General features: G+C 35.9%; 2 protein-coding genes and 1 non-coding gene across 4 annotated transcripts; all 3 read left to right on the top strand.

Moving 5' to 3' along the window:
- Positions 1-1,345: 1,345 nt before the first annotated feature.
- LOC141703553 (small nucleolar RNA R71) lies at positions 1,346-1,451 on the top strand. The gene has a single exon (XR_012567598.1). It is a non-coding gene; the product is annotated as a small nucleolar RNA R71 (small nucleolar RNA).
- A 33,279-nt stretch (positions 1,452-34,730) lies between these two features.
- LOC141703549 (plant UBX domain-containing protein 7-like) lies at positions 34,731-41,936 on the top strand. Of its 2 annotated transcripts, none has more exons than XM_074507036.1 (10): positions 34,731-34,921; positions 36,746-36,873; positions 36,963-37,079; positions 37,753-37,948; positions 38,153-38,230; positions 38,326-38,394; positions 39,195-39,338; positions 39,961-40,063; positions 40,918-41,174; positions 41,539-41,936. In XM_074507036.1, the coding sequence occupies exons 1-10, from the start codon at positions 34,814-34,816 to the stop codon at positions 41,701-41,703; spliced, it is 1,365 nt and encodes a 454-aa protein (XP_074363137.1). In that variant the 5' UTR covers positions 34,731-34,813; the 3' UTR covers positions 41,704-41,936. The 2 variants fall into 2 exon arrangements, with proteins under 2 accessions (XP_074363137.1, XP_074363136.1); XM_074507035.1 differs by having other exon boundaries at positions 34,732-34,921; positions 40,915-41,174.
- Positions 41,937-49,221: 7,285 nt separating this feature from the next.
- LOC141703550 (uncharacterized) lies at positions 49,222-51,625 on the top strand. Its single transcript, XM_074507037.1, has 2 exons — positions 49,222-49,961; positions 51,007-51,625. The coding sequence occupies exons 1-2, from the start codon at positions 49,325-49,327 to the stop codon at positions 51,312-51,314; spliced, it is 945 nt and encodes a 314-aa protein (XP_074363138.1). The 5' UTR covers positions 49,222-49,324; the 3' UTR covers positions 51,315-51,625.
- The last annotated feature ends 20,464 nt before the right edge of the window (positions 51,626-72,089 follow it).

Genomic DNA, 72,089 nt, shown 5'->3' with positions numbered 1-72,089 from the left:
TACCTCTCGAATATGTAATAGAACGGTCGACCAATTGCAAGGTCATGTAAGTTGGTTTGGGATCAGGTAAGTCCAATTGCTTGAAAATTGACAAAGGCATCAGATTGATGTTAGCTCCCAAATCACATAAGCATCTGTCGAAAGATACTTTTCCAATGGTACATGGAATAGTGAAGCTTCCTCGGTCTTTAAGCTTTAGAGGCAAATTCTGCTCTAACACAACACTGCATTCCTCCGTGAGAGTGACAGTCTCTAAATCATCTAGCTTCACCTTCCATGAAAGAATACCTTTCATAAACTTTGCATAACTAGGCATCTGCTCGAGAGCCTCATCGAAAGGTATGTTGATATGAAGTTTCTTGAACACCTCCAGAAACTTCTCGAATTGCTTGTCCAGCTTTTTCTTCAGCAGCCTCTTAGGAAAAGGCGGTAGAGGACAGATCTGTTTCTCCCCTGTATTACCCTCAGGCAAAGTGTGCTCAACAGTAGTCTTCCTTGGTTCCACATCTTTATCCTGCTATTCTACTTCTTTCTCAGCTCCAGCTTTTTCAGTCAACTCTTGAGTTTGTTCGGGATTAGAAACCTTTCCAGACCTCAAAATGATTGCCTTTACTTGCTCCATAGCTTCCTTCTTTCTTGGAACTTCAGTGTCACTAGGTAGTGTACCAGGCTAACGATTTAGCAAGGCATTGGCAATTTGCCCAATTTGATTTTTCAAGGTCTTGATAGAAATGGCTTGGCTCTTGCACATAAGCTTCAACTCCTCTAATTCAGATTTTTCATTAGCTGGTTGCAGCTGGATTTGTTGTTTTGGTGCATACTGCAGTTGCTGAAAACCAGGGGGTTGTACTGCTTAGCTGGATACTGATGATAAGGTTGTTGAACCGTATTCTGAGCATTGCTCCAACTGAAATTAGGATGATTACGGTTGTTTGGATGATAGGTGGCTGGCACAGGTTGCTGCGATCGCTGGAAGTTGCTCACGAACTGAGCTGATTCATTCGAAATTATGTACTGATCAGTCTCATGGGGACCAGCACAAAGCTCACATACACTAGTGATTTGATCAAATCCATAATTAGCCAAAGTGTCCACCTTCATTGTCAAAGCCTTAAGTTAGGAAGCTATAGCAGTTGTTGCGTCCAACTCCAGAATTCCTGCTACTTTTCCCTGAGTCAGTCTCTGGGAAGGATCCTGGTACTCATTAACAGCCATCAGTTCAATAAGTTTATAAGTTTCATCATAGCTTTTAGCCCATAAGGCTCCTCCTGATGCTGCATCAAGCATGGGCCTAGAAGTAGGACCCAATCCATTGTAGAAACAGTTGATAATCATCCAATCAGGCATGCCATGGTGTGGGCACTTCCTTAGCATCTCCTTATATCGATCCCAAGCCTCACATAGAGATTCTCCAGTTTGCTGCACAAACTGGTAAGAGCATTGCTGATTGCTGCAGTCTTCGCTATGGGAAAAAATTTAGTGAGAAACTTTTGAGCAAGAATATCCCAAGTTATGATAGACCCTATCGGTAGAGAGTGTAACCAGCACTTAGCTTTGTCCCTCAAAGAGAATGGGAAGAGTCGCAGCTTGATAGCGTCTTCAGTCACACCATTGAACTTGAAAGTATCGCATATCTCGATGAAATCCCTGATGTGCATGTTGGGGTCTTCGGTAGGAGAACCCCTAAATTGAACTGAGTTCTGTATCATCTGGATCATTCTTGACTTGATCTCAAAAGTGTTAGCCGTGATGGTTGGTCTAATGATGCTAGACTGAATGTCATTAATCTTAGGCTTAGAATAGTCCATCAAAGCCTTCGTATTTTCTTCTTGATCTCCCATAGCTACTACAATTGGCTCTTCAACTTTCTCTTCTTCTTCTTCTACCTTCTTTTCTTCCTCAAAAACTTCCGTACGAACTACCACAAGTTATTCCTCAGCTTTATCCAGTGTTTTCTTACGAGTACGCGAACGTGTTTGCATACACCCTCGCTAGATCACCTGAAATAAAACAAGGAAACAAATAAGTAACAATGTCCGAGTCAATGAACTTTAACGACCACTGATGGTAAGCACATAAACTAGTAATTAACATTGGAGTCCCCGGCAGCGGTGCCAAAAACTTGTTAGTCGCTAAACACACGCTAATATTACACGTAAGTATACGAGTTCGCAAGTAGTATAAGATATAAATTAAATTCGATCCCACAGAGACTGTATTGGTTAACTATCTGAATTACGCACCTAAGCAACAATGTGTGATTATTATTCAATGCTAAGACGATAACAAATTGAGAATGTTTATAACTAAGAATTACACTAACTATTATAACTACGAGAATAAGATAAACTGAGTTAATATATATGACAAACATGGGATCCTAACTTCATTAAATACTTCATTCAATAGCCTTATTATTCTCAACCTTAGCATGCAATGGTGATGACACTAATCAGACAACACGAAACTGATAAACGCCAACTTTCGTTGCACGAGTACCATTCTACCAGACATCCACAAAAGAGATAGAAGCTAAATAGGCACCAATTATATTGAGACCCTATATGTCTATAGAATTTGACAACATAACGGTTTAAGCACAAGTTATCTATTGTAACACCCCCAGATCCGGGGTCGGGGATCCGGGTCGTCACGAGTTCCATTTCCCTTAATAACACCCAATCTTAATAATTACTCAACTACTCTGTACTGTGACCCCACAATAAACACACACACCACACGTTATAGTCTCAGAGATGAACATCCAAAAATAACCACAAGTCATTTTATTCCACAATTATCTGCCAATACACCTTAAAAGGTTTTCTGAATAAATTTACATTTCTTTGCCATTATTACAATTCATAAATATAAATAAATCTGGTCCATCAAAAGTTGAAAGCCTAGCCTATTGGTAGTTCCTACCTCAGCTACGGCGGCATCAATGCTTCTAGAAAACTGCGGAACGTCTCCTAATCGCTTGCGAATCGGGAGCTTGGTTCTGTTCATCTTTTCTATCTGTTGTTGTGTGATGAAAGAAGAAAGCAAGGGTGAGCAGCAAGCCCACCAAAATAATATGTATAATGATTAATAGTATATGAGCCTACTCATAATACTCATGAAAGTCTTGGTCAAAAGAAATGAACCAAGTTTGATATGTTAATGCGATGAAGTCGCAAAATATTCAGTATATATACATATATACTTTTCAAAATATTGGAAGTCCTCTTCCATGCATAATATACACAAAGTCCCAGTGTATAACTGTATAAAAAAAATATCGTTGCAAGGTGATCTCATATATCTAACCTTGTCTCAACGTTTTTCTGAAAATCTTTGTCATTCATAAGACAATTATTAATTAGATATAAGTTTAAAAGATGAAGTTACAAGATACCCCAATATACTTATATCTTTCCCAAATACTACTTGAACTACCACCGTTCAAGTTATAATTAGTTTCAAAAGTTCATCACATAGATGAGACTACAAGACAAGATTTGAATAGATTCAATCTTTGAATATCATTATAAATAATGAAGTTACGAGATACTTCATTAAGTCCCGACATATATATACACCTATATATATATACATTTCCTGAAAACCTCTGTCATGTAAAGTATGAACAGAATTACAATATCCAATAAATTTGGAAAGGAAAGAATTTTGGCATAAACCAGATATCTTGCTGATGAGGCAAAGATACCAATAAGTAACCTTTTCTACTAGTAGATGGATGAATCCCCCACCGGTCATCACCCTGGCCACATAAGGACCGTGTGCTGGACCGCCACCCGGCCTCTTACGCGTTGATGGACTGCCACCCAGCCACTTACACTTTCATAGACCGTACCCCGGCCTGTCGCTTATGCCGACTCAATTAGATGGGCTTACTTCCCGAACATTGGGCAAGTAATCAATTCATTTACCAAAACTGCAACCTCGTTGCGAATATAAAATACACCACAGAGCCGGATTCCCCAGGTTTTGAGCGAGTATTTAAATCCCCTTAAAAAGGAAGATCTTAAATATAAAAATGAGTTTTGGGATCCGCTCTGACTTTAAAAATCATTTTGAAGACTCGAAAACACTTTATAGAGTGTTTGGAGTAAAGCTGATTTAATGAAGTAAATCAGTCCCCAGAATATTTAGAAAATGACTGAATATTATTATTTAAATAATATTCCCATAAAGAATAATCTTTATAAAAATAATTGAAGTAGAAGTATTAAAACTTATACTTGAAATGAGTATTAAATAACCAAAGATATACTTATATGAAAGTATTATCTTTATTTGAATAATCGAAAATAAGTTTGATTATTGACACCTTATTCTTTAATAAAATAAAGAATATACCTCAGCAAATAATCGGAGTCATAGATCCTCAAATGAATATTCAAATAATATTCATTAAATAATATAAACTGAGTCATAAGCCTTCGAATGAATATTCAAATAATATTCAATAAATAATATAAAAGAGTCATAAGCCTTCGAATGAATATTCAAATAATATTCAATAAATAATATAAAAGAGTCATAAGCCCTCGAATGAATATTCAAATAATATTCAGATAAATAAATAAAAGGAGTCATACGCCTTCGAATAATATTCGAAATAATATTCAATAATAAAATAAAGTTAAAGTTATCGAATAAACCTTATTCGATTAATAGTTTGGAAAACTATAACCATATATATATATAAATATATATATATCCATATCCATATATACAAAATCTACTCGGGATCCTCGACTCCCGGTTTTAGAAAATATTTTCACCTTTGGGTCCCTATACTAAGGGTATATGCAAGTTACCGCTATTCTCTAGCATAGGTATTATCAACTGAACCAACAGATATATATTTCAAGAATATGAAACAGGCATGCATATATACCATATCACATGCTACAATATATCGCAAGAATTTGCTAAATAACCAATATGCATTTATCGCAAGATCATGCATATACAAATATATACATCACAACAACAGTATAACGGATAGAATACTTGCCTGAGCGACTTGGGGTGATAAAAGGCTCGGGACGAGTCTGGTAACCTATAAACAACAAGTAAGTTGGAATTAAACCAAAATCACTTGTAAATCTATACTTTAACTAACTTAGACTCTAACGCTTGTTTTGCGCTCACTGATTCGCTTAAGTCACTCGGGTACCCTCGGCTCCACCATTTTTAATAATTTAACCTTTACGAGTTTTAAAGCGATTCCTTCGCGAGTGTCTTACCAACTGCCTAAAACACTTACCATAAATGTTTCATACATTAATTAACCCTTTTTGGTCTTTAACCTATGTTTCAAAGTAAGGCGAGGGGAAAAGTTTCGTTCGCGAAACGCCGTTACTTGAAACGGTCGTTTCTCCTAAACCGTGCATCGGAATCGAACGACTACATATCAAAACGAAGCTCGTAACATGAGTTATCTAAACATGGCAGTGGTCATAATCTAGCAGGGGGTTCTCGGGTCCTAATGCTATGCACAAAAACAGTCCAAAGAAAATCGGACGTTATGACGGCTATGTTTACGCGATTTCCTAATTTTAAACCATTCAAAACCATCCCAAATCAACCTCAAATCCAACATACAACCAACATCCATCCTTTTCACATCATAACAACCCCAACCAATTCAATTTAATCATTCATACTTATGCCTAAGCTTAACTTTAATCATACTTAAGTTCTTTTAATCAAAACAACAACATTTACCAATCCAACAACATCCCAAAACTCACTAATCTCTACATACACAACCATCAAGCCTCTCATGAACTAAAATACTCATATTATGCTCTTAACATTCAATAACAAAGCTTGGTTAAGAGATTATACCTTCCTTGAAGCTTTTTAACACAACACAAGAGCTTTGAATGCCTAAAGAACCTTGATCCTTGCTTGTATCACCTTAATCTTTCATAAAAATTCAAGAAAACTAAAGTTATTTCATGAAGGTTACTATTCACCATCTTCTTCCTTGATTTATAGAAAAAGATTGGCTTGGAATTAGAAGCTTAAACTTATAGGAAGTATGTAACTATCCATGGGGAAGCTTAGATAATTACCTTGCTAAATAGTAAGTGGTGGAGCTTGGATCTTCAAATTTTAAGAAAGAAGCCGAGAGTTAGCTTGGGAAGAAAGAGGTTTTTGTGTTTTTTTTGATGAAAATGAAATGATTTGCTTGGTTGGTTGATTTTTTGTGTTATTTTTGGTTAATGACTTAATTAACCTTGATTTTGTGTGGTTATAATTCAACCACACTTCCTTCCCTTCTATGTCATGCCTACATCACTTTGTGATATCATCACCCCTCCTTTGTCCTCTTTCTATTGGTTGGATGACATCACCCCCACTAATCCCTTTGATTAGCTTTTAATTGTTTGCCTAATGACCGCTGATCTGTTATACGGTTCGCTTAACTTTCGTTTTCGTTTATCGTTCGAGGGATCATACCCGGGATCTTATTACTTAGGTTCCCTTAACCTTTCTCAATACATTAAATTCCTTTTTACGATCCTCTATTATAATCCTTTAATTTAAATCCTTTTATCCTGTTACCTTATACTCAATTCTTTCCGTATCTATTGGATTTCCGAGAAAAATCAAAGTGTTCGGAATTGGATTCTGACGATCTTTACATACACTTATATACCACATAGAGTACTAATAATATTCCATAAGATCAATAACAGAACCCCTACATAGCGTGGCATGAAAATTTTTCTCATTCAGCAAAAACACTATTCATAAGGGTTTCAAAATTTTCCAAAAATTGGGGTTATTACAGTCTCCCCTCCTTTAAAGGATTCCGTCCCGGAATCAGATAGAAAATAGTTGGGGATGCTTTTCTAGCATTGTGCCTTCTAACTCTCTAGTCAATTTTCGACATTGTGGTCCTACCACCAACTCTGCCTAGTTTGATAATCCTTCTCCTAAGCACTTGTTCCTTTTCACTCTATAACCTTCCTGGTTGCTCCATATAGGTTACGTCTGGTTGCATGTCTATGCGCTCATATGCCCCTATTTGTCTAGCATCCGAATTACACTTTCTTAACATTGATACGTGAAACCCGTTATGACTTGCTACATGCTCTGGGGTAAGGCTAGCTCATATGCTAACTTCCCAATACTTCTTAATATATCTGAGGGTCCAACAAATTGTAGACTTAGCTTTCCTTTCTTTCCGAACCTCATCAATCCTTTCCAAGGGATACCTATAACATTACTAGGTCCCCTATTTCATACTCTTTGTCCTTTCGTGTCATGTCCATCTTGGGCTACTACCAGCCGTCCTCTGATTAGATCTATCATATCCTTGGTCCTTTGGACTACTGCGGATCCGAGCATCTTGCGCTCTACAACTTCATCTTAACATAAGGGAGATCGACATTGTCTTCCCTCAAGGATCTCATAAGGCGACATCTCAATACTGACATATGATCTATTGTCGTAAGAAAACTCAATCCGTGTTAAGTGATCATTCCAATTTCTTTCAAGTCTATTGCACAGACTCTCATTATAGCTTTTAGCATTAGAGCTTCTGCTTCTCAATACCCATTCTTTTCCAGTTCGTAATCGCTACTACCTTCCGTTCCTAATATTATACTGGTTATACTTTTGCTCGTTAGCGTTCTATAACCTTTTAATAACCACGTCAACCTTAGTATCACGAATGTGTTCCCATTCCGCATACCACCACCACTTTATTACTCCTTTTTCAGTTGTTTCTATTTTCCAAAATTTGATCAATCAAATAGAAGTAAAGGAATTTGTTGAGAGATCACTATGATCATGAACACTTGTTATATCGCTTAGTTAGTACAGAAGGTGGCCAGCCTTTAGTACTTGACCAACGATTAAACAATAGCTGGTATCCTACTAGGCTTCTATCACACAGATCAATAGTCATTCGGCAATACCTCCCCTTTCTGGAAGGGTTGTTCTTCTCAGCTTACATGAAATGAAAAAAAGAGAAAAGAACGAATTGAAGAGAACTGTATATGTGAAAAAAAAATATACTGCCACAAAATATCTGGCTTGGAACCTACCTCTGAACTATAGAGGTTTGTCATAGGAGAACAATTCATATACGTATATAAATCAACATTAAGCATTATAGCCTCGTATTTCCCATGCCTAAATATTTTCGCTATCCCGTCCATCATTCTATGGACCCACACTCTTCCTCGAGCTTATACATAATCACCTTTGAAACTCCCTCGACATCGAAAATCGAATCTGGGATCTCATTCTATACATCATCGTTACTAGAATTCTAAGCTTGCACCGCAACCTTCCTCATATAATAATACGACTCTCTATTGATAAGAAAGAATAATTATTCACTAGGTAGATACTCTACTTAATTAGTCTATCAATGATAACTTATACACTACCACGACCCGATTAGTGGTACTCAATCTCAACACCCATTCCAATACAACTCTCACGGTTGTAATCAGCTTAATACTCGCATAATCATTGCTGCCTTACCATGGTCCACCACTGACCTACTGTAGTCATTCATTTTCCATGAAGTCTTAATAGCTAACCATACGGAGTCCATACATGTCGTATCAAATCCTTCTAAGGAGATAACATAATCACCATTCATGATTCATGGAGTACACTCCTGATTCTGACATACATACATGACATGAAGCAGATAAAATTTGCAGAAGAGTTTTGCTCAAAGCAACGATAGCAGGTTAATACCATTCTTAATCATATACCTTCAATAGAAGACTTAACTCAAAGGTTTGTTTAGTCCTTTTTGAAATATAGTCCTGGCTCATTCTCAAGATAGTACCTTCTAAGATAGATAGCCCGCTCCTGGCGATTACACGAATTAAACCTTTACCGAACTACTATTACGGTTGGGTATTGCACAGTCATCAGAAGGAATGTCAATCTTCCAAACCACAATACAACCTTCACAGTTTTAACCATCATTACTGTATTCCTTTGGCACAAGCGCCTATAATTATCCTCTTACCTTTAAAGTGTTGGCCACCTCTTTGGCCTTCCCTGATAGTAATAGTTCCTTATAATCAATGTCTTTTAACCACCTTCAACTAAATTTTCTACCTCATTTCAATCACAGCTTATGTGAAGATGTTTTCCTTAACATCTGATAAGTAAAAAAAAATCACCATTTTTCCATAAGTTGTTGCCTCAGTCTTTAGAGGTTAATCACTGTCATGACTGACTCTCAATCATAATTAGAACATCTTTTATCTTAAGTCCTAATTGCCCTGAATAATTTCGACCATTACTGGTTCGATCCATACTTTCTCGTGGTTTAACACGTGCCCCACTTGGCAACATTATAATTACGTCATATTTCCTTTATCAACATTTCTATTCTTGAAAATTTTGAATATTACTTTTCTCCTTGTAAAACCTCTAAGGTTATCCTTGATTCGTTCCTCCTGTATTCCCTAGATACAGGGCATATCCACATACCCTATACTAATACTAGAACCATTATCTATATGTTTCTGAAAAATTTTATCCACTGATACTTAAAGGTCATCATTACCTTAATATTTTCCAATTCATACTGTCAAAACTCATATTATCCCTATTAAGGGTGAAATGCCAACCTTCATGCATTCCCCCTATGGTTCATCTCAAGTTATCAAAGTTATATCCTTAATCCCTCCTTTAAAAAAGGTACTTGCATCCTTTCATGGACAAATCTAGTCATATATCCTTGATAGATTATCTTATTCGTCATTCCCACCTCGATAGTCTATGCCTAATTTCATAATAGCATCCTTATTCAAATTGAGGTCAATCCATATGGCCTCCAAAAGATAACAATGGTCATCCGTTTTTCTTGCCTAACTTTGTAACAATAACATGGATGTTCTGGAAGATATTGGTCATGTTCAACGTGAACTTCTTCTTAATAATTCCTTATTTACTTTCGTTGTTTATCTCAATAGTCACCTCAATATTGGGATATCTCTCATACCTGGCGCCTCCCTTTCTGGGTATCGAGCCACCGGTCTTACATTTCACATTATTGAAGGTCACTTCCTTCATCCAACTTTCCTACTTTCTTGTCTCCTTAGTCTATCCGCGTCTTATTATTTATCCTTCGAACTATCTAAAGGTTTCCTCGAATCCTCCCAACTTACAGGGGATAAATATATGTATCTCTTACACCTTCAACCATCTATTTTAACTCATGGTGAATCACCCTTATCCTGACGATTACATATTTTTCTATTTCTATTGCTACGAGTCTTTAGGGTTTCCTCATACCCAACTCCATTATTATACCTCAACTCTATTGCCCTTGTATTCCTTTCCACTTCAGTTTCTTTTTATTTTCCTTTCTCTTACCATTTTTTTTATTTTTTTACCAACACAACATAAGCATTGATTTCAAACATCCCGTCATTCTGGATTCGTGTCCTCAGAACGAATCTTGATAACTTTTACAACTTAGACTCATAATTTATCATACTCGTCTGCCTTTGTTCTGGCTCTAAAGCTTTTACACTATCTCCTTATCTTTGGGAATTACTTTCCCAAAAACAATTGACTGAACTTAAATCAGTTTATTATAATCTCTTGCTCCGTGCCTTCCTTGGCCTTTCACCGGCGGGTGGTCTCTCTCTTAGGAGGGTAAGTGATAAAAACAGTCTTTTGTGATTCGTCAATCATTTAGAATCTCAAATGATTCCTATATTTCCTTTAGCCAGGCTCTTGCCTCGACTGGGCCAGCTTGTTCCTTGGAACTCTGAGAGCTTAGCGACTTAGAGGTTCTGAAAGAATTTCACACCACATTGTTTCCTCAAGGTGGTGGTTGGGAATAAAATATAAGTTCTGTTTAGACAGGTTCATGAATTTCCGTATAGGAGTACCGTCTCGGGTCTCCTTATCTCGCTCGACTTTTGCTTTCTTAGTCTAAATATTTCTTCCTACTCCCCATAATTGGAGTCATCTTTTAATTTAAAATCTTCATTTTCCACTTTATTATATTCCGGGTTCTTTATATCTTAATTGCAACCTCCCTGATTATCATGTTCCAGGTTTGCGCTTAATCTTTTTCCTAGTGGGGGCATATTACTTGGAAATTTTTTTTTTTGAGAATCTCCGGATATTTGTCTTACTTACTTTGCTTAAGTCTTCCCCTCGTTTAGTCCTTGCACGATTGCAAATTATGAATTCTTAAGTTCGATAAACTTCATGACACTCTCTTAAGTGTTAATAGAGCAATTAACAATGTGATTTATCACAAACAAACTGACCTGAACTGAAATTAACGAATATATACATAACCATTTGTTCGAGGGTACAACAACTGAACATATTAAAGAGGATTACATCATATGAACTTATCGCTCCTATCCCAAAAGTACTACCATAGATAGTCATCTCGTCATTAAAACTAATCATTCATAACTTAGGCTAATCCTCCAAAAGCGGTGCTACATGAGACCCTTGTTTGATTGCTCTGGCTCTGCACACTACCATGGATTAAGAGATGTGAGCACGCACGACATCCCTAACCTGCTCCATCACAGAGGTGATGAGGTCTAAGATAGTCGCAAGTAGAGCTGGATCAACCTGACCCTCAAGATGGCCCCTAGCTGTAACACTGGTGGTAGCCTCAATCCTTTCCATGCTATACGCTAATCCTGCCGGAAGTATCCCACCCTCAATCCTTGGTGCAGTAAGTCGATCCAACAGATCACTCCTAACATTCCGGGCCTCTGACAGGCCACCCAAAGTCATATGATAATCAGCGATAAGAGAAGCCTGAGTGGTAGCATCTAGCAGTCCATGGGGGGCAGGTGGTGCAGACCCAGGAGATCCAAATGGATAACCAAGCACGGTATCAGGTGACAATGGTGCAGGGGATAAAGGTGGCATTTCCTCAGTATGTGCTGGGCTCTGTACAGGGGAGGGAACAGGAATTGGTGGAACCTCATGGATGTCTACAGGAGCCTCTGGAAGAGGGTCTGATACTGGTATAATTGGGGTCGTGGAAGGCCCCACTCCTTCTGCCCTCATTAACCTTTGTGCCCTTGGTAACTCTTCATCCTCTAGTGCCACCCTCGCGGCCATTCTTGCTCTGGTAGTCGCCCTGACTACGGTCATCTGTTCCTCAACGGTCCTCTCTTCATTCTCATCAGGATCCTCCATGAGATCCTCCTCAGCCACAATCCTTTCCGGAATAACATCCTCAACCGCAGCATTCTCTATCTGAACCTCATCCGGTCCTTCATTAGGGTACTCCATCGGATTCACAATTTGATCTCCAACTTGTAATAAAACATCCTCATGCTGATGCTCCTGAACCTCAAGGTTTGGTGCCCCGCTGCCCTATACGAGAACAAACTATGTTACTATCACGATACCTATAAGGGTTCCCATAAGGGTTTTAACTGTCAGTTCTACGTTAGGTAGCCTGACTATGAACTTGGCAAGAGTTCTTATTATCTTAGTGAACTTATTATCTTAACGTCCCATCATCTCTGAGGTTTATAACGCTTAGCTCTGATACCATTTCTGTAACACCCCCAGATCCGGGGTCGGGGATCCGGGTCGTCACGAGTTCCATTTCCCTTAATAACACCCAATCTTAATAATTACTCAACTACTCTGTACTGTGACCCCACAATAAACACACACACCACACGTTATAGTCTCAGAGATGAACATCCAAAAATAACCACAAGTCATTTTATTCCACAATTATCTGCCAATACACCTTAAAAGGTTTTCTGAATAAATTTACATTTCTTTGCCATTATTACAATTCATAAATATAAATAAATCTGGTCCATCAAAAGTTGAAAGCCTAGCCTATTGGTAGTTCCTACCTCAGCTACGGCGGCATCAATGCTTCTAGAAAACTGCGGAACGTCTCCTAATCGCTTGCGAATCGGGAGCTTGGTTCTGTTCATCTTTTCTATCTGTTGTTGTGTGATGAAAGAAGAAAGCAAGGGTGAGCAGCAAGCCCACCAAAATAATATGTATAATGATTAATAGTATATGAGCCTACTCATAATACTCATGAAAGTCTTGGTCAAAAGAAATGAACCAAGTTTGATATGTTAATGCGATGAAGTCGCAAAATATTCAGTATATATACATATATACTTTTCAAAATATTGGAAGTCCTCTTCCATGCATAATATACACAAAGTCCCAGTGTATAACTGTATAAAAAAAATATTGTTGCAAGGTGATCTCATATATCTAACCTTGTCTCAACGTTTTTCTGAAAATCTTTGTCATTCATAAGACAATTATTAATTAGATATAAGTTTAAAAGATGAAGTTACAAGATACCCCAATATACTTATATCTTTCCCAAATACTACTTGAACTACCACCGTTCAAGTTATAATTAGTTTCAAAAGTTCATCACATAGATGAGACTACAAGACAAGATTTGAATAGATTCAATCTTTGAATATCATTATAAATAATGAAGTTACGAGATACTTCATTAAGTCCCGACATATATATACACCTATATATATATATACATTTCCTGAAAACCTCTGTCATGTAAAGTATGAACAGAATTGCAATATCCAATAAATTTGGAAAGGAAAGAATTTTGGCATAAACCAGATATCTTGTTGATCAGGCAAAGATACCAATAAGTAACCTTTTCTACTAGTAGATGGATGAATCCCTCACCGGTCATCACCCTGGCCACATAAGGACCTTGTGCTGGACCGCCACCCGGCCTCTTACGCGTTGATGGACTGCCACCCAGCCACTTACACTTTCATAGACCGTACCCCGGCCTGTCGCTTATGCCGACTCAATTAGATGGGCTTACTTCCCGAACATTGGGCAAGTAATCAATTCATTTACCAAAACTGCAACCTCGTTGCGAATATAAAATACACCACAGAGCCGGATTCCCCAGGTTTTGAGCGAGTATTTAAATCCCCTTAAAAAGGAAGATCTTAAATATAAAAATGAGTTTTGGGATCCGCTCTGACTTTAAAAATCATTTTGAAGACTCGAACACACTTTATAGAGTGTTTGGAGTAAAGCTGATTTAATGAAGTAAATCAGTCCCCAGAATATTTAGAAAATGACTGAATATTATTATTTAAATAATATTCCCATAAAGAATAATCTTTATAAAAATAATTGAAGTAGAAGTATTAAAACTTATACTTGAAACGAGTATTAAATAACCAAAGATATACTTATATGAAAGTATTATCTTTATTTGAATAATCGAAAATAAGTTTGATTATTGACACCTTATTCTTTAATAAAATAAAGAATATACCTCAGCAAATAATCGGAGTCATAGATCCTCAAATGAATATTCAAATAATATTCATTAAATAATATAAACTGAGTCATAAGCCTTCGAATGAATATTCAAATAATATTCAATAAATAATATAAAAGAGTCATAAGCCTTCGAATGAATATTCAAATAATATTCAATAAATAATATAAAAGAGTCATAATCCCTCGAATGAATATTCAAATAATATTCAGATAAATAAATAAAAGGAGTCATACGCCTTCGAATTATATTCGAAATAATATTCAATAATAAAATAAAGTTAAAGTTATCGAATAAACCTTATTCGATTAATAGTTTGGAAAACTATAACCATATATATATATATATAAATATATATATATATATATATCCATATCCATATATACAAAATCTACTCGGGATCCTCGACTCCCGGTTTTAGAAAATATTTTCACCTTTGGGTCCCTATACTAAGGGTATATGCAAGTTACCGCTATTCTCTAGCATAGGTATTATCAACTGAACCAACAGATATATATTTCAAGAATATGAAACAGGCATGCATATACCATATCACATGCTACAATATATCGCAAGAATTTGCTAAATAACCAATATGCATTTATCGCAAGATCATGCATATACAAATGTATACATCACAACAACAGTATAACGGATAGAATACTTGCCTGAGCGACTTGGGGTGATAAAAGGCTCGGGACGAGTCTGGTAACCTATAAACAACAAGTAAGTTGGAATTAAACCAAAATCACTTGTAAATCTATACTTTAACTAACTTAGACTCTAATGCTTGTTTTGCGCTCACTGATTCGCTTAAGTCACTCGGGTACCCTCGGCTCCACCATTTTTAATAATTTAACCTTTACGAGTTTTAAAGCGATTCCTTCGCGAGTGTCTTACCAACTGCCTAAAACACTTACCATAAATGTTTCATACATTAATTAACCCTTTTTGGTCTTTAACCTATGTTTCAAAGTAAGGCGAGGGGAAAAGTTTCGTTCGCGAAACGCCGTTACTTGAAACGGTCGTTTCTCCTAAACCGTGCATCGGAATCGAACGAACTACATATCAAAACGAAGCTCGTAACATGAGTTATCTAAACATGGCAGTGGTCATAATCTAGCAGGGGGTTCTCGGGTCCTAATGCTATGCACAAAAACAGTCCAAAGAAAATCGGACGTTACGACGGCTATGTTTACGCGATTTCCCAATTTTAAACCATTCAAAACCATCCCAAATCAACCTCAAATCCAACATACAACCAACATCCATCCTTTTCACATCATAACAACCCCAACCAATTCAATTTAATCATTCATACTTATGCCTAAGCTTAACTTTAATCATACTTAAGTTCTTTTAATCAAAACAACAACATTTACCAATCCAACAACATCCCAAAACTCACTAATCTCTACATACACAACCATCAAGCCTCTCATGAACTAAAATACTCATATTATGCTCTTAACATTACATAACAAAGCTTGGTTAAGAGATTATACCTTCCTTGAAGCTTTTTAACACAACACAAGAGCTTTGAATGCCTAAAGAACCTTGATCCTTGCTTGTATCAGCTTAATCTTTCATAAAAATTCAAGAAAACTAAAGTTATTTCTTGAAGGTTACTATTCACCATCTTCTTCCTTGATTTATAGAAAAAGATTGGCTTGGAATTAGAAGCTTAAACTTATAGGAAGTATGTAACTATCCATGGGGAAGCTTAGATAATTACCTTGCTAAATAGTAAGTGGTGGAGCTTGGATCTTCAAATTTTAAGAAAGAAGCCGAGAGTTAGCTTGGGAAGAAAGAGGTTTTTGTGTTTTGTTTGATGAAAATGAAATGATTTGCTTGGTTGGTTGATTTTTTGTGTTGTTTTTGGTTAATGACTTAATTAACCTTGATTTTGTGTGGTTATAATTCAACCACACTTCCTTCCCTTCTATGTCATGCCTACATCACTTTGTGATATCATCACCCCTCCTTTGTCCTCTTTCTATTGGTTGGATGACATCACCCCCACTAATCCCTTTGATTAGCTTTTAATTGTTTGCCTAATGACCGCTGATCTGTTATACGGTTCGCTTAACTTTCGTTTTCGTTTATCGTTCGAGGGATCATACCCGGGATCTTATTACTTAGGTTCCCTTAACCTTTCTCAATACATTAAATTCCTTTTTATGATCCTCTATTATAATCCTTTAATTTAAACCCTTTTATCCTGTTACCTTATACTCAATTCTTTCCGTATCTATTGGATTTCCGGGAAAAATCAAAGTGTTCGGAATTGGATTCTGACGATCTTTACATACACTTATATACCACATAGAGTACTAATAATATTCCATAAGATCAATAACAGAACCCCTACATAGCGTGGCGTGAAAATTTTTCTCATTCAGCAAAAACACTATTCATAAGGGTTTCAAAAATTTCCAAAAATTGGGGTTATTACATCTATCTTGATTACATAGGGCAAGTAAGATGGTTAAAATTACTTGCGAGTCATACATAACAATACATGAACCTATGCTAGCTTGGCAAGTTCTAAATCCTTAAATTCACTTTCCCTTCATTAAGAATTAACACACTATCTTATAAGTTCGCGACGCTCACAAGACGAATAAGCACAACCAATACTAGGGTATCATACAATCACCACATACTAAGGCATCAAACAATTTATCTAAAAAAATCCATAGATAAATCCGCTAGAACCCCACGATAACGATTAGCCCATAATCGAACTCATCGCCAATGTGGGTTTCAATAAAAACATGATATAGAAAACATAGTCTTTATACGAATAAATAAAACCAAGTACACACAAGAATATAGGTTCAGCAAAACAAGAAACAAGCATCCAAATTACAACTCAAAACAAAGATTCACAAGAATAAACTAGATCATCTTCACCTTTGTTGAATTGTGCCAAAAGGTCTATTGCCGTCTTCTCCTTCCTTGATATCTTGAAAACTTTGAATCTCTGAATATATATTGAAAAATGACCTATGTTATGTTTATATAGCAGCCCATGCATCCCAGGAGTCCAGAATTCGAATTGTAAAAGAATCAGGATTTCTTTTATCCCGACCCAGCGCGGCCGCGTGCTTCACCAGTGTGGGCGTGCTGACTTTCTGTTCCCTCGGCGCGGCTGCGCGCAACACCAGCGCGGGCACGCCTGCCTTCTGCAAAAACTTTATTTTTTCTTCTTCTTTATTCCTTACAGCTTCGATCCAATCATTCAAGCTTTTATTTCAACACATCCTAAACACCAGATTAGCATCAAAATAATGCTAATTCATCTGATTCAAGAAGTAAAGCCTGAAATGCAAAAACACTTGAAAACACGTTAAAACACAAACAACTTAAGTACAAATACACCAACTCAAAGCTTATTAGAGCATAAATAAGTGTCATAAATGCCACTTAACAAATACGCGTGTACATGATACGTATTCTTTATAGAGGGTACCGCCAGTAGGCATTCTGGGCAGTTGGAGCTGGAAAGTAGAGTATTTTGGGCATTATTTCTATATCACATTTAGTTGGAAACTGTGTGTTACGTACTGATTCTCAATGATCAGAAGAAGCTCAGGATCTAGCTGTTCGGCTTTCATCAGTATCTGATGTGTCGTCAGGATTTGACACATCATCAGCATTTGGATGTCATCAGTATCTGGAGACAGTCAGCTTAGAAGATTTGTTTTGTTCCTTGTATTTTGGAATAGATATCTTTTACGTCTGAGTTATAGGACTTTATCTATTCAGTTGAAGATATGTATCAGTTTCGGTTAGCTTTTGATAATGCATATCCTAGATTGTTTAGTTGTAGCTGTGTATTATATAAACACAGTTTAAGTCATCACATAGTGAATTAACTTGAGCATCATACGACCTAGAAGCTCTTAAGAACATCAGTATTTCTTGAGAGAGTTTTGTAACAGTTTTTATCAGAAATATAAAAAGCTGTTATATTTTATTACTTGTTCGAAACATTTATACAATTGTATCCAACCCCCCTTAAACAATTATATCCTTACTGGGTAACAATCGGTATCAGAGCGGACTGATAATTTACTATCAGAATCGATCTAAACATGTCTCTGAACAAGTATGAAAGTATTAAAATTCTCATTCTGAAGAAGACTGAATATCCTACAAGGAAAGTGAAGATGCTCATGCACTTGAAAGCTACAGATCCAGACTATCTCGATATAATCAATGATGGACCTTACAAGCCAACAAAATTGGTACCTGCAACTCCTACTATTGATGAACATCTCCAGCTGAAGGAGAAAAGTGAATGAACAGCAGAAGAGAAAGTCGATGTACTGAAAGATGCAAAGGTAAGAAATATTTTACATAACAGTCTTGATTTTGTGATGTCAAACAAGGTTATAGCCTACAAGACTGCCAAAGAAATCTGGGATGCCCCTGAGACTCAATGCCAAGGAACCACAGCCATCAAGAAGAACAGAAGGGTTGTCTTAGTTCAAGAATATGAACATTTCGAGGCAAAGACTGGTGAGAGTCTCACGGACATCTATGATAGGTTTCTTACTCTGCTCAACGACCTATCTTTGGTGGAAAAGGTGTATGATCTTGAAGATTCAAACACAAAGTTTCTTAGAGCTTTGAGTGAGGAATGGGAGACACAGACCTCAATCATACGACATCAGTATGATCTGGAAAAAGTCACTCTGGATGAAATCTATGGCATGCTGAAGACTCATGACTTGGAAGTTCAGCAAAGGAAATAGAGGAAAAGCATCAAGGAAAAATCAGCTACCTTAAAGGTAAATGATAAAGCTTCAAAGGACAAGATTATGGAAGCTACAAGGAAGAAGAACTATCTGCCAGAATCAGATACTGATGATTCATCATCAAATCCTGATGATGATACTGATTCTGAAACTGATGGGAACATGACAGATTCTGATGGCATGCAAATGGCGGCTATGATGGTCAAGGGATTCAAGAGAATGCAATTCAGGAAGTTTCAGAAGAATAGAAGTTTCAGGAAAAAGTTTACTGGAGGGGAAAGGAAGCCTTCTGGAAGAAGAGAGGGAAAAGATGTGAAAGCTGGAAAAGTAGACAGTTCAAAGATCAAGTGCTACAACTGTGATGAACCTGGCCACTTTGCTACTGAATGCAGGAAGTCAAGAAATGACAAAGGGAAGAACAAAGCCTTGATCACATCAAGCAGGGACTGGATGGACTCTACTGATTATGAGGTTGAAGGAACAAACTATGCACTAATGGCTAGTTTTGATAGTCCTGCTTTTCCTGATTCTAAGGTATCAACATCCTTCTTTTCTCTTGATACTGAGGATATATCTGAATTGAAATCTATTCTTAAATCTCTGTATGGTAATTTTAAGAATACGACTCTAGAAAATAATAGACTTATAACTGAGATTGAGATCTTAAAGTCTAGGAATGTACAGTTAGAGTATGACTTAATAAATCATATTGATTTAAAGAAAGAATGTGAGAGAGCTAAACATATAGTAAAGATCCTTGAGGCTAGATACATTATGTTAGAAAAAGATTTAGAAAATGAGAGAAAAACCCTTAAAGCCTGGACTGATTCAGGCAAAAAGGTTCATGAGACGATCTCAAAGAAAAACTGGAAAGAATGCCTTGGCTATAAAAATGGAATTAAAGATGTTGACACTGAAAATAAAATTACCCTTAAGACTCCTGTTAAATTTATCTCTTCAGAAAACAATGAACCCAAATCAACCTTTGAAAAGGTTTCAACGTCTACATATCAGGAAAAGAAAGTAAATGATAAAAATCAAAGTGAGGAAAACAAAGAAACCATTAAGACTGTCAAGAAAGAAAAGAACATAGGACTTTTGTCTAAAGGACAACTGAAAAAGAAATTATCTGAAGTTACTGATAAACCTCAGATAAAAAGTCCAAAAAGAAACAGGAATGGTAAGCAAGGTGTGTCTAAAGATTCCAACTATAAGGTTGCTCCCAATGCTCCTAGAAAAACTTGTTTTAACTGTGGAAATACTAATCATCTTGCTATTGATTGCAGGAGGAGTAAGAAAAAGAAATCTGATATTCCTGAGTCTGATGTTAGGGGTAGATTAGCATTTTACAAACCACAAAATCCTTGTTTTCATTGTGATAGTAGTTGGAATTCAATTTACACTTGTAGTTCTTATCATAAGCTGTATCACAATTTCTATGAATCCTTACCTAAATTTAATAAAACTGCTTAGGTGTTCAATTCTGCAAGTTCTACTAAATCTGCTTCTGATAAGACAAATTCTATCAAAGAAAAACCTGTCAGAATTGATTCTGAATCACAGGAAACTTAAGTTATTCAAAACAAGGGCCCAACAAGTGTGGGTTCTTAAAAATCCTTCTAATTAATTATCTCTCTGATTACAGGGTAACAGGTAAAACATTATTGTCTTGGACAGTGGATGTTCTAGACACATGACTGGAAATAAAACCCTATTGTCGGAATTTGAGAGGAAGGCTGGCCCGGATGTATCTTATGAGGATGGAAACATTGGACACACTCTGGGATATGGCAACTTGATAATTGGAAATGTGGTAATAGAAAATATGGCTTTGGTGGAAGGATTGAAATATAATCTACTGAGCAGCAGTCAGATCACTAATAAAGGCTACCATGTGGTGTTCTATGACTCCCACTGTGAAGTTGTTCACATCAAAACAAAGAAAGTTGCCTTGAAATGATATAGACATGGTAATATATATGAAGCAAGGCTGCATGAAAGTCTTGAGAAGGAAGCTACTTGCCTTATCTCTAAGGCATCAGTAGATGAAAGCTGGAATTGGCACAAGAAGCTCTCACATCTCAACTTCAATTCTATAAATGAACTTGCCAAGAAGGAGCTAGTGAGAGGACTACCAAATATGCTATATTCATCTGATGGTCTTTGTGACGCCTGCCAAAAGTCCAAACAAATAAGAGTATCCTTCAAAAGTAAAATAGAATTCTCCATCATTGAACCATATCACATGCTACACTTGGATCTCTTTGGACCAGTGAACATAATGTCAATCAACAAGAAAAGGTACACACTTGTAATTGTAGATGATTTCACTAGATATGCCTGGGTTTATTTTCTACATAGGAAGGATGAAACTCTAGAAATTCTTCTGGATCATGTAAAGCAAATTGAAAATGGAACAAATTTCAAAGTGAAAATTCTGAGAAGTGATAATGGCACTGAATTTAAGAATTCAAAGATGGAGTAAGTTTGCAAGTACAGAGGTATACAACAACAATTCTCAACTCCTAGTTCACCTCAATAAAATGGTGTTTTTGAGAGGAAAAACAGAATCTTGATTGAAGCTGGCAGGACTTTGCTAGAAGAAGCCAAGTTACCCACTTACTTCTGGGCTGAAGCAGTAAACACAGCATGTTACACTCAGAACATCACTCTGATAAACAGACATGGTGTAACTCCTTATCAGATGCTGGAAGAAAAGAAGTCAAGTCTGAAACATCTCCACATATTTGGATGTAAATGCTTTGTTCTAAGAACTCACACTAATTAGCTAGGAAAATTTGAATCAAAAGCTGATGAAGGAATCTTTGTTGGATATGCACCATCAAAAGCATATAAAGTTTTCAATCTGAGAACAAATACTATAGTTATATCCATAAATGTGTTTTTTGATGATAGAAAGATTCCTGGATTTGAAGAAGACTCTCATGAAAGATTGATCTTTGAGAATGAAAATGCACTGCTGGATTCTGCATCAGACTCCAATAAATCATCAATCACTGATGATCTAAATCCTGATACTCCTTCAGATCCTGAAGATGATCAATGTAATGATGAACCTGCACATGTTGAGGGGGAGCAACAGAAAGGTTCAACTGATGGTACCTACACATAAGAATCAACTCAAGGTTCTTCCCAATCTGATCAAACAGAATCCAATGTTGACACAATATCAGGAGAGCATGAGTCAAGTGTTAATATTTTATCAAGAGATAACAGCACTGACTCAAGAGGAGCCTCAAATGCATTTGATGACATGATTCAAGGGGAGTATCTAGCTCCAGAAGAATATTTCTTCATGCCAGAAAATGGACCAAAGATCATACTATTGATCTGATTATTGGAAATCCTGATTAAGGTGTACAGACAAGGAGTGCAACTCAAAATAAATGTCTTTATCATAATCTACTTTCAAAAAAAGAACCAAAGAAAGTAGAAGATGCACTCAAGGATGCAGACTGGGTCATAGCTATACAAGAAGAGTTGAATGATTTTGAAATAAATGAAGTATGGAAGCTGGTGCCTAGACTTAAAAACAGGTCAATTATAGGCATAAAGTGGGTCTTTAGAAATAAGACTGATTCTGATGGAACCATTGTCAGAAACAAGGCTCGGTTAGTGGCTAAGGGTTATTCTCAACAGGAAGGCATTGACTATGATGAGACATTTGCTCATGTTGCTAGGCTGGAAGCAATCAGAATATTCATGGCATATGCTGTACACAAGAAATTCAAAGTCTTCCAGATGGATGTCAAGAGTGCATTTCTCAATGGAGAACTTGAAGAAGAAGTCTATGTTGAACAGCCACCAGGATTTGTGGATCCTAAACATCCTGACTATGTTCATAGACTTGACAAAGCACTCTATGGACTGGAGCAAGCATCTAGAGCATGGTATGAGACCCTTGTTCAGTTTCTACTTGAAAGTGGATTCAAAAGAGGTATAATAGATAAAACCTTATTTTATCTGAATAAAGGTAAAGATTTGCTTTTAGTTCAAATTTATGTGGATGATATCATTTTTGGATTAACTAATCAAACAATGTGTGATAAGTTTTCAAAGTTGATGCAATCAAGATATCAAATGAGTATGATGGGAGAGATGAGCTACTTCTTAGGCTTGCAAATTAAACAGACTGATAATGGCATCTACATTAATCAGTCCAAGTACACAAAGAATCTGCTGAAGAGGTTTAATATGCAAGAAATCTATTTCTACTTCAACTGCTGAAGCTGAATATATTGCAGCTGGAAGCTGCTGTGCTCAGCCATTATGGATGAGAAACCAGCTCATGGACTATGGATTATCATTTTCTAAAATTCCTATTTTCTGTGATAATTAAAGTGCTATTGCTATGACGGGGAATCCAGTGCAACACTCTCTCACCAAACATATAAGTATCAGATATCACTTTATAAGAGAGCATGTCATGGAAGGAACCATCGATCTCCATTTTGTTCCTACTGATCAGCAGCTGGCGGACATCTTCAAAAATCCATTACCTGAAGCAGCGTTTACAAAGCTTGTCAATGAGCTTGGAATGGTTAGTTGGGACAAATAATTTCATGTTAATTTTTATTTGGTCAAATTCTGATGAATATTGATCAAGTGCTGATATGTCCTAAATAATGATTGACAATATTTTGTTGGAATTTTTTGATGTATTTCATTTTATGCATGATAAATTAAGTGAATTTATTTACTAAATATGCATGTATGAAATTATATCATTGTCATCATTACTAGTTGATCTAGGGAGACACGCATAAATAAGATTTTTGGTTAAATCATTAAGTTAACTCTTTAGTTAATCATTAATCAAATCCCTGGTCTCTTGATATTTCCTCTCTCTCTCTCGGTTATTTAAATGACCCCTCATTGTAATAACTCGAATTTTTGAGACCTTGTAAAACGTTTAATGAATAGTAACCCTGACAGACGGGAAAAACTTTTGAGCCACACTATGTAGTGCATGAGAAAATGAGTTTCGGAGTTGATATTACGACTATACGTACCAAATGAGTGTATGTAAACGCTATTAGTTTTCGAAGAAAACGAACTTTGAAAAACAACCGTATTTACGACTCATCGAGGATTACGAGAATCACAATATAATTATGAGATTAAAACCTTATGGATTTATATTCAAGTAGGATAATTAAAAATATAAGGAATAAATACGAAAGAAATTACTTCGCGAACCAATTACGAGTAAGTATTACGAAAACGTTTAAGTAACCGAGCGAACGCGTAAATGATTAAATAAATGTAACGCACTAACTAAACCATGGTAAGGAAGTAACCATCGTTACTTCATCAAATAGTGAGCTAACCATAGGATGATCAAGCTAGCTAGCAAAATAGTGTGCTAAGGAAGCTAACCTTGTAGTTTAGCTTGTAACCTAGTAAGCTATTAGGATTTGTCCCTAAGATATGCAACCAAGAATTAACCTCGAATGCTATACTAGGAGAATAAAATCATTTGCAAAGATATCACCTCATCTTCCTAGAAGCAACCTAGCAAAGCATCCAAGAAAAGCAACCAAGAGTAGTATAAATACCCCCCTTGGAAGCTCCATTCGGCCCTAATGAAAAAAGGGGAGAAATCAAATTCAAATCTCCAAGTTCTAGCTCTTGTAAAATCACCCAATTAGTTATCAAGCCTCCTGGCAATTAAAATAAGGTAATAAAATTATTTCATCTCTTTTTATCAAGGTTTGATGGGTGAAATAAATTCAAGAAACTCACTAGTGAATAGTGTGAATAGTAACCTCTCTTTGGTTTCTTGATTTCAATGGTGGTTTTAGGTTCTAAAAATCATACCAAGCACTTCCAAGCCTCCACCATCCTCAAGAACACATCTCAAGATTTCAAGAAAGGTAAAAATCTTTGGCCCAACTTTATTTAAGATTCATTTTTAAGATCCATTTAGTATGTGGTAGTAAACCTAGTATAATGAGTGTTATTGATGAAATCTTGATGATTAAGTTAAGTAGATTTAAGGTTGAATGTTGTTGCCTAAAGAACAAGATGTTCTTGATAGGAGTTTGTGTTTTGATGATGATATGATGATTGTTAGTGGTTGTGTTAAGAGTTAGGGCGTAAATAAAACCCCGATCGTAAACGTAACTTCGTTAAAATCAACGAATCGTAACTTTAAGTTTCTGCAGAAAGTCCCGAAGTTGTAAACAGTAGATTCTTGAAAATAACCTTTGTTTAGGATATACAATGTTATAAGGATCGTTTAGGCACTTTAATCGCTTGATTCCGATTTACGGATCAAAAGTTATGGCCGTTTTAGTAAAAGTGATTTACGCGACAAAAACTGCTACGAATTACGAACTTTGAAAATATAAAGGATAGACTTAAAAGTATTCATAAATCATGAAATTTTTACAGAGAGTAACATATTGAGTTTCTTAACTGACATAAAAATTTCAAGTGAAATAATGATTTCTCAATTTTATAAAAATGTCGGAGCCGAGACCGCGCGTGTAGAAACTGTGAGAATCCATAAGCGGAGCCGACGACGATAATGAGAATGAACCTACGATACTTACAAAAATGAAGTGATCATAATGTGAATATGACTTAAAGGAATAATAAGGGTAGTATAAGTTGAGAGGGTGCATAATAAGTAGCACATGAGTGCGAGTCGCCGTAAATTAGAACAGGACATAACGAAATGAAATGTGTTTATGGTTATAGATTTCCGAGCAGAACCTAGAGCATTCTCCACCTCGAGATACCCAGGAAAGTTTACGAACCCAACTCCATTTTTCATGTTGTATTGTGAAAGGATTGTTTTACTATCATTGCATAAATACCATGCTTGCCATGATACATAGTTGTTGAATTTCGCATAATATAGCGATGTTGTATGATAAAGTATATATCGTGAAATGTTATTTCGCTTTAAGCGTGACGTATTATATAAGACCGAGAATCGGTCGGGATTTAAGATAAAACCCGGGTATCATTTCCAGTGATATTATAGGACGGTTATAAGTCCATAGTAGTACGTTTTTAAAGGGACTCATAGTCCACTTACGAAACATTAAAACACCTCGAACTTTTATTAAAACGATTTCCCAACGATCATATCCCTCAACTATATTTTATTGTTCGAATAATAAATATTATATACGTATTCCTTTATTATGGGAGTAGTATACTCCAATGTTTATTTATTTCAAACTCGATTAATCATTATAGATTATTAATTATGTAGACACAAACTAGTTGAGGAATATTATGTTAAATATTCTTATAAAAAGTAAACTCATTCGAGGTTTAATTATCTATCGATTGTCATTTAATTATTTATTAAAGGGTTTATTATTGATTTAAAAATCATAGATCCTGATTTAAAACATACTTTCTGATTTCAGAATATCATTCAAATAATTTCATATTATCGGAGAACATTATCCCGACTTATTTAATATTTTGAATATAGTTTCAAGGAGAAACTTTTCCCCCTTATTTAATTATTTGTTGACAACGGTCAACTCACATCCTTAGTACTTCCTCCGAAACTTTCGGAAGTGTATATATATATATATATATATATATATATATATATATATATATACAGTAAAGTTATGCCTATCAACAAGCAAAACGCTTGGAGGAACTTCGATGTGGTTCGAGTTCTCGAGATATGATAGGATTTCCTAAAGGACAAGGGAGGGGTAGGATCCAAGTACTTCGTGTATTGGATAGACTACTGGTACCGTAGGAGACGGTACAATATGTACCTATGGACCTGCGAAGTGTGTGTATACCCGAAATGAGGACACATAGCCCGTATGTGGCAAGGGTGATAACCGAGATGTGAAGGTGTCGTCCCTCTACTAAACAATGCCACCCTGTAGAAGAGGAACCAGGGCACAGCCCGCAGAATCTGTTAACCAACAACGAGGTGAACCTGACCCTGTAGTGAATGAGGAAAGTGAAGAAGACCTAGACTATAATGAATATGATGAGGAATAATATGTAGAAGAAGAGGCTGAGGATACCCATCAGGGAGGGAACCCCATGAATGAATTTATGGAACTGCTAAGAGCAAATCTGAACCAACAGCCTATTCCACCACAGCCACATGCTGCCCAACAGACTGCAGCTACTGCCTTTAGAGCCTTCAAATCTCTCAAACCCCCATAGTTTCTAGGATCTGCCGACCCCGTTGAAGCACAGGCCTGGCTCAAAGAGATAGAAAAATCCTTCAAGATACTAGGTGTTGAGTAACGACATAAGACCGTTTTCGCTTCTTACATGCTGAAAGGAGAAGCTAACTACTGGTGGGAGTCCAAACGAAACCTAGAAACTGATGATGTGATCCCATGGGATAGATTTACCCGACTGTTCTTAGACAAGTACTTCCCTAGGTTTATGGAAACCCAGATGGAGATTAGGTTTCTGGAGTTGAAACAGGATAAGATGACTGTGGCAGAATATGAGGCCAAATTTACTGAGTTGTCGAGATTTATGCCTGAGTTCGTGAATACCGAAGAAAAGAAAGCGCGAAGGTTTCAGCTTGGTCTGAAACAGTGGATACAGAACCGAGTGGCAGTGTTAGAGCTGACAGACTATGCCACCTTAGTGCAGAAAGCCTCGATTGTTGAAGCTGGCAGTAAGCAGAGTGTGAAGGAAAAGGAAAATAGGAAAAGGAAGATAAGAAGCCAAGGAATAGGAAGCGGGAATAGGAGCCTTCTGAGCAGACTCGTTAGGGGAGCGGTGTCCCAACCTACACGAGGCCCCGGATTCAGAAAGGCCCCGAGTAAGAGCGTTGGCCAGGGCGGCGGACAATCTAGGGCAACATTTCATAGCCAACCATGTGCCCCAATACCAGAGTGTCAAACCTGTAAGAATAGACACCTTGGAGTGTGTACCCAGACAAGAGCCCCTCTGAGATGTTACCGGTGTGACCAAATCGGACACCTTGCCAACAGCTGCACCCGGTCCAATATAACGTGTTTCCAATGTGGAAAGGTAGGACACATGAGAAAGGATTGCCCAACGTTGAAGCCCCCAGCCTCAGGGATAAGCAAAGCTGCATCCAACCGACCCCCAGCTGCTAGGACCTTCAACATGACTGTTCAGGATGCTGTCTGAAACACCGACGTGATAGCAGGTACCCTGTTGTTAAATTCCGAACATGCAAATGTCCTATTTGATTCTGGAGCAACCAAGTCTTTTATATCTCAAGATTTTGCTAAAAAGTTAAAACTTAATGCCATACCCTTACGTGAGATATTACGAGTGTAAATAGCAAACAAAGAAATAATTCCTGTAAATCAAGTACACCCTAAGTGCAAGTTGAAATTAGAAGGGAAGATCTTCGAGGTTGACCTAATCCCATTCGCGTTAGGAGAATTTGATGTAATCTTAGGAATGGATTGGTTATCCAGTAACGGAGCGCAAATAGATTGTGAATGGAAGAAAGTAAAGATAAGAGTGCGGAATGAAAAAGAAGTAGTGTTTAAAGGTCAACGACAGAACCAGAAATTTCTAACCATGCTACAGGCAAAAAGATTGTTAAGGAAAGGTAACGAAGCATATTTGGCTTATGTGATAGATGAAGGGTTTTTAGCACATAAACGCAGCGAAAACGTAAATTTAATCTTAAAAAAACCGAAACCCTCCGCAGGATCCATGCGAAAAATAATATTTAATTCGTAGTTCAGTATATTTACCTTAAGAAGCTTTACGTTAATGGAAAGATGGAGGTCTTTAATAGTGATCCAAGAACGATGAACGGAGATCCTTAGCAGATGCTCCTCAAGTGTGAAGCACTCCACCGGTATCCACCAAGAAAACGATGTAATGAAGGAGTAGGAGATGGAGAGAATTAGGGTTTTGTAAATCTTTTTGGTTGAGGCAAAAATAGGGTCTATAATAGTATATTTATAGGAAAAAATTTCAACTAAAAATTTTCCCATAAAATATTATTATTATTAACCCTTTATTATTCTCACTAATAATTAAAACACCTTTTAATTATTAATCCTTTTTCTAAACTCTTTAGAAATAATTCTCTCACTTGATTTAATTTCCAAAAATTAAATTCTTAATTAATAATATTAAGAACCTTTTCTTAATTAATTTATAATCAATTAAATCTCATTTAATCAATTATTAAATTTTCCAATTAATTATTTATTTCATAAATAAATAATTATCAGTCATTATTAATTAATTCCTCCACCATTAAATCATTCTCTTTTATGGTGTGACCCTGTAGGTTCAATATTAAGCCGGTAGTAGAAATAAATAATAATAAAACTATTTTATCATTATTTATATAAATTCTCTAATTCATTAAATATGATTAATTAATTAATCATATTTGTTCTACATCGTGAGGGATACTTCTCAGCATATCGCGACTATCCGGATAATACGAATTCACTGCTTAGAATACCAAGAACCTATTCAATGAGTAGTTACCGTACAATCAATTCCTTCTACCCTGCAATGTCACGATTAAATACAAGGCATGGAACTTGTGTCAAGCCTATCTTATTTAATCACTTGCTTTCCCATTCACTATGCTTAGTTCTATTTAATGTAAATTAGAAACTCCTTTCTAATTTCATTCACTATGGCCAGAGATTCCTGAACTAGCATAAGTGGATCAGCATTGAACATTCTCTTCCTTCACTGGAAGGGGTAGATCCTTTATTGATCATACACTATCTTCGTGTACAAATTCCTATACCCTGTAGAGCCCTTATAATTGTCCCTTGAGACTAAGAACTAAACCAAAGCATAGTTCAGTGTGCACAAGATGACTATGATGACCTCAAGTCTAAGGTTACTTGTACAACTATCACTATGTGAACAACTGTTGACACGTGAGTGAACTCCATCAGTTGTTCATCTGTGTGAGTCATGTTCAGTGAACTTATTCTATAATAAGCACCTACATACTAGCTATAGTGTCACCACACAAATGTCTATGAGAACAGACATCCTTCATAATGAAGCAAGCATAGTATGTACCGATCTTTGCGGATTATTAATTACCAGTTAGTAATCCTACGAACATGAACTATTTAAGTTTGGAGTTATCATCTTTTAGGTCTCATTATTACGATCTCATCACAATCCATAAAAAGCTTTACTCTAAACTGTGGTATATCTTATTTAAACATTTAAATAGATAGAGCCCGCAATAAAAACAAAACAAGTCTTTTATTAATATCAATGAAATCAAAACAGATTACATAAAAGTTATTCCTAAATCCTCATACATGATTGGACTTAGGACATATCTCTTTCAATAGATACCAAGAAGGAAGTCCCTAATATACAGGACATACCCGTAGTAAACGAATTCGAGGATGTATTTCCAGAAAACTTACCAGGATTGCCACCTAACCGAGAAAAAGAGTTCGCTATAGAATTAGTACCAGGAACGACACCAGTATCCAAGGCCCTATATAGGCTACCCCCGTTGAGATGAAGGAACTAGCTTCTCAACTGCAAGAGTTATTAGATAATGGAATGATAAGGCCCAGTGTGTCGTCATGGGGAGCGCCAGTACTGTTCGTAAAGAAAAAGAACGGCAGTATGAGATTATGCATAGACTATCGAGAGCTGAATAAGCTGACTATTAAGAATAGATACCCTTTCCCTAGAATTGATGACCTATTCGATCAACTCAAAGGAGTTGTACATTTTTTCAAAATAGATTTAAGAACATGATATCACCAGTTGAAAATCAAACCGGAAGATATACCGAAGACTGCTTTTCGCAGTAGGTATGGACACTATGAGTTCTTAGTTATGTCGTTTGGATTAACCAATGCGCGCGCAGCCTTTATGGATTTGATGAACAGAGTGTTCAAAAAGTACTTGGATATATGTGTGATAGTTTTTATAGATGATATTCTGATCTACTCAAAGACAGAGTAAGAACACGCAAAACATTTGAGGATAGTCTTAGAATCTTGAGGAATGAGAAATTGTATGCCAAGTTCTCGAAGTGCAAATTTTGGTTGAGAGAAGTTCAGTTTTTAGGACATGTGGTGAGTAGCAAAGGAGTTTTAGTTGACCCTGCCAAGATAGAGGCGGTATCCAATTGGGAAAGACCAACTACCCCAACAGAGGTTAGGAGTTTTGTGGGTTTAGCAGGATATTACCGAAGGTTCGTGCAAGATTTTGCTAAGATAGCCGGTCCACTGACTAGACTTACCCGGAAGGCAGAAAAGTTTGTATGGACAGAGAAATGTGAGGAGAGTTTTCAAGAACTGAAAAGGAAGCTGGTGTCAGTACCAGTGCTCGCTCTTCCCGATGGAAAGGGATAGTTTATGATATACGGCGACGCATCGCTTAAAGAATTAGGATGTGTACTAATGTAGCACGATAAAGTTATAGTGTATGCCTCTCGGCAATTGAAGAAATATGAGAGCAGATACCCTACGCAGGATCTAGAATTAGCAGCCATAGTATTTGCCCTAAAAATTTGGAGACACTACCTATATGGTGAGAAGTGCGAGATCTACACTGACCATAAAAGCCTCAAATATATTTTCACTCAGAAGGAACTGAACATGAGACAGAGGAGATGGTTAGAGTTGATAAAAGACTACGACTGTGAAATTTTGTATCACCCGGGTAAAGCCAATGTGGTGGCTGACGCCCTTAGTAGGAAGGAAAGACTCAAGATGATAATGACATCGGAGGAGTTGATTAAAGAATTTGAGAATATGGAAATTGACGTGAGGATGACCGGTAGGGGAACAGAAGGATTATTTGAGATTAAGCTAGTGCCAGAGCTGACTGAAAAGATACAAGTATGTCAGGAAAAGAAGATGAGTGAGGAAAGAGGAACATTGACCGGTGAAGAAGTGAGATGCGAGAAGGATGAGAAAGGGATCATGAGGTATGCGCCCCGGATTTGGATTCCAAATGTGCAAGAATTAAAGAATGGGTTGTTGCACGAAGGGCACAGATCTAGATATTCAATTCACCCAGAAAGTACGAAAATGTACCGTGTCCTTAAGGAATATTATTGGTGGCCTAACATGAAGAGAGAAGTAGCAGAGTGGGTCAGCAAGTGTTTGACATGCCAGAGAATGAAGGCTGAACATCAGCGACCTAGTGGACTATTACGACCCCTAGAGATTCCGGAATGAAAATCGGAGCATATAGTCATGGATTTTGTGATAGGCTTACCAAGAACAAAGACGAATCACGATGCCATATGGGTTATCATAGATAGATTGACCAAGTCTGCACACTTCCTACCAATCAACGAAAGATACACTGTAGACAAGTTGGTGGATATTTACTTGAAGGAAATAGTAGTTAGACACGGCGTTCCTATAGCCATAGTGTCAGATAGAGACCCAAGGTTTAATTCCCGGTTTTGGAGAAGCTTTCAGGAATGCGTAGGCACCAGACTAAACATGAGTACCGCTTACCATCCCCAGACTGATGGACAAAGCGAAAGGACTATTCAGACCCTAGAAGATATGCTACGAGTATGTGCCATTGATTTCAAAGGAAATTGGGATGGCCACTTACCCCTGATCGAATTTGCTTACAACAATAGCTATCACGCTAGCATAGGAATGCCCCCGTATGAATCTCTTTACAGAAGAAGATGTCGCTATCCCCTGTGTTGGGATAAAGTTGGAGAACACAAGATATTAGGACCAGAGTTAGTCCAGCAGACCAGAGAAATGGTAGGACTCATCAGGAAAAGACTTGTAGCAGCCCAAGACAGACAAAAGAAGTACGCCGACCAGACCAGAAAGGATAGGGAATATGAAGTAGGAGATTCTGTGCTATTAAAGATATCTTCGTGGAAAGGAGTGATGAGATTTGGAAAGAAAGGGAAGCTGAGTCCCAGATTCATAGGACCTCTAGCTTACGAGCTCGCCTTGCCTCCTAAATTGCAACAAGTACACAACGTGTTCCACGTGTCCATGTTAAGAAAGTACTATGCAGATGCACGACATGTAATAGAATACGAGCATGTAGATTTACAACCAGACCTGACCTACATCGAGCAGCCAGTGAGGATAATGGACCAGAAAGAACAAGTGCTGAGGAACAAGACTGTGAAGCTGGTTATGATTTTATGGAGAAATCAAAATGTCGAAGAGTCAACTTGGGAACTTGAAGACACAATGAGGAATAGATATCCCCACTTATTTTTTAATTGATTCCGGGACGGAATCCTTGTTAGAGGGGAAGACTGTAATAACTCGAATTTTTGAGACCTTGTAAAATGTTTAATGAATAGTAACCCTGACAGACGGGAAAAACTTTTGAGCCACACTAATAATAATTAAAGTGTCGGATAACGGCAAAATCATGTCCCCAAGTATCACATATTTATTCTAATTAATTATAACACATTCTTCGAATCAAGCACTATATAACATTTCCAAACAACCAAAATACAAATTATCCAAAAAACTTATACTAGCAAGAGATTATAAAGGACCAAAGCACTTGAGTTATGTTATTAAATTTTTATTATTTGGACCTAAAATAGGATATAAACACGTATCTAAAGTTTCATTATTTTAATTTTTCTTAAGAGTCTTATTGTTTGAAACTTAAAATTAAAAAATCAAACTAAAGATCAACTTTATACTATTGATTCGGGCTAAAATAAAATTAAATTCTAGCTAATTGATTGTTAGATACAATGTAGGCTTAAAAATTAGTGGGATAACTTGAGTTGCGCCTAATAGCCGAAATATAATTACAGTTTTTTTTCATTTTTATAGTATCTATATATTATAAACAAACTAAAGATTATTCGTTAATCTGGATAATAACCTCGAACTAAAATAAATTAATATATATTATTTATCTAGTATAACAAAATTTATACAACCGGTCCTGAATAAAGCATAATTAAAATAATAAAATAATAATATTAGCTAAAACTTTCTAACAAAGACGATCAACTAAAACTTAATAATATATACTTTTATTCGGGCTAACATAAATTTTTTATAATTTATCCGGGCTTAAAAAATCAAACTAAAGTACACATATAAATAATCAAAAGCGCAGTTTTAAAAAAATTCGATTTAACCGACTAATGCCCAATTAATTTTCCACAATGTGGTCGACCGATTCAATTTTTCTAATCTGACTAATCCTTGTAAGTTCTTCTCAATCGGGGTAAATATATAATAATTTATTAAACTGAAAATAATATTTAATCTAATATGAATAATTATAAAACTTATGATATAATAAATATATATTTGTTAATAAATAATCAATATAATTATAATAATATATTAAATAATAGTTTAATATTAAAATAAACCCAATTTTCACTCATATTAATCCTTCTAATTAATCCCTGATTTCTGATTAATTCTAAATCGGTAACTAAACCGGTTAGATCTGATTCCCAATTTTCGCAACACTGGTCAGAAGTACTAAATAAAGATATTTAATATTTGTGCATACATTTTAAAACAAATGTAAAATAATTCAACCAGTAAGTTTAATAACATAATAATTCCATATTAAAACCAAATTAAATTTAAAAACATTGAGAAAACAAGAATAAATTAAAATTAAACCATAAAAACATTAATATTATAATATTAAAGTATTCTACGCTAGCTAGGAGTCGTAGGACTATATAAATTAATCTGGTAGGGCATAGAATCTCCTGTTTTGTCACAACTTCTGGTCTGGTTTAGGTTGTTCTCGTCTTGTGTGTAGCATGGAAAACGACATCGTTGCATCGACGGAACATCAGCAGATTCTGATTTCTACTTTTCTTGATATCGCCGTGGGTCAGACTGTTCACACTGCTACACAATTCTTACAGGTCCATCCCCTCATTACCCTTTTCTAAATTTGTATTTGATTTATAATTTTTTTGGGTTCGAAAGTTATGAAATTTAATGTTATTAGCTTTTGTTATTTTCTTTTGATTTTGGGTAATTGTTTTATTGGCTGCAAGATTGATATGTATGTTTGTGTGTGTATTAAAGATTGTAGCTTTTTTAAAAAAGATTGAGACCCAATAGATATATAGTAGGTTTGAATTTTGATGTAGTAATGTGTGATTTTTTGCACTTTTTTAATGTTTCAGTTCGTGTTTCTTTGTGTTTTGTTATCATGTTTTAGTTAATCTGCACATTGTAGATTGATAGTTGATTTAGCATTGTAGTGAGGTCATTACAGTGAGCTCTTTCTCTTACGTATAGGTAAATGCCTTACTGGTTCAGTTTATTAGGACTAGTTATGAAAAAGGAAAGAGAGTCTAGTGCAACATATCCTAGTAGTTGATGACATGAATCTAAGTCTTTATTCCCGAGTTATGATACTTCTTACTTTAATTATATCTTAACATATAAAGTGTACATAAATTCAGGTTCACAGAGTAATTGTTTCAGTTGATCTGGTTGGTAAATGTCAACTAATCGGAATTGCCAAAATTATTAAGTAATGAAGTACCAACGGTCATACTTAGATGTCCCTCTCCTGTTTAGATTATAAATTTAAAGAAAGGGGAGCAATCTTTATTCATTCTTCTGATGTTCTGGACTTTCGTATGATACAGAAGTACACATCTTTTATTCATTCTTCTGATGATCTGGACTTTCTTATGATAAAGAAGTACACATCTTTTATCTGCTGTATACATATATACACACACCAAAAGATGACTACAACATGCTACACAACCGACTTGCCACCTTAGGTTGAGCAAGTTGGCCCGATTGTCTTTATTTACCCTTACAAAACCAGATAATTTAAATCTTCTCCTCCTTCCAATTTTTTTAAGCTGTTAAGGTAAAAGTTCACATATTAACCAAAAGTTGCCTCTTTAGAATTTAGATTCAGGATTAAGTGGGGATTTTGTTGAGCAGTTTTTAGTCAGATGTAAAACTAGCGGTCTCCATGAATAATGAGATGGTATTTCAGTTGATGAGGATGTTGCTGGAAAATGTACTTCAAGTTGTCATAAATCATCATTTAATGTGTGTGCACACGATGTATCCTGATGCTAAGTATAACGGTACGTGTGACTCTGTGTGTGTACTTCTAGGTTGTCAGATTGGAAAATCAATTAAGTCGAGTCAACGCGGTCTGGCTAGCGGACTAGTCGTCGACAAATTAAATATAGTAAATTTTTTAAATATATTTTATGGTTCTACATATATATCATGCGATGTGGAACACAGTTGTATGCTATTGATTGTCTATTATTTTAGATTAGAAAATAATTTTCTTTATTAATTGTTGTACTAGAATCACAAATTAAGTATAGTTATCACTTATCAGTTAGGAGTAGTTCAGTCTTTTGTAGAATCTTAATCTCCAGACTCCAAGTATTAGGAAAACTGGAAAACTATATATATAATTGTAATTATAATCATTACTAGAGCTGAATTATATGAATTATGCATATTTTATAAAGTCTGTGGATTCTCAGTGGAGAATGGTGTTTATCCCCTTCTTAAACCCTTGTTTTAATATTGGTCTTCATCCCTTTGTCCGTGTTAAATGTCTATCATGTGTCTGCCAAATTAGTTGATAAAACTTCTTTGCAAAGGACTCTGTGCATATGTAGGTTATGAATATTAGCCATGTTCATCTTGGTCTCCAGCTAATTCAAACCGACTGTATTATCTTTTTTATACAGGCCACTGGTTGGCAGCTTGAGGAAGCTATTCAGCTCTTCTATGTTGGGAATGAACATGGAGCTGTAGCATCATCTTCTGAATTTCCTCCATTAATAAATAAGAAAACCCACATTGATGAAAGTTTAAGGTATGTTTTGAGAGAAAATATTATGTAGCTTGCTTTATAGTCATTACTGAATACAGACGTGGATTCTAATTATTTCATTCTTTCTTTAGCGGTTCTGGAAAACAATGGGGTAATGAACATGCATCGCCTCAAAATGAGTCTACAGTACGAGCTCCGTTACCAGTAAAGAGGGATGTCCTCTATGACGAGGAAATGTTGTTTTATGAGTATGCAATCTAATCTCGGACTATCAGTAGAAGTTTTAGTTTATCACTTTAAACATCATATCTTTTTCTTGTCTTATTATCTGTTTGTTGATATTATTTTCTACTTCGCTGCTTCATTTGGCTCTTTTTGAATTTTTTCATTGTTTGTTTCCCGTTTGCTGTGACAAGGGATGCGGTGGTTTTAGTGCTTTACAATTTCCATTCTGCTATAAGGGTTGTGGTAGATTCAGTGCTTTATGAATATCGCTAATCTGCTCTTGCATGTTCATCTTTAAAGTTGAAATACTATATGTGTATGTATGTATACTTAAATATTTGCAATTCTATCGATTTATCTATGCCCCCACCCCCGGCTCTGATGAGCAAGCACACAAATATCTGGTCATTTAATTTACCCATCCATGCATTTAAATGTTGTGGTTTGATGATTGGGTAACTTGAGAGTTTACAGCTTTGTGAAAGCATAGTGCATTTAAGAAATTTCTTGTTTATGCATGGCGTTTAGATGTGTCGTATGTATATTATTTTTGGTTGCTCTGAAAATTATGTACTGTTGCCTTTATTAATGTTATGCCTGAGCTTCTAATGAATTTAATGATGATATTTACTATACTGTTCTATGGCTTTCTTATGATATGTAACACCCATTCCCCCTTTTTCCTTGCTCTTCCAGAGCTGCTAGATTGGGATATCTGGCTCATGACGATAGTTTAGGTGTATCGTTCCGCAATTCGAACCAGGAACTAAAGCATCCTGGGATCTGGGCAGCAGACCAATCTTCTTCATCTGCAGTGGATAATTCTCGAGATAATCTTGCCTCGTTGTATAGTCCTCCTTCTGCATTAATGTTCCAAGGTTCATTTGAGAAGGTAAGAAACTATGTTATGGTCTTTGTTTATATTGCAAGCCTCAAATCTGGGTGGTTATATTAAGATTATTAGTGGCATTACTTGTTTAGGGCTTCTAATCAACGGATTAGGCATTCATTTACATGAGTGTCTAATTTGTATATATTGACTCTTCACATCCAGTTTATCTGACATGGATTTTGTAATCTTTTTTGCATAATGCAGGCAAAAGATGCAGCTAAAGATCAAAACAGATGGCTTTTGGTCAATTTACAATCCACGAGGGAATTTATCTCACATATGGTATTGTTGGCTCACTTCTCTCACATATTCATTAAAATAACATTATATATTTTTTTATGTATGACGGAAATTTATCAATTTGCATGTTCATGCAGCTTAACCGTGACACCTGGGCAAATGAAGCTGTTGCCCAAACTATCAGTTCAAATTTCATCTTCTGGCAGGTTCGTGTTGTTCTTGTATAGCATAATTATTATTCTGGTATTTGTACATAATCATATAATCAAACTATATATTTAGAGGTCTGTCTTTATGTTCACAATTATATATTCTAGTTTAAATCGCTAAAACTTTTGTATATATTTATGTTATATTTGAAAAGCAACTGAACACTGGACACTTTTGCAACTGGTTTTCAATCGGTCTGGGTCTGCAAAATACTGGCAACAACCTACTGATATTGTAGGTTGGGTGACAGAACATGGTCTAAATATGTGATTCTTCTTGTTTTTTCAATTAATGTGCATCTTATGAAATCATGCTAATTAGTTCTTTGCCAAAAAAAGAGAGAGAAAATAAAGTCAGCTGTGGAACTTATATTAGGCATGCTAATTCTAATGCAATAAATGTTGTTGATAAAAGTTTTGGTTAGGCATGCTGTTCAGAGCCTCGGTTTGTTTCGCTGGCGAGGATGCATACGTAATAGAACTTTTTCCATATATGAGATTCGTTTTGTCTTTTTTATAAAAGATATATAATCTTTGGATATGCTGTATACAGCATATATATTTTAAGATAATTATGAAGTTAACCTGCCTAGGAAGTGCCAAAAAGATGAAGCAAGTAGTGCTCTTTCTAGGTTGTTACTTAGCACTAACTTGTAAACACTAATAATGAGGAAAAGCACTTAATTACCATTCACCACTAAGGAGGGTTTGTCTGGGATGGATACGTTCATTTAGTGTTTTCATAATTTACTTTCCTTTTTCCTTCTGAACTTCCTCATCCATATATGTGTCTGTAGGTAGATGACGATACAGAGGAGGGCAGTAAGGTCTGTACGTACTACAAATTGGATTCGAGTCCAATGGTTCTTGTTGTTGACCCTGTTACAGGACAGAAAATGCGATCATGGAAGGGAATGGTTCAACCACAGACATTGCTGGAGGTACATACTTTAAAAATCATGTAGATGTGTATAGGGGACTAGTGCCGTGGTACCGACATTTTATAAATGAAGGGGGTTCAAAATTATAAAGTATAGGTGGAACTCTGGATAATAAATTTATATTTAAAATATGAAGTGAAAAAATTGTCAAAGTATATCCTTCTCCTAACCGGTATCGTCTTCTAACTTTCTTTTGCATTTCATTTCATTTCTTTTGAATTGAATTTTCTTTTTGTAAATCATTCTTATAACAGGCGTTGCTTTTGTTTATATAAGAAATATAGTTCCTAACATTCTACATTCTACATTTGAATTTGACATTGTTATTATGGGAGATACATAGGTGAGTGTGCCACAGGACAGGTGTCATCACTCCAAAATAAGAACTTTTAGAAACCTAGTGTGCCCTGGGAGTCATCACTCCAAAATAAGAACTTTTGAGAACCTAGGTATCTCTATTGTTCAAGAGTGTTGATTGTAGAGTTGTAGAGTTCTACCCAGTAAATTATTGACTGCAAGGTGACTTGAGTGATAATAGGGTGAAAATAATACAAGTATTACTAATTCAAAAGTAGTGCAACTCTAATGCTTTTCATTTTGTAAACCTCGTTTCCTTTTGTAGGATCTGTTACCATTCATGGATGACAGCCCCAAAGATCATCTTGCCAGTTTGTCCCATAACCGAACCCGAGAAGCTTCTCAGGCTTCACCTCAGAAAGTTCATGGTACGTGAAGCACTTTTAGATTACGTTACTGACTTCTTAGATGTGTGTTTTTAGAATGTAAGTTACCTGTGACCGTAACAAAAACAAGTATAATAACTGGAACGTTCTGTTGCAAGCCATGGAAGTATGTGATCAAGAAGCCAATATGTAAATATTTGAAGAGATGATAAGTTTAAAAAGATTAGTAAATGATATTTATAAAATCTGAGGACATCATAATGTGATTTTCTTACTTCTAAATCGATCTCTTCAGACTTCACAAAAAACTATTTTAAGAGCTTTATGCCTTTATTTACTCGGTAAGCTCTACAATGGAATTTCTTACTTCTGGAAGGATCTGTTTTTTGATGTATGAATCTTTGACATTAAGCTCTATTTTGTAGTTTTTCCCATGTTGCACAAGGCTACAAGCCTTCATATTATATATCATAGCATCGTGTCATCGCCTTTATTGTTAGGAGATTACAAGTCTATAAGGATTTTCCACACACGCTTTTAAAATGTAAAGGCACAAGGACTAATTTTTTACATGGTTTGTTGTTTTTACTGTTTTGAACAAGCTTACGAGCAATTGCATGAAGTTTGCAATCATAATTAATACCATGTTGCAATTAAACAACAACTTGGTACCTTTAGGATAAAGTGGAAGAAAGTACTACATTCACAACTTCAGCATATCTTTAATCCCGCTAAGACTAAGTTGCAGATATTTTTGTGCAAAATTTTGCCTTCCCTAATATTCTTGTTATCATCCTATAGCATTTTTAATTGGACAATATATTGTGGGTACCTCTGTTCTTATATGTTTTGGGGTGGACTATAGTTAATTTTTTAATATTTTTTGGTTGCAGCAGATGGATCTAAGGAGGAAGATGAGGAGTTGCTGCTAGCATTAGCTGCTTCAATGGAAGGCATTAAAGATACTAGTGGAGTCTCCAAAAATATGGATATTTCCAATGCTGAGGAAGAAATGCGGAAAACAAAGAAGCCAACATATCCACCCTTGCCTGAAGAACCTAAGGCTGATAAGAGCCTCCTTTGCAGAGTTGGAGTGCGACTTCCCGATGGCCAAAGGCTTCAGAGGAACTTTTTACGTACTGACCCGATACAGGTAAAGGTTTTGCTCCTTTTTATATCATTCTTTACCATCTCCCAATGTGTATTTTAATTGGAGTAATGAAATGACCCTTTGAGTTACCTTGAGAGTGGAGGGTATGGCTGCCTTTGCTCTTTACTCCCATTTGTGTTAAAACTGAACTCGATAGGAATCTTGAGAGAAATACTATTTAAAAATATAATGGCAGAAATATACATTTTCTTTGCTCTCATATGTATTATGGATGGTCAATGTGCAAAGCAATACTTAGACTAGTTATACTTTCTGAGAAATGGAAGTCGGTTATACTGTCCCTGTTCTCGCCTATCTGAAATCACATTTCTAATTACTTCCTCGTGTTGGTTTCATTTGTTTTCAGCTACTGTGGTCATTTTGCAATTCTCAACTTGACGAAGCAGATGCACGGCAGTTCTGCTTAAATCTGGCAATTCCAGGTGCTTCGAAATTCTTAGAATATGAAAGCAACTTGACTTTTGACGAGTCTGGGCTTTCAAACATGATGATCTCAGTCACTTGGGACTGAAGGGAGTTTTATTCTGTCACATCGAATAAATTAATTTTGCCACAATGGGCAAAAAAGGAAATTGGTTTGTTTTTTAGCCATTATAAGCTTAAACTGCCGAATACCATTTTGTATTTTACTCCTGGTGTCGTGTGGTATGAGAAGCCTTTTAGAATCAAGATGTGTTGCATAATGAGGTGTATTAATCTCTTTGGATCTCTATTTATTTATTAGCGCATAGGAATAGTTTTCTACTTTTCTTTTAGTTATGAACTTGTTTCGTCTTAACTCTTACCCAATTTTGCCGAGAGTAAGCTTAGTCCCGGAATTCTCAAAATATTTGTGCTCATATTCGGGTTCTTTCGTCCAAACCTAGTTTTATGTAGAGGAAATAAAGAAAGAAAAGTAGCAATGATTCTTTCGTCGAACCCTGTGTTTTAAGGTGGCTGTTTAACATTTCTTCTCTAATTATATGTACGCTGATCTACCTTGCAAATCTACATTCACTGCATTTGAAATTACCTCCAGAATAATTAATCACCCTTTGCTGACCAAGATGGCAGTAATGCTACTTGTAAGAGGAAGTCCAGGGCAGTGCTAAGAAAGGTGTTATTTCTATGATATAGGATCAATTCGAAAACACACCCTTTCAATGCAATACAATATTTGGTTCTAAAACAGAAAAATGTTATACTGTTCTATATTATAGGTATAAAGTCTAACTGAGTCTATAACTATGCATTTGACTTGCTGTAATGTTGGTATACAAGTGACAAAATGAGAAAAATGGATAAAAATAAGTAATGGGTTGACTTCTACTCCTTCCATTCCAAATTAACAGTCCTATTTGATTTTTTTTATTAATTTGGAAATTAAAAACTATTCGTTCACAATTTCAAAAGACTGAAAGCTATATTTGATGATCTTTAAAATGATACTCCTTCCGTCCCTATATAGTTTACGTACACTATTTACACGTATTTCGAGACTTCAATAAAGTATAGTTTTATAATGTTTTTTCTTAAATTTTTTTTTTGAATAAAAGTTTAAACATGAAACTTTTTTTCAGAATTTTTTTAAAAAAAAATATAATAGATGTATACTTTAATCGAGCATACTGAAAAGTAACGTAAACAATCAGTAGGACGGAGGGAATATATTTCTTATAACTTCCTCAATTATATATATACATATTTTTTCCGTTAAAATTCGGTCAATTTAATTAGAAAAAGTTAAACAATGTAGTTAATTAGAAATGGAGGTGATATATTTATACATTTAAAGGTTCACGCAATAACCTGAAAATCACGTGAATTAAAAATTAATTTTTGTTTCCTATTGTAACAACATCTGTACTTCATAAGAGCAAGTTCAATACTGTATTATTTAAACTTTTAACTCAAAATATAAATAAGAGAAATGAAAATGCAACTTCAACATGCTCTCGGTAGCTTCTTAAATCATTAAGAGCCCCTCTTTCCTCATTATTTTTAAGAGTCACAATTCTATCATAACTTATATTTTATAATAAAATAATCTCTCCACTTCTTTTATCGCTCATATTTTTTTTGTTTTTTTTATAATTTTATGTACTACAATGTACCCATAATTATATAATATTAAATAAAAGAGTGAATTTAAGAATTATTGTTAGAATAGTTGAACATATATTATTTTCCAAAACTTTAATTATATATAATATTTATAAAGAGTGGATTAAGAATTAGGCGGAGTTGATATAACACTAGCTCGACTACCATAGGATTGGCATGCAATAGTCACGTGGGCGGACCGAGGGGGTGGCTGGGGTTGGCTCCGGCCGCAGTAAATTTTTATGAAGGCAAAATTTTACATGTAATATGATATTGTATGATGATTCAGCCCGGTCCATCTTATTCTTTTAACCCTTGTCAATTTTCTGATAATCTAGAATATCATGTAACTCCTTAGTTTTGATGATCACAACACATGAAGCCATCATGTTGTTATTTAAGAATGTTTGCAGGATATAATACTGTTTAAGTATCATGACAGCAAGCTGTCATAAGACAGTAATCTATTTCAGCAAGCTATGATCAACAGTGTCAGAATAACAGCAAGCCAAGATGCACAGTCCAGATTCAACAAGGAAGTCGAATTTCATGGAGACTTTATAGGATCTTCATATATATCAGTTGTAAGGACTTCTCTAATATAATATACGTGCAATATATATATAGTGCTCAATTATAAAACGTTTTTACTTATTCAAATTGATTTCCTAAAGAATAGGAGTTTGTTTCTCTTTCAAACTCTTTCTTCTATCTTCTGATTAAAACGTTTTATCCTCTACTAAATAGAAGAGATATTTTCTGAACGTTGGACTTCTGTGTTTCTCTTCTATCTAACGTATACATGAACGTCGGAAAACCATCCCAACGATCCTACACGGTATAATTGGATTCTAGCCGTTGTAATTTGTTGAGGTTATTTTCAAATGTTAATGTATGGTTATATATATATATATGTGATTTCTTGCAGTTTTTATGACTGACGAATTTGCAAGTATGAACACATACAACTCCTGATCTTTATTGTTTCTAAAATACTCTCGAGCTCTAATTATATACACGTGTTTTATCTTAGAGAGAGTCTATAGTTTGAGTTGTAACATTTATCATGTTCAAATTGTATTGATTAGTTGCTGGATAAGTTGGCTAGGGAAATAAGGGTTTAGTGGTACTTGCTAGAGGAGTTTGTACTACGGGGTAGTATAGTACTTAGAGAGCATATTCTTAAACAGGGTTTCAGCAAGCCATTATCAGCAGCAGGGATAAAGGAGATATATTGTTGTATCTTGTAGTTGTAACTTTCATTAATTAATAATATATTCTCTTACCAAGTTGGTAAGGGACCAGGATGTAGACCATAGGGGATTAGGGGTCGAACCTGGTTAAAATTCTTGTGTGTTCTATTTACTTTTTTGCACATTATTTTCTGCATTGCATTTAGTCATCTCACGTTACTATCATTGTCAGATTATAGTTTAGTTGATAAAATCTCAGTAAGCTATTATCGGGTAAAATTTAAAAGTAATCCTAATTAGTCATAATCACCTATTCACCCCCTCTCTAGGTGTAATTTGATATCACGCACAAGTTGTTACTGATTGGTGTTTTTACGTATAAGGTGTTTAAGTTTTTTTAAGAAAAACAATTATTTTAATGTTAATTATACATACATATATATATATGTATATATATTTATCACTTAAAATTAAAAATGGCCTATTAATATTTTTTTACAGAGAATCGAGAATTTAGCTCCACTCAATAAATTATTTAAATATCTACTTTAATTTTACAACATGTAAATTTATATATATATATAATCAAAAAATAATGTTAAAATTAAAATATATATATATAATTTTATTATTTATATTGATAAACAAAATTTAAGAATCAATTTTTTATTCAACCCAGCAATGAAACATCTCGGATCCGCCCCGGTCATCCGACAAATTTATCATGTAATCTTAATAAAAGCCTCTGTTCAGTCATGTTCAATTTTATCATTTGAAAAGTTATCAGGAGATATGCAGAATGTATGGAGAAGGTTTACACGCAATACGAAGTTGTGTTCCCAAGTTATTTTTTGTTTGTTCATTTTAGCAAAATATAGATGTGCGTATTTTTTTTTGAATGCAAACCAGGATACATGTTAATGCAGTATAAAGTGCGGGAATATTGTAATTTGTTCAAAGTTAATTAACTTTGATAATGAAGTTATTTGTAAGTTACATGCAATTGAGGATTCATACCAATTTAAACTGAAAAAAGTGTTACATGTAGGGGTGAGCAGAAAACCACTTACACCATACCAATCCGGACCGTAAAACGCGGTTTTCAATTTTCGTGGTGCGGTTGTGATTTGAATTTTTAATAAACCGTGCGGTGCGATATGAATTATGATTTTAAATTTCTGAAATATGGTTCAACCGCACCGCACCACAATATTTAATATATATATATATATATAATACTTATATTTCATGATTCCACTTAACGTATTAGGAGTGCTTGCTGAGTGATCATCTTGTTTCTGTAAGACCAATTATTGCGTGGTGATCATCATATTTGTATTTTTTCAAAAATAATGAGACACAAGGTACAAAACCACATATTTAATAGTGAACTCATTTAATTGCCGAGCCAAACATCTACATTAAACTTTAGGGGGTGAAATTTCTAATTTGTATTATTGAAGAATATTGACGACTTTGTTATATTATTCGAGAATTTAATTAAATTTAAGTTTTGTATTTATTTAAAATTTTCAAACTTGTAATGTATAAATCGTAGTGAACCGCACCGCACCACATTTTGTGGTGTGGTTTAAGCGGTTTTTGAGGGTACGCGGTGCGGTTGCGGTTTGGAAATTTGATCAAACCGCATGTGCGGTTTGGTTTGCGGTTTGAGAAAAAAAACTGCACCGCCCGCAACTCACCCCTAGTTGCATGTACTGCTACAACCTGTGCGATGTACGGGTTATTTTTAATATTACATATTTTTTTAAATTTAATTTAAAGTAAAAAATTTAAATTATGAAGCTTATTTATTTGAAATTTTAATAATATGATTTGATAAAACTTATTAATATACACGTAGGTTTATAAGTTAGTGATATTATGGTTTTAAAAAATAATGTAATGATTGAAATTTATATTTTTATCAATATTTATAGGTGTGTTTACGAAAAATTATTATATTTAATTAAAAGGTAAATTTTAGTTGAGATCAATAGAATACGAATTATTATTAGTGTGTTAATCGACCAAATCCAACTAACTATATTCATATTTATGTTAGTTTAATATGTTTAAATCCGAATCAATAATAAAATTTAATGTGTCTATAGTAAAAAGTTTATGTTAGCTTAAGGCCCGTCATATCAACCAAATTCAGTTAATTATACTCACTATTTTGTTTAATTATATTTTAGTTCGGGGTGATTTTTTTTTAGACCAAATGAATAATATGTATTATTTTGTTTTAGTTTTGATGATATTATATCGACCCCACTGATTTTCTTTTAAATTTTTATTTTGTTATAATCCGGTCCAATAGTATAATATTTTTAGCGGGATCAGTATTATTTATTATTTTATTTTAGCCTGATTCTTCAAATCTAACTAACTATAAGTAGTTTTTTTAATTTTTTTATTTAAAGTTGGATCAATAATAGAATTTTGTTTAGCCTGGCTGGGTGAATTTTATATATTATTTTTGTTTTAACGAAAATCATTAGATATATTAGAGTCTCTTATGCATATTTATCTATTTATGAAAATATTTTATTTTAAATATTACTATAATTACGGTGATCAGATCGACTATTAACTAAACTTTTATTATTTCTTTTTTAATATAAAAATACAGATAATAGTATAGATTTTCTTATTCAATGTACTCGTTGCGATGTAAGTAAATTATATGTATGCTTGAATGCATCAATTTATGCCCATTTGAAATTTTTATAATGCTCCTGCTTATGACCTTAGTTAAAATTAAAAAAAAATCTAATGAATTTTTATAGTTAACATGTAAGATGTATTTTACATGAACATATAAAATTTTCAATATTTCATTTTTCATATAAAAATAATATATATATATATATAAATAGATAGATAATATTTTATTATATAACATTTCCCGTAGTTTTATTTTTGGAGAAGATTTCTAACGAGATACAATTTGAAAAAAAAAAGTGTTTTATTTGTAAAATAAAAAATTCCTCCGGCCTCCGCCTCTCGTTAGATACATGGTGTCAACAGTGCCATTGTCTATCGATACGATCCAAATTGAACTACACTTTAATTTGTGAAACATTTATCGAATCGAATCGGCGTTAATACAATTAATGAACATAAAGTAAAAAGAGAATTAAAGCAGTAATTAAAGGTATAAAAATCCGGCAGCAGTGAGTATTGTGTTGTTCATGTGAGGTCCTAATAAGATATGCCTCTCTATTTACATACATGAGAAGATAATTGGTAAATATATATTATTTAATTAAAATTAATTAAGGGTAATTAAATAAAAATGATAAAATAAGTAAGTGAGGGTAGTAAAGTAATTTTTGCAAGTACCGACCGACCAACTACCAAAATTTTAATATTACATTTATTATAATATAACTAGGTTAAAACCCGTGCCATGCACGAATGCACAAATATTTGTTAATATTATATAAATTTTTTAAAGAAAAATATCTTGAATTGAATTTTTTAAATTTGTTTATTAATCTTTTTATTTCTAACTTTTTAAATGATTATATTAATACCGTATATGTTCATAGTTTTTAAAAAATATTATGGTAGCGATTTTATAGTTTTTTGAGAATAAAAATATAATGTTTCTATCATGTTAGAACTTTAACAAATATATTATTTTATAGAGGTTATTACTTAATCGATAAATTATAATAGCTATATGAAAAAGATAACCCGGGTTGGCTCAATTGATTAAAGAGAGGAAAACTATCCTCTTGGCTCTTGGTCAATGTGGTTTAACTACGATAAAAAAAGAAGAAGATAATAATACTGATTGAATGATATACTTTTATTGATCATTTTATGCGTGTTTTAAAAATAATCATTATTATATTTAGTTAAAATTTAATTTTCGGTTAATATTAATAGGATACGAATTATGTCTAATTTGATATTAATTTGATTTATTCCGTATTAATGGTTTACTTAATTTTATTTTAGCCCATGGCCCATTATTATAACCAAATTCAACTAATTAAATTCAGTTTAATTTTAATTTTTTATGTCCGGATCAATTAAATAGTTTTGTTTTAGCCCGAATAATTAATATATGTGATTTTATTTTAGTTGGTTAAATTATATTTTAATTATTTTTGGATGACTAATATATATAATTTCATTCATTTTAATTCAATAGTATAATACTATAATTTTTTAGACGGATTGGTAGTATTTGTTTTTTTTCTTAACCCAATGCACATTATATCAATTAAATTCAACTAATTATATTTAGTTTACTTAAATTTATTTTAGTGTTGAAATATCAATTAGAATAACATAAAGTAAATATGAATTAGAATTTAAAATTGGTAGAAAAAGTTGATTTTAATATCAATTAATAATAATATAGAGTTTGATATGAAATAGAATTTAAATTGATAGAGGAAGTTGACTACAATATCAATGAGAATTGGAATTGACCGATCGGCTAACTTATAAATTAGATATAAAATAAATAATTAAGGATAATTAAGTAATTTTAGCAAGTACCAATCGACCAACCAAATTTATAGTATAGATATAGATGTTTCACATCCTAAATCCATACTGTAATTTAGAATTTAAACAATAATTATGATTTTTTATTGGTTAAAAAAAAATCAAACCTTTTTTCTTGTGAACTTGTTACAATAATAGGCACTGTTGAAGTAATAATTATATGATACAATATTAAATATTTAGTAAAGTGAAAAAAGACTCTCACTCTCACTCAGTATCACACACTTCTCCTGTTTAGTCATTGCTCACAATAAAAACAAAACGGCAAATACTAACCAGTCTCTCTCCCCATCCATTCTATCCATCTCTCTCTCTGAATGCCAAACAATGTCATCTGAGCCACCAAACTCCATCCACCGCCGTCACCAGCCACCACAACACCACCACTTGCCACAACTAGTTCAGGGTAACATTACCATAGCTACCTCCTCCGCCACAAACACTCCAACTTCTCCTGTAATTTATCGTGAATACCGCAAAGGCAACTGGACACTAGAAGAAACTCTAGTACTCATCACCGCCAAAAGACTCGATGACCAACGTCGCTCCAAGCCTACCACTATGGACCCCACTATGCCTCGGCACACCGGGGAGCTACGGTGGAAATGGGTGGAGAACTTTTGCTGGAACAATGGTTGTCTACGTAGCCAAAACCAGTGCAATGATAAATGGGATAATTTACTACGGGACTACAAGAAGGTACGCGAATACGACACGAAAATCTCGCAATCAACAAATCTTCCTTCTTATTGGGCTATGGATAAACAACAACGTAAGGATCATAATTTACCATCAAATTTAACTCAACAAATTTATCAAGAACTTCAAGATGTTGTTCAGAAAAAGAGCCCACTCAAAATCCTACCACCCCCTACCCCACAACCACCAATGCCTGCCGCCATGCATCAACAACCACCACCTCCTCCTCCTCCCTCCACGGTGGCTCCGGCAACAGTTGTATCAGGTAAATAAAATATATATTTTCATGATTGTAATTAAGGTTATTGTCCGGAAGCTAATGTTATGGTCAAACCTGCAGAGTTTGAAAACTCTGTACCCACCACATTATGTACACAGGCCTCATTCATTATATTGGAATGATACCGTACAGTCAAACCCTTTAAAATTACATTTTCATCCTTCTTTCTTAAAATCTTTTGTTTTTGTGGAGTAGTATCACACTATTATTGATTTATTGTGGGCCTTTTCTTATTTTGGACGGTGCGATATAAACGAACAGTAATGAAAAAGTAGAAAATTTCAAGTAATAAAATCTACATCACCCGATACACATATTTCCTATCCTGTACTTGACTAGTAACCAATTAAGTAACCATTTATATGTATACAGTTGTGTGTATATATAAAAGAAAGATAATGTTGGTATGGGAGACTGAGATAGTCCATGCGTGATACAATCATGCAAACTACTTGTATGCATTGCCATTTAGGTTACACTTTATGAAAGATTTTTATAATTGCTACTCATTTCTTCTTAAAAGACCTAAATGATTTATTTTAGAGCTACTTTTTAGAACAATAATAGCTATTTTCTTTTTACAAAAGTATGAACAAGATCTAAAGGGTAATCATAAGAACAACAAGCTCTTCCATATACAGAATTGCATTGCATGGAATGCAAGTCATACAATCATGTTTTAGTTTATTTTATTAGAAAGACGTACAATTTTTTTATAAATGTTCAACTAGCTAGCTAGCTGTGAACACACCCACCACGCTTGCCTTTGTACTTTTCGCAGCTTTTTACAAGTCTTAGATCTGGAAACAGACTGCTCTATACAGATCAATTAAATTTATTGTATAAAATGTTGAATTTTCTTTGTTCTTATAGTAATTATACGTTTATAACTGCATATACAGATAATAATTAACACGCACATGTGTGTGATCATTTGTTTTGTATTGGGTTTAGGGTTTTTATAAAAAGGAGTAATCAGTTATCATATTTGTTTTAACCTATTTTGTGTGACAAATTTGAGAAAATGCAGAAGCCTCGGTCTCATCAGAGACTGACTGGGGCAGTAATCTTGATCCGGACGCTAAGCGCAAGAGAGTTCGAGACATTGCATCAAGCATTCTTCATGGAGCTTCATCATTGGCACGAGCCCTAAAACGCTGCGAGGAGAAGAAAGAGAAGCGACACCGTGAACTTATGGAGCTTGAGGAGCAGCGGATTCGCCTTGACGAAGCTCAAAATGAAGCCCAGAGGGAAGGTGTTGCCAGTCTCGTTGCTGCAGTAAATAATCTTTCTGGTGCTATTCAAACTCTAGCTTCGGACCAGCGGCCGGCATCTTGATGATCATCAAGCCTTACTTACTGATTAACTTGATTGATTGCAGCTTAAAATGTCGATCGAGTGAATAAATATTATGATTTACAATATGATATTATTATGTGCAGAATTCTAGGGTTTATTAAGAGTTGTGACTGTTATTTGCGGATGAATCGATGTTGATGTTAAAAACGTTACGCAGAAAACCCTAGTTGATTGTGGCCGGACCGCGCTCGCATAGATGCAAATAGTAGAAAAGACTGCATGATGTGATCGTTGGGTTTGTTCGTTCTTATAAAGGATGATTATATATTGCTATTGTTATTTATCAATCAGATTTATTTTTCATGTGCCAAGTTTGTTTCATGAATTATAATCATGCATGGTAATTCAAACTAATCTCATCAACAAAATTTGTTTTATAAATTAAATAATTATATCCTATGTTTATTTAAGATTTAAGGGTAGGGGTGCACTCTAATCCTTTAAAATTTTATACTAATTCTTTAAAAATTTATATTAAGTCTGTTTTGAAGGATAATTTTTTAGATTGAAATATAATCTTTTAAATTTTCCAATACGGTGACTTGTTTGTAGGGGATAAAATAATATCTTCTCACACCTAATATTAGATATGATTATAATCATATTCTCTATTTAACTGAAACAAATATTGATAGTACATATAGCTCCTGCAAGGTCTAGTCCTGGACTCCTAACTCCAGATAGCTTTCGGAAGGACTAGTCCTGGATTCCTAACTCGGTCTAGTCCCGCGCACTGCTGGTCCTGACTGGCCCAGTCCCGCAAGCCCAACCTTGAGAAATCCCAGCACGTGAGGCACTGGCCCAAGCACACGACAGGGACAATTGTCACACATCAATCATGAGAATAATCAGGGCACGTGTCAGAAGATCTTCAGAACATTCCTCGACCAGTCTCGCGCTGACACGTGTAAAACATCCACTCCAACCAGGTGTTCTCCGCTCCCAGAACCGTTGACTACGATTTAAAGGTACCAACCCCAAAACCCTATCCTTGGGCTATAAATAGCCCAAGAAGGTAAGGTTTTGAGGTTAATCACTCTCTTACACTCATATACACACACAACCACCCTGCATTCATATATATCTTCATCTTTCCCAAAAGCGAGTTCTTACTCTCATGCCGGAGGCGCCGCGAGACTCAAACCCCCCTTCCAGTGTTGTTTTATAGGAACCCCACCACAGCTACACCCCCACAGCGGCGAAGGATCCAGGCACGGCGTCGAAGGAGCGGCCCCGCCATCAGGAGTTATCATTTGGCGCTAGAAGGAGGGGCTCTCCATCCTTGGGTCTCGGTGCCCCTGGATTCATCTTCATCAGCAAACTCTTGAAAGAGTCCATTTCTTTAACTTGTAAGAACCCAAGCACCCAAACTCTTCCATAAACATGAATGTTGTTTATTGAAGCCACGTCTGTGTGTGCTCGTTATTTTAGGCCACGTTTGTGTGAGCCCTGTTTTGTTGATTTAAGCTACGTTTGTGTGTGCTATTGTTGGTTTTGATCGTTTCAAAACCCTGATTTCGTTCTAGTTTGAATATTGCATTTGTATTCTAAAACCCCACTACGCTTATTCTACCATGTCGTTGAGTAGTCCCAGAAGATTGTTTAAACTAGTCCCAGAAAGCTGTTTGTTACTGCTTGTTATTTTTTGGGATACTTTTTGCGGTTTTCGTGAAGCAACCTTAGATTCGTATTGTTAGTTGGAAATTTTTGTTAGTTGTTGGTATTTTTGAGAAATGGCAAGACCAGAAAAGCATACTTCTGGGAGACCATCTGCTAGCACTCAGGGCCAGGAGCCAGACCACTCCCAGACCCTTGATCCAGGAGCCGATAGAGAAGCGTTTCAGGAGCAACCATTGCAACACTCACCCAAGACGCCAGAAGCCTTATTGAGCTTAACCAATACAAATACACCAATGTCCCGGTGACCGAAGAGCACATGGCCAACCTTACAAGTGATGAACTGGCAGAAGCAATCCGGCTCTACAGGCAGGAGCAAACTCGACTCCAGGAAGAAGCCGAACTTGACGAAGAACCGGAGGAGTCCGGGGACTCCCAACAATTTAAAAGATCCGCCTTTGACCGGATTAGATCTAAGGGAAAGAAAAACAAAAAGGATCAGACTAATAAGAAAGAAGCAGAAGATGCTAAGCAGAGAAGGTTGGAAGATATGCGCGGGGAAATCAGAAAATAGGAAGAAGCAAAGCTCGAGCTAAAGAAAAGAAGCCACCACTAGTCCAGACAAGATATTAGTCAGGACTATAACAACCATATTTACTTAGAATTAATTTTCTAAGTAAAGAAGCCACCACTAGTCCGGACAAGATATTAGTCAGGACTAGAGCAACCATATTTACTTAGAATTACCACTAGTCCGGACAGATATTAGTCAGGACTAGAGTAACCATATTTACTTAGAATTAATTTTCTAAGTAAAGAAGCCACCACTAGTCCGGACAAGATATTAGTCAGGACTAGAGCAACCATATTTAGTTAGAATTAATTTTCTAAGTAAAGAAGCCACCACTAGTCCGGACAAGATATTAGTCAGGACTAGAACAATCATATTTACTTAGAATTAATTTTCTAAGTAAAGAAGCCACCACTAGTCCGGACAAGATATTAGTCAGGACTAGAGCAACCATATTTACTTAGAATTAATTTTCCAAGTAAAGAAGCCACCACTAGTCCGGACAAGATATTAGTCAGGAGTAGAGCAACAATATATACCTAGAATTAATCTCCTAAGTAAAGAAGCCACCACTAGTCCGGACAAGATAGTAGTCAGGACTAGAGCAAACATATTTACTTAGAATTATTTTTCTAAGGCAAAAGCAACCACTAGTCCGGACCAATGTTGAACCTGGACTAGAGCAAACATATTTACTTAGAAAAAATTTTCTAAGGCAAAAAATAATCCTAGTCCGGGGTCATGCTTGAACCCGGACTAGCACAATGATCTTATACTTAGAAATATTTTTTCTAAGGCAAAAAACAATCCTAGTCTGGGCCATGCTTGAACCCGGACTACCACAATGATCTTATACTTAGAAAAAAAAAATCCAAGGCAAAAAGAAAACATTTCTCTCCCTCAAACCGGATTCGGGGCAATAAACAAACACATTTTTCTCAAAGCAGCCAAATTTTCTCTACTTAGACTTGGGTTGGTCTGTACACACCCAACCCGGATTGGGGGCAATAAAAGAACAAGTTTTCCTCTAAAGCCAGCAGGACTCTCCATCTTTGAATCCAGATTGGTCTTACATAGTCCATCAATACCCTGGGTCCCGCAACACCCTAGTCCAGAAACACCCGGGTCCAGCAACAACCAGGTCCAAGGACACCAATGTCGAGGAACGCCCGGGTCTAGCAACAACATCTAGGTCCCGCAACACCCGGGTCCAGCAATATCCCGGGTCTCGCAACACCCCGGGTACAACAATACCCCAGGTCCCGCAACACCCTAGTCCAGCAACATCCGGGTCCAGCAACATCCGGGTCCAAGGACACCGAGGTCGAGGAACTCCCGGGTCCAGCAACAACACCTAGGTCCAAGAACAACACCTAGGTCCAACTGTTGGATTTTTATCGCAGCGGAGGCATGGTAAAACACTTTTACACATATAAAATCCAAATAAAAGCATATAAATCGTAGTAAAAACATAGGGATCGATTACTAACCTTTAATATGCGATCCAAGAGCAACGATCGGAGATCCTTAGCAGCTGCTCCTCAAACGTGAAGCACTCCACCGGTATCCACCAAGAAAATGACGTTCAGGAGGAGGAGGAGGTGGAGAGAATTAGGTTTTATAAAATTTTGGGGTTAGAATAAAAATAGGGTTTATAATAGTATATTTATAGGCAAAATTTTCAGCTGAAATTTTCCCATAAAATATTATTATTATTAACCCATTTATTATTCTCATTAATAATTAAAACACCTTTTAATTATTAATCCTTTTTCTAAACACTTTAGAAATAATTCTCTCTCTAGATTTAATTTCCCAAAATTAAATTCTTAATTAATAATATTAAGAACTTTTATTAATTAATTTATAATCAATTAAATCTCATTTAATCAATTATTAAATTTGGCAATTAATTATTTATTTCATAAATAAATAATTATTAGCCATTATTAATTAATTCCTCCACCATTAAATCATTCTCTTTTTATGGTGTGACCCTGTAGGTTCAATATTAAGCCGGTAGTAGAAATAAATAATAATAAAACTATTTTATCATTATTTATATAAATTCTCTAATTTATTAAATATGATTAATTAATTAATCATATTTATTCTACATCGTGAGGGATAGTTCTCAGCATATCGCGACTATCCGGATAATACGAATTCACTGCTTAGAATACCAAGAACCTATTCAATGAGTAGTTACCGTACAATCAATTCCTTCTACCCTGCAATGTCACGATTAAATACAAGGCATGGAACTTGTGTCAAGCCTATCTTATTTAATCACTTGCTTTCCCATTCACTATGCTTAGTTCTATTTAATGTAAATTAGAAACTCCTTTCTAATTTCATTCACTCTGGCCAGAGATTCCTGAACTAGCATAAGTGGATCAGCATTGAACATTCTCTTCCTTCACTGGAAGGGGTAGATCCTTTATTTATTATACACTATCTTCGTGTACAAATTCCTATACCCAGTAGATCCCTTATAATTGTCCCTGGAGAGTAAGAACTAAACCAAAACATAGTTCAGTGTACACAAGATGACTATGATGACCTCAAGTCTAAGGATACTTGGTCAACTATCACTATGTGAACAACTGCTGACACATGAGTGAACTCCATCAGTTGTTTAGCTGTGTGAATCATGTTCAGTGAACTTATTCTATAATAAGCACCTACATACTAGCTATAGTGTCACCACACAAATATCTATGAGAACAGACATCCTTCATAATGAAGCAAGCATAGTATGTACCGATCTTTGTGGATTATTAATTACCAGTTACTAATCCTATGACCAGGAACTATTTAAGTTTAGAGTTATCATCTTTTATGTCTCACTATTATGATCTCATCATAATCCATAAAAGCTTTACTCTAAACTATGGTATATCTTATTTAAACACTTAAATAGATAGAGCCCGTAATAAAAACAAAACAAGTCTTTTATTAATATCAATGAAATCAAAACAGATTACATAAAAAGTTATTCCTAAATCCTAATACATGATTGGACTTAGGACATATTCCTTTCACCAACAACACCCGGGTCCAGCAACAACATCTAGGTCCCGCAACACCCCAGTCCAGCAATACCCCGGGTCCCGCAACACCCTAGTCCAGCAACATCCGGGTCCAGCAACACCCAGGTCCAAGGACACCGAGGTCGCGGAACGCCCGGGTCTAGCAACAACCCCTGGGTCCAAGAACAACACCTAGGTCCAGCAACACCCGGGTCCAGCAATACCCGGGTCCAGTAATATCCCAGGTCCCGCAACACCCTAATCCAGTAACACCCGGGTCCAGCAACAACCAGGTCCAAGGACACCGATATCGAGGAACGCCAGGGTCCAGTAACACCCGGGTCCAACAACAACATCTAGGTCCCGCAATACCTAGGTCCCACAACACCAAGGTCCCGCAACACCCCGGGTCCAGCAACACCCGGGTCCAGCAACACCCCGGTCCAATAATACCCCGGGTCCCGCAACACCCTAGTCCAGCAACATCCGGGTCCAGCAACACCCAGGTCCAAAGACACCGAGGTTGAGGAACACCCGGGTCCAGCAACAACACCTAGGTCCAAGAACAACACCTAGGTCCAGCAACACTCAGGTCCAGCAACAACATCTAGGTCCCGCAACACCCCGGTCCAGCAATAAACCAGGTCCCGCAACACCCCGGTCCAGCAATACCCCAGGTCCCGCAACACCCTAGTCCAGCAACATCCGGTTCCAGCAACACCCTAGGTCCCGCAACACCCTAGTCCAGTAACATCCGGGTCCAGCAACACCCAGGTCCAAGGACACCGAGGTCGAGGAACGCCTGGGTCCGGCAACAACACCCAGGTCCAAGAAGAACACCTAGGTCCAGCAACACCTGGGTCGAAAAATAATATCTTGGTCCCGCAACACCCCGGTCCAGCAATACCCCGGATCCCGCAACACCCTAGTCCAGCAACATCCGGGTCCAGCAACACCCAGGTCCAAGGACACCGAGGTCGAGGAACGCTCGGATCCAGCAACAACTAGGTCCAAGAAAAACACCTATGTCCAACAATACCTGGGTCCAGCAACAACATCTTGGTCCCGCAACACCCCGGTCCAGTAATACACCGGGTCCCGCAACACCCTAGTCCAGCAACATCCAGGTCCAGCAACATCCAGGTCCAGCAACACCCAGGTCCAAGGACACCGAGGTCGAGGAACGCCCGGGTCCAGCAACAACACCTAGGTCCAAGAACAACACCTAGGTCCAGCAACACCCAGGTCCAGCAACAACATCTTTGTCTCGCAACACCTCGGTCTAGCAATACCCCGTGTCCCGCAACATCCTGGTCCAGCAACATCCGGGTCCAAGGACACCGAGGTCGAGGAACGCTCGGGTCCAACAATAACATCTTGGTCCCGCAATACCCCGGTCCAGCAATACTCCGGGTCCCGCAACACCCCGGTCCAGCAATACCCCGTGTCCCGCAACACCCTAGTCCAGTAACATCTGGGTCCAAGGACACCGAGGTCGAGGAACGCCCGGGTCCAGCAACAATATCTAGGTTCAAGAGCACCTAGGTTTAGCAACACTGAGGTCCAACAACACCCAGTTCTAGCAACATCTGGGTCTAGCAATGCCCGAGTCCCGCACACTTGGACCCGACAACAACTCAAATTCTCCAACACAAATCCGGGTGGTCTACTGCAACGCAATCCGATTTGGGGGCAAGAAAATTACAAAATCTTCTAAGGACAACCAACTTTAGTCCTGATCGCTGAACTCAACGCATTCCGGACTGGGGGGCAAGAAAAGCTTAAATTCTTCTAAATACAACTGAACTTAGTCCTGATTGGCTGAACTCAACGCAATCCGGACTGGGGGGCAAGAAAAGCACAAATTCTTTTAAGGACAACCGACTTTAGTCCTGATGACTGCACTCAACGCAACCCGGACTGGGTGGCAAGAAAAGCTCAAATTCCTCTCAAGAAATCAAACCTTAGTCCGGATTGGATGAACTCACACAATCCGGACTAGGGGCAAGCAAAGCTCAAATTCTTCTAAGGACAACCAACCTTAGTCCTGATTGGCTGAACTCAACGCAATCCGAACTAGGGGCAAGCAAAGCTCAAATTCTTTCAAGGACAACCAACCTTAGTCCTGATTGGTTAAACTCAACGCAATCCGGACTCGGGGGGCAAGCAAAAATCAAATTCTTCTAAGAACAACAAACCTTACTCCTGATTGGCCGAACTCAGCGCAATCCGGACTACGGGGCAAGGAAATCTCAAATTCTTCTAAAGACAACCAACCTTAGTCCTGATTGGCCAAACTCAACCCAATCCGAACTGGGGCAAGGAAAGCTCAAATTCTTCTAAGAACAACAAACCTTAGTCCTAATTGGCCGAACTCAGCGCAATCCGGACTGGGAGCAAGAAAAGCTCAAATTCTTCTAAGAACAACCAACCTTAGTCCTGATTGGCCGAACTCAGCCCAATCTGGACTGGGGGCAAGGAAAGCTCAAATTCTTCTAAGAACAACAAACCTTACTCCTGATTGGCCGAACTCAGCGCAATTCGGACTACAGGGCAAGGAAAGCTCAAATTCTTCTAAAGACAACCAACCTTAGTCCTGATTGGCCAAACTCAACCCAATCCGGACTGGGGGACAAGGAAAGCTCAAATTCTTCTAAGAACAATAAACCTTAGTCCTGATTGGCCGAACTCAGCACAATCCGGACTGGGGAGCAAGGAAAGCTCAAATTCTTCTAAGAACAACCAACCTTAGTCCTGATTGACCGAACTCAGCCCAATCCGGACTAGGGGGGCAAAGAAAACTCAAATTCTTCTAAGAATAACAAACCTTACTCCTGATTAGCCGAACTCAACCCAATCCGGACTGGGGGCAAGGAAAGCTCAAATTTTTCTAAGAACAACTAACCTTAGTCGTGGTTGGCCGAACTCAGCGCAATCCGGACTGGGGGGCAAGGAAAGCTCAAGTTCTTCTAAATACACCAATCAAAAGCTCAAATTAATCAAATAAGCCCAAATTTACTCCCCCATCCAGAAAATCTTCATAAGGGAGTGGGGGCCACATGATAGTACATATAGCTCCTACAAGGTCTAGTCCTGGACTCCTAACTCCATATAACTCCTGGAAGGACTAGTCCTGGACTCCTAACTCGGTCTAGTCCCGCGCATTGCCAGTCCTGACTGGCACAGTCCCGCAAGCCCAACCTTGAGAAATCCCAGCATGTGAGGCACTGGCCCATGCACACGACATGGACAACTGTCACACATCAATCATGGGAATAATCAGGGCACGTGTCAGAGGATCCTCAGAACATTCCTCAACCAGTCCCGCGCTGACACGTGTAAAGCATCCACTTCAACCAGGTGTTCTCCGCTCCCAGAACCGATGACTACGATTTAAAGGTACCAAACCCAAAACTCTATCCTTGGGCTATAAATAGCCCAAGAAGGTAAGGTTTTGAGGTTAATCACTCTCTTACACTCATATACACACACAACCACCCTGCATTCATATCTATCTTCATCTTCCCCAAAAATGAGTTCTTACTCTCACACCGGAGGCGCCGCAGGACTCAAACCCCCTTCCGGTATTGTTTTGTAGGAACCCCACCATAGCTACACCCCCACAGCGGCGAAGGATCCAGGCACAATGTCGAAGGAGCGGCCCCGCCACCAGGAGTTATCAAATATCATATTCCTTAGTCTACCAAAACAAATATGGGATATAATTGGATAACCCCTTCACTAATTTTTTTATAACTTAAACAAATATGAGATCGAAAATTTAGATGATTATAATCATAAAATCTATACTATAATATAATAATCGGAATGAGTTATATTTTGATTCAACGGTTATTCTCCTTATTTTGGATATTAAAAATAAATAGTGTTATACACATGCTAAATTACTAAGTTGTTAAATTACTAGATATAGTTTCCTTATTCAGTTAAACTACGATTTATATATATATTTAAAATAATATCTAATTACATAAATAAAATTTAAAATATTCTTAAATATTTACGGAACCCGTGCATGACACGAGATTTAAACTAGTATACTTAATAACATGAAATAAATATGACCTTCGTGCTAAATGTCAGTACTACTTTCATTATTACAGAATAAATTTGATATGAAATTAATATTTATCGCTAAATAATTTTTTCACCCCATGAGTCTATTTCAGACGACGTTGAGACGGGATATCGATGGTATATATAGGGATTGCAGCTATCATACGTAAATATAGTTAGAAATAAAAAGATGTCCCTTGCAAAAGATATTACTAATTGCTATATATATTGACCAAAAAAAGGTATTACTATACAATATACATGTCAATTATCAATTATCATCTGATCACACATTTTATATATTATATAACTAGTTGAACAAATCGCTTTCCGCGCAGTTGAGAGATATTTTGCTAAAAAGATTTAGAATAGTATTAGTGAAACATCATTTTAAAATCTTATTTTTTATTTTTTTTTCCGATAAAATGAGATGCTGCATTTCATTCACCAAATTAAAATTTGCAATGTGGCATTTTGTAATATTTTAAAAAATAATTTTGTACAACTAATATTAATTTTTTATTTTTAATAAAATTATTATAATATATGGGAACGTTGATAAAAATTTTAACTTTTTTTGACTTTTTTTTAACTTTTAAAAATAACCTCCAACTATTTTAGTCTCTTAAAGGTGCTAAATTGTATAACAAATCACATCTTTATATGTGATTACTGTCCGATACAAAAATTTGATCCATGAGTTTTCGTGTGTTCTTCTATATGAATTAGTTTCGTGTTTCAAATATCCTGGAAGTTTAATGGCATTATTATCATTACCATTACGATGTTTGATATCTTTGAGCTCCTCTGTCGATTCATCATTCTGATAAACAGTAACTCTAAGGTCATGCAGATTTGCTCTTCCATGATTTATTCTTCAATTTCTCTTGATCAAACCTCAACCTTCTTCCAAATTTCAAAAAATAAATCAGCTTTTCTCCAACTTTATCATTGACAATTTATACTGATAAGATTTTCTGCAAATATTCAAGCTGTGTGTTATTCCCAATTCCTGTCAGATATCTAGTATCCCTCGGAATTAAAGCATCAACAACATACTTATCAGTTTTTGAATATCCCAAGCCACTTGTTCTACCAGCTTTTCTAGACTGAGAATTTCCACTATAGATCTTGTTTATAGTATCAAAAGAATCTCTAACTGGTGCAAGTTGCTTGCTTCCCCATAGTAACTTCTTCTTTTCTTCTAAGGTCAGTTCTGGTATATCAGAGTTTAAATTTTCTTAATCAGAATTTGTGAAATCAGCTTGTAGTTGACTTGAACTGTCAACAACTTGAGTAGTATCAGTGGTTGTGACTGGTTGAACTTCAGCAATTATTTCTTCATCAATTTGACCATTGTCATAGGTTGGTATCAGTTGTAATATATCAGCCCAATCAGCTCCAGAAATCATCTTTCTTTTCTTGTTGGACTGATTGGCTTCATCTTCTTGAGTCTTCTCTTTATCAGCATCATCATGAGATTCAACTACTGAATAGATTGGATCTATCAGTATTTGAGATATTTTAACCTTAGATGTTGATTTTTTCTTGGATCTTGCTTTAGGCTTTGGCTGTGATTTCTTGTCAACTTTCTCTTTCCCCTTATAACTTTTGTCAGCATTTAAAATTGCTTGAGACCTTAAAGGCCTTTCAGCATAAGTTTGACAGACCTCCTTAATTACTACTCCTTTTGTAGGTCTGCTACCAGGAACATCTTCATAAGGAGAAATAACATCAACATTTTCTGATCTCATTGACTTGAATTCTTCCTCCATAATCCTAAGTAGTTCCACATTAACTCCGAGACTTTCCCTTGTAAATATTCTTCTCCTCACCTCGGAATCAAAAGCTTGAATCTTTGATCCTTGTAGAATAGAGTTGTTTTATTCCCTTTCACTTTCAGAGTTTGTAGATACTGGCTTACTTCAGCACCAACTTCTATCTCCAGAATGCCTTGGTCATCATCAACATATGTGACTTTCAGAGTTTGCTGAGATTCAATCATAATCATAGTCAGTTCCCTACTTTGCACAGTCTTTGAGACTTGTCTTCCCAGATCTTCTCCTTTTTCCACCTTGTCCAGATTGACTAGTGATTTTAGATGTACCACTAGTACCAATCAGATCTCCACCTTGTCTCTTCAAGACCAACTCCCTCTTACTACCCTTGTTGTCACCATCAGGACCATTCTTATCAGCATCTGTCAATTTGAGCTGCTTGCATTTAGATTTCAATATTTTATCCCCCTTTTTAGCATCATCACCAAGTAGGAGGGAGACTATAAGCTCCATTGATTGATGTACCTCATCCAATTAACTAGACATCTTTGCTTGATTAGCTTCCAACTTAGCATGGTTGGCTTCCAATTTGTCTTGTCTAGTAAGGATAGGCCTCAACTGTTTGGTCATCTCATGGAAAGCAGTCAGCCTGGTTTCCCAGAAGGATTCCTTGAGCTTGTCTATCTCAGAGTTAGTATTAGCCTGAGTATTCTGAATAGTCTTGATCATAAGCGAAGAAGCTTTGAGATGAGTAAGGACATCAGGATTTATAATTTTCTGCTCCGTTGTCTCTAAATGCTCATAAGCATTAGCAACAGAGATTGGATATGAGAAATCCTTCCTTTTAGAATTCCATTCAGCAGTAGCATATTCCTTTTCATTCTTAGCTTGCAATTCATCTAATTTATGCTTCTTTTCCCATTCGGTTATACCTTCAGGAAAGATAACTTTATTAAGATCTTCATCAGATAGAAGTTGTACATTAACATCTCTTCCATCACTAGGTTCACTCTCATGACCAGATTCTTCATCAGCAACTAGCTCATGAACAAACTGTGGTAATTCATCTTCAGCATCAACATTTATTATAGAATCAGGAATTGGAGCAGTATGTGATCCAGCTGCTTCAGAAACTGCCATGTCTTCAACATTTAACTCCAAATCTTCAAGAATAGTGGTCATATAAGGTGGAGCTTCAGTATTTATCTCCAATACCTCAGTACTAGTTAAATTCTGGGGTGAGTCTGCAATGTTGGATTCATTTTGAATGGACTGTTCTGCAACTACATCACCAGCAGGAACAAGGAGAATAATAGAAGGTGGAATGAAAGATTGAGTGGACTGTCCTTCAGCAAGAACATGAATTATTACAGTGGATGGCATTGATATTTGAGTGGAATGCAAGAAAGTATCATTACTTAGACCTATAGGGAGAATATCAGTACTTGGTACATCAGAGTTTATCCGAGGGACTACAGACTGTTTTTCAGCAGCTTTTTCATGAGTACTTTGTGCACCTGCAAAATTTTCAACAAAATTACTTAAATATCTATTTTCTTTTAAAGTAGTCTCACTACTCCTCACAATACTCATCTCATGACTTTTGATAGTCAGAGTTTCCTCACAATGATTAACTAAATCATGACACTCATCTACCTCTCCTTTTGCAAGGTAAGGATCCTTCATCTCTTTAAATTTTTTTTTCTCTAAATCTGTTATCTCAGTCTCACAAGAAAGGATAAAAGTTTGTTGTCCTATAGAAATAAGAGGTGGCTGAGAAGAGTTGTATGTGATCATATGACTAGAGGTATTCCTTTGTAAAGGTCTAATCACAGTCATTTCATCATGATTTATAGAACTAAAAATAATTACTGATAATACAGAATCATTATTTAAATTAAATGCTGATAAAGATAGATCAATATTTATACCTTGTGCTTCTGAGGATTGACTACTGTGTAGACATCCAATAGAGGTACTGAAAGAATATCAACAGATGGTGGAGTTGGTTGTATTCTTCCTTCAGTATCAACTGCTAACACAATAAGAGTCAAGCCTTCACTACCACTTTGAGGTAGTGGTTCTTGTGGGGCTGGTGATTCAGGAGTTGCTTGATGACTTTGATACCCAGGTTCTTGTGTACTCCTCTTCTCACAAGCAGTGTCTGACTCCTGATAGGGATGGCAAATTAATCTGATCTGACGGATATCCGATCTAAAACCCGAAGTTTTGGATATACCAAACCCGAAGTTTTGGATTTAAATTTAGATTTGAATTTCAACTATACCGAACCGATACCCGATACGAAATCCGAAATCCAAAATCCAATCCAAACCCAATCCAAACCCGAAACCCGATTAAAACCGACATATTTATTATAGATTATATGTAATATTTTAGATATAATACATATAATTTACATATTTTTCTTATATTATTTGAGTAAAAGTAGATTATTATCAAGATTGTCAACACATACTTAGTAAATTATAACTTTTTATTTCAAAATCAGTTTTAATTATGTAAGATGTACTTTGTATATACTTATAAAAAAATAATTTGTGATGAAATACTAAATATTATGTTATCAACATATCATATATATTACTTACTGTGTCAACCGGTGTAATATAATGTGTTTAACTACTTATTAGTTAATGTATTTTAATTTTAGCTATCATATAAATGTGATTAATAGTGTTTATATGTATAAATAATATTAAATTTGACTACATTATTCATAATTTTGGATACCCAAAAATACCCGATCTGAACCGAAACCTGACGGATTTGGATTTGGATAACCCAAAATTTTTTGGATTTGGATTTTAAAATACCCGATTTGAACCCGACCCGTTGCCATCCCTACCGCTTGAGCAGCTTCAAGTTTCAATCCAGTTGATCCCTTAGCAGAATGAGACTTAAAAACTTTGCAGATAGATTTGAATTTTGAAGCCTCGGCAGATATCTTGGCTATAACTGAATCATGTCAGTCCTGGATTGAACATTCAGCAAGAGGTGCAATTTCTTCTACATCCCTTTGAGACATAGGTTCTTGTGTGGCTGGATCAGTATTTGTAGTAGCTGTTGTATCACTTTGAGATACAGGTTCTTATGTGCTTGATCCTTGAAACATGTTTTGTTTCTGCAACCTCTTGGCTATCTTCTCTACTTGCTCATGAGTGACCTCCCTCACTTTTTTCTTCAGCTTCACTGGAGAATCAGAAATTTTCACAGGTGCATCAACATTTGACTATTGCTGAGCATCATTATTTGTCTCCTCAGCTAACTCCTATTTGAGCTTCAGCTTTGGTTGAGCATAGTAGGTCTTGACCAACTTCTTCTTGATCCTTGGTCTCAGGCTTAAATTAGTTTGAACAACATCATCAGTGGTTGTGCCCTCATCAGTTAATAATACAACTAAACTTGAAGTAGAATCAGCTTTTAAATTTTTGAACTTTGATGATAAAGGAGCATTTTCTTCATCACTTGATTCTAAATCACCAAGTACAAGTTTTCTCCTAATAGATTCTGAAGATTTAGAAGAATGAGAAGCTTGAACATAATCATTTTTATGTGCTACATCATTATTTGCAGCACTTGCTCTTTGACAAGAAGGCCTAGCAGATTGAATAGTAATGTCCTGTGAATTCTCTATAAAAATAATAACCATAGTAGCCAACTATGTTGGTTTCTTTATTTTTACAACAGGTGGCTTTTGGGAGGCATCTGAGGTGGATTGTGTTTGCGTTTGGGTTGCAGTGCCTGGGTGAGCTACAGGTGGGTTACCAGCTGTTATTTCCTGCAGCTTAGCACTCTGTTGGTTTTGCAGACCATAAGTACTCTCAGAATGCCTTACAATTAGCAAGTTCCTGTAAATCACTAGCAACCTTAAAGGTGCAAAAACAACTTTTTCTAAATATTTAGAAATAAGATCAGAGAAAGCTATCTTGGTGAGCTTAAAAACTGACACAATCTGATTAGCAGGGAAACATACATTAAAAATCAACTGACAAAATCTAGCATAATATACTACATCCCTATCAGTTGTTAATCTATCCCCTATAAAATTTAAAACAACTATACCAAAATCATAATTTGCACCATGAATTAAAGAGTACCCAATTTGCTGAGTCATAATTGGAAGGGCATCAAAGTTTGTGCATTTGTTGTTGAAAGCCCTTGTAATGCAGCCAAAGAAGAAGTTCCACTCCTTTCTCAACCCATTCCTCTTCAGTTGGCACAGAGTCCTCATGTCCTTGTCATAGCCAATCTCCATGAAGAATCTTCTCATTTCTGCATCCCCAACTAGTGTAGCATAAGAATTAGGAGTAGGGAGATGAATAGCATCATGAACAATTTGAGGAGTGGCAACCATCCTCTAATTGTCAAATTCAAAAATAATGTTTGGAGTGTCTGCCTCTCCTTCATCATCATATAGACCAGTTCTCCATAAAGCTATAGCCTTGTCTCCAGAAATAATTGTTAGAGCTATGAGAGCATACCCAACCTCACTCGACCTTAAAAAATCTTGAAAAATATGGAAATCAAGATTTATTACAATATTTTCCAAGATTGCAGTGTAGTTATTTGTGTTGAATTTGGAACCGCCATAGTTGAAAGGCTTAGAAGTAGAAGGTGAAGACATGATTTTCTGTAAGTAATTTGCTTAAAAACTGATTAAGGGTTCAGAGTTTAGGCTCAAGAGAAAAAGAGAGTAACAAGATAATCAGAAATTGATAAAATGATAATTAAAAATCAAAAATTGATTTTGTTTACCACTCTACTCCACTACTCAGAAACTTTTCACCTTTGTGGGACACGTGGCATAAGTTTATTGACTGAAAAGTAATCATGGATGCATGCAATTATGACATTAAATACGTGCACAGTTACCAAAAGTAATGTTTGATAGATTACTCAATCCCTTTCCCTATCCTCACGCCATCAAATAACATCTATAAAAAATTAAATTTTCCCACTAAACTACTGCTTCAACAAATAATTAAAATATTGACCAAAAATATATTTTGAATAAATTCAAAATATCATCAGAATTAAAAAGTCAATTAGGAGTTGACCAATATCAATATTTATTTAACTACTGTCAGGATCTATTAATCAACTCAAATTTGATCAAAATCAGTACTTATCTATTAGAGTTTATCATGCAACTACTATCAGAGTTTAACTATTAGGATTTAAACTTGACTTAAAAATTTAATAACAAATAGCATGAATACATGGAATCAGTGTTTATCACAGTCATCAGACTTTAAGAATTACTGATACATAAGTAAAAGATACCACACTCTAATCACATTTGCCTATTACAAATCATTTTTCATCATTCAGAGTTTGAGAAATGTCCTGTAATCATTCCCAATTCATTCACCAGTCTTGTATAAGTTGCTTCACAAAGTGGTTTGGTGAAGATGTCTGCTAACTGCTGATCTGTAGGCACAAAGTGCAATTCCATTGTACCTTCCATTACATGTTCCCCTATGAAATGGTACCTTATGCTGATGTGTTTAGTCATAGAATGATGTACTGGATTTCCTGTCATTGCAATAGCACTTTGATTATCACAATATATAGGAATTTTAGAATATTCTAATCCATAATCCAATATATGATTCTTCATCCATAAGATTTGAGCACAATAGCTTCCGGCAGCAATATACTCAGCTTCTGCAGTTGAAGTGGAAATTGACTTTTGTTTGTAAGAACCCTGATTTTTGTAATATTTTAAAACTTCAGTGAATAGTAACTGGAACTAATTATGTAGTACGTATGGAGTTCATCACAAATATGAATAGTGGAATTTTGGAAATCCGAGATCATATTCTTGTTTATCGAGGAAAATAAGTGAATGTAAAAGCCGTCGGAATTCAAAGATTCACGATTATACTACGTGTTTTCGTATCTGTAAGGAATGGCGTAGAACCGGGAATACTACATGAAATAAATATTATATCAAGGTGTTTCTATGATCAAGAGAAAGGAATAGAGTTGGTTAAAGGATTATAAGCGATAAAAGAATTCACTACGAAACGAAATGTTATGCGATTAAACTATCGGAATGGAACGACAATCACGTGTACGATAAATAATCAAATGAGAAATTAATTCCTTGCAAGTTGGCCATGCAAAACCAAGCTAACTAGTAGTTAGGAGATGTAACTAGGGAATTAGAAGCTAACTAGAATAGTTAGTGGAATAGTAGTAGAATAGTAAGTGAATAGTAAGCGAATAGTAAGTGGGAGACAAGGAAGTACAAGGCCATACCTCCTCATTTCTACTCATCTAAATTGTCAAACAAGCAATTTTTTTTACTGATTATTATGCCCATATATACACACTATCAAACACATCTTATACACTCCCACATTTTAACAAAAAATCAAGCCAAACCACCCCCACCCCTCTCTTGCTCTCGGCTACTTCATGCAGAAAAGGAGAAGAGCTCTCTTCTTCACTTCACTTCTCCATCCTTCCCTCTATTAAAAATTCTATAAAAATTCACAAAGCTTCCTTACATCCTAATAAAGGTATTTCTATGATTTCATGGCCAAATTCTTAATGGTTTGTGAGAAACAAATTCTTGAAGTTCAAGAACTTTATGGACTGTTTTGACTAACATGGTTTCTTGATTTTGTTTCTTAAGGATCTAGCCCTTCTAAGTGTTTTTCAAGCAAACCAAGCCCTAATAATCTTAGTACTAACCCTCCTAGTGCTGAAGAAGGTATAACTTCCAACTCTTTAAAGTTTTAAGGGTGGGTTTAAGAGTTATATGTGATGTAGTGTCAAGATCCATAAGTTTGTGTATGTGTGAGGTTGTTTTGCTCATATTCTTGCTAAGTACTTGAGTTTTTGAGTTGTGATGCTTGTATGTGATGCTAGATAAATTATATAAGGTGTATGTGGGTGGATCTTGAGAAGTAAAAAGTTTTGTGTTGGTCATAAGTAGTGATTGTGTCAAGAACAAGTAGTAGAGATGGAATGTGGAGCCTATTGCACTTGGTCTGCCTTCTGCAGTGTATTAGGTCATGTAAATATTTGAAACTTATGAGTCACTGGCAATGAATGGGTAGATCTTGATTTTTAGTTTCTGTACATGTGTGGATCGTCACGAGGGGATTTACGGTTTAGGAGTTATGACCATTTTAGTGTAGAGCGTTCATACAAAAAGCCAACTGCACATAAGGCCACTTGCATGATGATTTTGAAAGGCTAAAAATGATTTCGGAATCTTGGAAAAATCATTATAATTAAATAATGCAGCAAGGAAGACTGTCCAAAAATAATTTTAAGAAAATATTAATTTTTCGATTTTATAAAATGTTTTAGTGAAGCGAATCGATAATCGCGTACTAACTAAGATCGTTGGTTATTGATTTTAGATCGCCAATAAAGCCCCGAGACCATACCACTCCTAGAACTCGAGGCAAGTTTACGAAACCCTATCACAAATTATCCATGCTATATATACTGTTGTGATATTGATGCCATGATTTACAGTTTGAAAATATATGCTTGTCTGTGATATCAATACATTCAAATTATGCGATTGTTTACGAAAACAAACTTCGTTTTATACGAGTATGAGTAATTGAAACGTAATTTTAATATAATACAAGATAGTGAGAGTCGGAGATATTTTAAATCGATTTAATTCCGGAACGAGCCGGATGCGAAAGATTTCTATTTCAATAAACAAGTACTTTCGCGTAACATACCTATTAAGCGAACGATTGAGATTTGATTTATAACTATAAGAGACAATCGAATATTCACTCAAGGGATATCCTATTGTTTATTTATTTATAAGTAATACCTAAAGAGTTACTAAAATATCCGAAAAATACTTAAAGAGATATTGAAAAGTTTTTAAATCAATTCACTCTATCTAAAACGTATGTAACCATTCGAAGGATAATTATAAGATGTCAAATCCTGTCTTAAGTATTTAATTAAATTTTTTATCAATTCATTGAACCCTTCTTAAAAATATTATGAGACCGTAAATATTTAATATTCTTTACTTCTAAAAATCATTTAAAAATAGACATAGTTCCCAAGGATACTTTCTAAATTATTCAAAATTCTCGGAAGAGATCAATCATCTGAAACTTATCAAAACCTTAGGGAATTTAGTCTAGAAGCATAAGGGTTTTGCTTCCTCGCTCAATGAAAAATAAGTGAATAATATATGTAAAACTCTACTACAGTTAAGGGTTTGAAAATGATTTTAAATTCAAAACTCCGACAACTCCCAAGGATCAATTGAATTAAAAGTGATGAATAAATCATCTTATTTAAAGGTCAACTCAGAACGATCTTTTCCTTCGATAAAGGATTTTATGTAAATGATATAATTATTTTGGGACTGGAATGTGGCCTGCCCGGCACGGAGAGGTATCGGGTAGTGACCAAGCGCGGAGTGGCGCAGTATACAGTTATATGGTCTCTGTGACCACTGACTTTCGGACTTGCACGGAAATGGGCAACCATCGTGTAATGTCTTGATATACACAAAGGCTGCTAGGTTTTTATTCCTTCTACTAGTAGAGAAAATTTCGTATTCGGCTGATCACCAGTACGTGGTTTATTCCGGTATAGTCCCTTTCCTTCACTTTGGATAAATTGTTGTGAAACCTACAGCAGAAGGCCGACAAGGTTGAGTTTTAAATAAGGATGTTGATGTATATATATCACATCCATTTGAGAATCTTGGTTCAAGCATCATATTGAGATTTTGAGATGAAATGAGTACGAGTATAAACTGATTAAACTGATACATTTAAAGTTGAGTTTATCATAATTGACAAGCATATAAACTTTTACAAACCTTGGATATACAATGCTTAATGGTTAGTTTTCCCTAAATTATCATATTTAAATAATGGATATCTATATCTTGCTGAGCGTTAGTGCTCACTCTTTCTTTTATAAATATCATATCACAACAGATTACCAGCATGGCCCGAACCAGGACGACTGCCCGCAAGCGGGTAGGGGACGCACGTGAGTACCGTAGACTGTTCGTCCGCCAGCCACCTCAGGTAGACGAGTAGAGATAGTTTCCTTTTGAGTACTTGAACCAAGACTAGTTGTGACCCGAGCCAGTCTCATGTAGAGCTGTTCTTGGCGTTCACCCTTTTGGGATAATTTCCTTCAGTCTGTAATAACTTAAATACTTTAACGTTAATTTAGTAATGTTTCTGAGCATATAGCCTGTGTGTGTGAGTTTGGTTAAAAGGTCGAGTATTGATGTGAAAAGAGGATTAATTATTTATTAGACAATATTAAGTGATCGTAACAACCCGAATTCCCGACCTTGAACTTGGGGGTGTTACAAAAATGATATCAGAGCCCTATGTTATAAGTCTCAGAAATGTTAGGTGAATCAACTGAATCAATGAACTAAAACTCACATATAGTTCGTAGTCGGGCTACGAGGGTAGCACTGACATTAAGAACCCTTAGGGGTGATTTAAGTATCCAAGGATAGTAATGTGTGTGTTAAATGACTTGTAGGTACCCGATGTGTTAGACCCTGAGGCTGTAGAGGCGTACGAGAGAGAGCATGATGAGGCCCTTTTAGCTGAGACCGAGGTAGCTGACCCTGCCCCCACTGTGGGCTTGGAGGTATTCGAGTACCCGGAGACTGACCCTG

The sequence above is a fragment of the Apium graveolens genome, unplaced genomic scaffold (assembly GCF_009905375.1).
Source record: "Apium graveolens cultivar Ventura unplaced genomic scaffold, ASM990537v1 ctg673, whole genome shotgun sequence".
NCBI classification, from domain to species: domain Eukaryota; kingdom Viridiplantae; phylum Streptophyta; class Magnoliopsida; order Apiales; family Apiaceae; genus Apium; species Apium graveolens.
This window is presented reverse-complemented; position numbering and strand designations above follow the sequence as displayed.

Excerpts from the sequence above, each read along its gene's own strand:
- LOC141703550 (XM_074507037.1), top strand. The coding sequence starts at position 49,325 with ATGTCATCTGAGCCACCAAACTCCATCCACCGCCGTCACCAGCCACCA. Across the intron at positions 49,962-51,006 it reads TCCGGCAACAGTTGTATCAG|AAGCCTCGGTCTCATCAGAG; the intron begins GTAAATAAAATA and ends GAGAAAATGCAG.
- LOC141703549 (XM_074507035.1), top strand. The coding sequence starts at position 34,814 with ATGGAAAACGACATCGTTGCATCGACGGAACATCAGCAGATTCTGATT. Across the intron at positions 38,231-38,325 it reads GGGAATTTATCTCACATATG|CTTAACCGTGACACCTGGGC; the intron begins GTATTGTTGGCT and ends ATGTTCATGCAG. Across the intron at positions 40,064-40,914 it reads TTCACCTCAGAAAGTTCATG|CAGATGGATCTAAGGAGGAA; the intron begins GTACGTGAAGCA and ends TTTTGGTTGCAG.